We start from the raw sequence: 72089 nt of genomic DNA on the forward strand, positions 1-72089 counted from the left end.
GCTGACAAGGTTTGCATTTTGCTGTAATAGTGTTGAAGGGCTGGACATGGTCTTTGACGAAATTACTGTTATCACACAAAAAGACTTCACGCAAGTTATGGTTTCATACCTGAAGAGCACTCAGCAAGTTGACATTTCAGGTAAGACTTGATGGACCCCATTCATTTTTTAAGGCTTTACAAAGGTTTCCTTGATCAGGTCTTTTGCTCTTTCCACACTTGTTTTGTTTTGAGTGTTTTTTTAAGGAAGGTTTTGTGGCTTTTCCTCTTTGTTGTAGGTGCTCCTTGTGCAACTCAAAATGACACCACTGCCTGGACACAGGTCAACTTTGCAAGCTACTTTGTCTACGTGACTCTGGAAGATCTGCTTGCATTCAAATTTTACTTTTCTGGCGTAAGAACATTAAAAGCCTAGATGGAAGTGTCATTTCATTTCTTTTGGATTACGCGTTCAGCAGAAACGCTTACAAAACATTCTGGATATTCTTTTGCAGTTTGAATCACTGGGGCACTTGACTCCGTCCGAGGTAGCTGAACTGACTCTCAGTTCCGGGGCACTGACCAACACAGACATGATGAATAAGGTGTTCGACCGTCTGGACGAAGGCGACGCCTTCAAAAACGTTGAAGAGTTCTTGGCATCTCTGATCCAGGGCTCAGAGGTATGGGTCAATCTATGCATTTCTCCAGCATGCTCGTGTGTGGTTCATTTCAGAGAATTGCTTTTGTAACAATTTAATGAGAAACGTTCGCCTTTTAAAGAGTCGGTGTTTGAGCAATTTTCCTCCCTCCTCTGCTAGACTCTACAGATCAATCCAGTGGTCAGGGACATCATGATGACTCGGACATTTGAAATCATCATTGCTCATTTCCGACACTTCTCCGTGTCTGAATGGACTTTGTGGTTTGAGTCGATACTTGTCCCTGTTCTCCCAAGTCTGACCGTAGAGATGCTTACAAAAATAACATCATTTGCCGACTGCGCTGCCTACCATGTGATGTGAGTGTCAATCTTTATTGTTGCAGCAGTCTAACCTTTATTGGTTTTTTTTTTTATTTGTTTTGTTTTGTCCCACTATTATGGAAGGAATCAACATCCTAGCTCTTTTAGGCCATTGCTGTTATTTTGAATTTGTAAACATCAGGATGACTGTAAAATTTGCTGACAAGGTTTGCATTTTGCTGTAATAGTGTTGAAGGGCTGGACATGGTCTTTGACGAAATTACTGTTATCACACAAAAAGACTTCACGCAAGTTATGGTTTCATACCTGAAGAGCACTCAGCAAGTTGACATTTCAGGTAAGACTTGATGGACCCCATTCATTTTTTAAGGCTTTACAAAGGTTTCCTTGATCAGGTCTTTTGCTCTTTCCACACTTGTTTTGTTTTGAGTGTTTTTTTAAGGAAGGTTTTGTGGCTTTTCCTCTTTGTTGTAGGTGCTCCTTGTGCAACTCAAAATGACACCACTGCCTGGACACAGGTCAACTTTGCAAGCTACTTTGTCTACGTGACTCTGGAAGATCTGCTTGCATTCAAATTTTACTTTTCTGGCGTAAGAACATTAAAAGCCTAGATGGAAGTGTCATTTCATTTCTTTTGGATTACGCGTTCAGCAGAAACGCTTACAAAACATTCTGGATATTCTTTTGCAGTTTGAATCACTGGGGCACTTGACTCCGTCCGAGGTAGCTGAACTGACTCTCAGTTCCGGGGCACTGACCAACACAGACATGATGAATAAGGTGTTCGACCGTCTGGACGAAGGCGACGCCTTCAAAAACGTTGAAGAGTTCTTGGCATCTCTGATCCAGGGCTCAGAGGTATGGGTCAATCTATGCATTTCTCCAGCATGCTCGTGTGTGGTTCATTTCAGAGAATTGCTTTTGTAACAATTTAATGAGAAACGTTCGCCTTTTAAAGAGTCGGTGTTTGAGCAATTTTCCTCCCTCCTCTGCTAGACTCTACTGATCAATCCAGTGGTCAGGGACATCATGATGACTCGGACATTTGAAATCATCATTGCTCATTTCCGACACTTCTCCGTGTCTGAATGGACTTTGTGGTTTGAGTCGATACTTGTCCCTGTTCTCCCAAGTCTGACCGTAGAGATGCTTACAAAAATAACATCATTTGCCGACTGCGCTGCCTACCATGTGATGTGAGTGTCAATCTTTATTGTTGCAGCAGTCTAACCTTTATTGGTTTTTTTTTTAATTTGTTTTGTTTTGTCCCACTATTATGAAAGGAATCAACATCCTAGCTCTTTTAGGCCATTGCTGTTATTTTGAATTTGTAAACATCAGGATGACTGTAAAATTTGCTGACAAGGTTTGCATTTTGCTGTAATAGTGTTGAAGGGCTGGACATGGTCTTTGACGAAATTACTGTTATCACACAAAAAGACTTCACGCAAGTTATGGTTTCATACCTGAAGAGCACTCAGCAAGTTGACATTTCAGGTAAGACTTGATGGACCCCATTCATTTTTTAAGGCTTTACAAAGGTTTCCTTGATCAGGTCTTTTGCTCTTTCCACACTTGTTTTGTTTTGAGTGTTTTTTTAAGGAAGGTTTTGTGGCTTTTCCTCTTTGTTGTAGGTGCTCCTTGTGCAACTCAAAATGACACCACTGCCTGGACACAGGTCAACTTTGCAAGCTACTTTGTCTACGTGACTCTGGAAGATCTGCTTGCATTCAAATTTAACTTTTCTGGCGTAAGAACATTAAAAGCCTAGATGGAAGTGTCATTTCATTTCTTTTGGATTACGCGTTCAGCAGAAACGCTTACAAAACATTCTGGATATTCTTTTGCAGTTTGAATCACTGGGGCACTTGACTCCGTCCGAGGTAGCTGAACTGACTCTCAGTTCCGGGGCACTGACCAACACAGACATGATGAATAAGGTGTTCGACCGTCTGGACGAAGGCGACGCCTTCAAAAACGTTGAAGAGTTCTTGGCATCTCTGATCCAGGGCTCAGAGGTATGGGTCAATCTATGCATTTCTCCAGCATGCTCGTGTGTGGTTCATTTCAGAGAATTGCTTTTGTAACAATTTAATGAGAAACGTTCGCCTTTTAAAGAGTCGGTGTTTGAGCAATTTTCCTCCCTCCTCTGCTAGACTCTACAGATCAATCCAGTGGTCAGGGACATCATGATGACTCGGACATTTGAAATCATCATTGTTCATTTCCGACACTTCTCCGTGTCTGAATGGACTTTGTGGTTTGAGTCGATACTTGTCCCTGTCCTCCCAAGTCTGACCGTAGAGATGCTTACAAAAATAACATCATTTGCCGACTGCGCTGCCTACCATGTGATGTGAGTGTCAATCTTTATTGTTGCAGCAGTCTAACCTTTATTGGTTTTTTTTTTTATTTGTTTTGTTTTGTCCCACTATTATGGAAGGAATCAACATCCTAGCTCTTTTAGGCCATTGCTGTTATTTTGAATTTGTAAACATCAGGATGACTGTAAAATTTGCTGACAAGGTTTGCATTTTGCTGTAATAGTGTTGAAGGGCTGGACATGGTCTTTGACGAAATTACTGTTATCACACAAAAAGACTTCACGCAAGTTATGGTTTCATACCTGAAGAGCACTCAGCAAGTTGACATTTTAGGTAAGACTTGATGGACCCCATTCATTTTTTAAGGCTTTACAAAGTTTTCCTTGATCAGGTCTTTTGCTCTTTCCACACTTGTTTTGTTTTGAGTGTTTTTTTAAGGAAGGTTTTGTGACTTTTCCTCTTTGTTGTAGGTGCTCCTTGTGCAACTCAAAATGACACCACTGCCTGGACACAGGTCAACTTTGCAAGCTACTTTGTCTACGTGACTCTGGAAGATCTGCTTGCATTCAAATTTAACTTTTCTGGCGTAAGAACATTAAAAGCCTAGATGGAAGTGTCATTTCATTTCTTTTGGATTACGCGTTCAGCAGAAACGCTTACAAAACATTCTGGATATTCTTTTGCAGTTTGAATCACTGGGGCACTTGACTCCGTCCGAGGTAGCTGAACTGACTCTCAGTTCCGGGGCACTGACCAACACAGACATGATGAATAAGGTGTTCGACCGTCTGGACGAAGGCGACGCCTTCAAAAACGTTGAAGAGTTCTTGGCATCTCTGATCCAGGGCTCAGAGGTATGGGTCAATCTATGCATTTCTCCAGCATGCTCGTGTGTGGTTCATTTCAGAGAATTGCTTTTGTAACAATTTAATGAGAAACGTTCGCCTTTTAAAGAGCCGGTGTTTGAGCAATTTTCCTCCCTCCTCTGCTAGACTCTACAGATCAATCCAGTGGTCAGGGACATCATGATGACTCGGACATTTGAAATCATCATTGTTCATTTCCGACACTTCTCCGTGTCTGAATGGACTTTGTGGTTTGAGTCGATACTTGTCCCTGTCCTCCCAAGTCTGACCGTAGAGATGCTTACAAAAATAACATCATTTGCCGACTGCGCTGCCTACCATGTGATGTGAGTGTCAATCTTTATTGTTGCAGCAGTCTAACCTCTATTGGTTTTTTTTTTATTTGTTTTGTTTTGTCCCACTATTATGGAAGGAATCAACATCCTAGCTCTTTTAGGCCATTGCTGTTATTTTGAATTTGTAAACATCAGGATGACTGTAAAATTTGCTGACAAGGTTTGCATTTTGCTGTAATAGTGTTGAAGGGCTGGACATGGTCTTTGACGAAATTACTGTTATCACACAAAAAGACTTCACGCAAGTTATGGTTTCATACCTGAAGAGCACTCAGCAAGTTGACATTTCAGGTAAGACTTGATGGACCCCATTCATTTTTTAAGGCTTTACAAAGGTTTCCTTGATCAGGTCTTTTGCTCTTTCCACACTTGTTTTGTTTTGAGTGTTTTTTTAAGGAAGGTTTTGTGGCTTTTCCTCTTTGTTGTAGGTGCTCCTTGTGCAACTCAAAATGACACCACTGCCTGGACACAGGTCAACTTTGCAAGCTACTTTGTCTACGTGACTCTGGAAGATCTGCTTGCATTCAAATTTAACTTTTCTGGCGTAAGAACATTAAAAGCCTAGATGGAAGTGTCATTTCATTTCTTTTGGATTACGCGTTCAGCAGAAACGCTTACAAAACATTCTGGATATTCTTTTGCAGTTTGAATCACTGGGGCACTTGACTCCGTCCGAGGTAGCTGAACTGACTCTCAGTTCCGGGGCACTGACCAACACAGACATGATGAATAAGGTGTTCGACCGTCTGGACGAAGGCGACGCCTTCAAAAACGTTGAAGAGTTCTTGGCATCTCTGATCCAGGGCTCAGAGGTATGGGTCAATCTATGCATTTCTCCAGCATGCTCGTGTGTGGTTCATTTCAGAGAATTGCTTTTGTAACAATTTAATGAGAAACGTTCGCCTTTTAAAGAGTCGGTGTTTGAGCAATTTTCCTCCCTCCTCTGCTAGACTCTACTGATCAATCCAGTGGTCAGGGACATCATGATGACTCGGACATTTGAAATCATCATTGTTCATTTCCGACACTTCTCCGTGTCTGAATGGACTTTGTGGTTTGAGTCGATACTTGTCCCTGTCCTCCCAAGTCTGACCGTAGAGATGCTTACAAAAATAACATCATTTGCCGACTGCGCTGCCTACCATGTGATGTGAGTGTCAATCTTTATTGTTGCAGCAGTCTAACCTTTATTGGTTTTTTTTTTTAATTTGTTTTGTTTTGTCCCACTATTATGGAAGGAATCAACATCCTAGCTCTTTTAGGCCATTGCTGTTATTTTGAATTTGTAAACATCAGGATGACTGTAAAATTTGCTGACAAGGTTTGCATTTTGCTGTAATAGTGTTGAAGGGCTGGACATGGTCTTTGACGAAATTACTGTTATCACACAAAAAGACTTCACGCAAGTTATGGTTTCATACCTGAAGAGCACTCAGCAAGTTGACATTTCAGGTAAGACTTGATGGACCCCATTCATTTTTTAAGGCTTTACAAAGGTTTCCTTGATCAGGTCTTTTGCTCTTTCCACACTTGTTTTGTTTTGAGTGTTTTTTTAAGGAAGGTTTTGTGGCTTTTCCTCTTTGTTGTAGGTGCTCCTTGTGCAACTCAAAATGACACCACTGTCTGGACACAGGTCAACTTTGCAAGCTACTTTGTCTACGTGACTCTGGAAGATCTGCTTGCATTCAAATTTAACTTTTCTGGCGTAAGAACATTAAAAGCCTAGATGGAAGTGTCATTTCATTTCTTTTGGATTACGCGTTCAGCAGAAACGCTTACAAAACATTCTGGATATTCTTTTGCAGTTTGAATCACTGGGGCACTTGACTCCGTCCGAGGTAGCTGAACTGACTCTCAGTTCCGGGGCACTGACCAACACAGACATGATGAATAAGGTGTTCGACCGTCTGGACGAAGGCGACGCCTTCAAAAACGTTGAAGAGTTCTTGGCATCTCTGATCCAGGGCTCAGAGGTATGGGTCAATCTATGCATTTCTCCAGCATGCTCGTGTGTGGTTCATTTCAGAGAATTGCTTTTGTAACAATTTAATGAGAAACGTTCGCCTTTTAAAGAGTCGGTGTTTGAGCAATTTTCCTCCCTCCTCTGCTAGACTCTACAGATCAATCCAGTGGTCAGGGACATCATGATGACTCGGACATTTGAAATCATCATTGTTCATTTCCGACACTTCTCCGTGTCTGAATGGACTTTGTGGTTTGAGTCGATACTTGTCCCTGTCCTCCCAAGTCTGACCGTAGAGATGCTTACAAAAATAACATCATTTGCCGACTGCGCTGCCTACCATGTGATGTGAGTGTCAATCTTTATTGTTGCAGCAGTCTAACCTTTATTGGTTTTTTTTTTATTTGTTTTGTTTTGTCCCACTATTATGGAAGGAATCAACATCCTAGCTCTTTTAGGCCATTGCTGTTATTTTGAATTTGTAAACATCAGGATGACTGTAAAATTTGCTGACAAGGTTTGCATTTTGCTGTAATAGTGTTGAAGGGCTGGACATGGTCTTTGACGAAATTACTGTTATCACACAAAAAGACTTCACGCAAGTTATGGTTTCATACCTGAAGAGCACTCAGCAAGTTGACATTTCAGGTAAGACTTGATGGACCCCATTCATTTTTTAAGGCTTTACAAAGGTTTCCTTGATCAGGTCTTTTGCTCTTTCCACACTTGTTTTGTTTTGAGTGTTTTTTTAAGGAAGGTTTTGTGGCTTTTCCTCTTTGTTGTAGGTGCTCCTTGTGCAACTCAAAATGACACCACTGCCTGGACACAGGTCAACTTTGCAAGCTACTTTGTCTACGTGACTCTGGAAGATCTGCTTGCATTCAAATTTAACTTTTCTGGCGTAAGAACATTAAAAGCCTAGATGGAAGTGTCATTTCATTTCTTTTGGATTACGCGTTCAGCAGAAACGCTTACAAAACATTCTGGATATTCTTTTGCAGTTTGAATCACTGGGGCACTTGACTCCGTCAGAGGTAGCTGAACTGACTCTCAGTTCCGGGGCACTGACCAACACAGACATGATGAATAAGGTGTTCGACCGTCTGGACGAAGGCGATGCCTTCAAAAACGTTGAAGAGTTCTTGGCATCTCTGATCGAGGGCTCAGAGGTATGGGTCAATCTATGCATTTCTCCAGCATGCTCGTGTGTGGTTCATTTCAGAGAATTGCTTTTGTAACAATTTAATGAGAAACGTTCGCCTTTTAAAGAGTCGGTGTTTGAGCAATTTTCCTCCCTCCTCTGCTAGACTCTACTGATCAATCCAGTGGTCAGGGACATCATGATGACTCGGACATTTGAAATCATCATTGTTCATTTCCGACACTTCTCCGTGTCTGAATGGACTTTGTGGTTTGAGTCGATACTTGTCCCTGTCCTCCCAAGTCTGACCGTAGAGATGCTTACAAAAATAACATCATTTGCCGACTGCGCTGCCTACCATGTGATGTGAGTGTCAATCTTTATTGTTGCAGCAGTCTAACCTTTATTGGTTTTTTTTTTTATTTGTTTTGTTTTGTCCCACTATTATGGAAGGAATCAACATCCTAGCTCTTTTAGGCCATTGCTGTTATTTTGAATTTGTAAACATCAGGATGACTGTAAAATTTGCTGACAAGGTTTGCATTTTGCTGTAATAGTGTTGAAGGGCTGGACATGGTCTTTGACGAAATTACTGTTATCACACAAAAAGACTTCACGCAAGTTATGGTTTCATACCTGAAGAGCACTCAGCAAGTTGACATTTCAGGTAAGACTTGATGGACCCCATTCATTTTTTAAGGCTTTACAAAGGTTTCCTTGATCAGGTCTTTTGCTCTTTCCACACTTGTTTTGTTTTGAGTGTTTTTTTAAGGAAGGTTTTGTGGCTTTTCCTCTTTGTTGTAGGTGCTCCTTGTGCAACTCAAAATGACACCACTGCCTGGACACAGGTCAACTTTGCAAGCTACTTTGTCTACGTGACTCTGGAAGATCTGCTTGCATTCAAATTTAACTTTTCTGGCGTAAGAACATTAAAAGCCTAGATGGAAGTGTCATTTCATTTCTTTTGGATTACGCGTTCAGCAGAAACGCTTACAAAACATTCTGGATATTCTTTTGCAGTTTGAATCACTGGGGCACTTGACTCCGTCCGAGGTAGCTGAACTGACTCTCAGTTCCGGGGCACTGACCAACACAGACATGATGAATAAGGTGTTCGACCGTCTGGACGAAGGCGACGCCTTCAAAAACGTTGAAGAGTTCTTGGCATCTCTGATCCAGGGCTCAGAGGTATGGGTCAATCTATGCATTTCTCCAGCATGCTCGTGTGTGGTTCATTTCAGAGAATTGCTTTTGTAACAATTTAATGAGAAACGTTCGCCTTTTAAAGAGTCGGTGTTTGAGCAATTTTCCTCCCTTCTCTGCTAGACTCTACAGATCAATCCAGTGGTCAGGGACATCATGATGACTCGGACATTTGAAATCATCATTGTTCATTTCCGACACTTCTCCGTGTCTGAATGGACTTTGTGGTTTGAGTCGATACTTGTCCCTGTCCTCCCAAGTCTGACCGTAGAGATGCTTACAAAAATAACATCATTTGCCGACTGCGCTGCCTACCATGTGATGTGAGTGTCAATCTTTATTGTTGCAGCAGTCTAACCTTTATTTGTTTTTTTTTAAATTTGTTTTGTTTTGTCCCACTATTATGGAAGGAATCAACATCCTAGCTCTTTTAGGCCATTGCTGTTATTTTGAATTTGTAAACATCAGGATGACTGTAAAATTTGCTGACAAGGTTTGCATTTTGCTGTAATAGTGTTGAAGGGCTGGACATGGTCTTTGACGAAATTACTGTTATCACACAAAAAGACTTCACGCAAGTTATGGTTTCATACCTGAAGAGCACTCAGCAAGTTGACATTTCAGGTAAGACTTGATGGACCCCATTCATTTTTTAGGGCTTTACAAAGGTTTCCTTGATCAGGTCTTTTGCTCTTTCCACACTTGTTTTGTTTTGAGTGTTTTTTTAAGGAAGGTTTTGTGGCTTTTCCTCTTTGTTGTAGGTGCTCCTTGTGCAACTCAAAATGACACCACTGCCTGGACACAGGTCAACTTTGCAAGCTACTTTGTCTACGTGACTCTGGAAGATCTGCTTGCATTCAAATTTAACTTTTCTGGCGTAAGAACATTAAAAGCCTAGATGGAAGTGTCATTTCATTTCTTTTGGATTACGCGTTCAGCAGAAACGCTTACAAAACATTCTGGATATTCTTTTGCAGTTTGAATCACTGGGGCACTTGACTCCGTCCGAGGTAGCTGAACTGACTCTCAGTTCCGGGGCACTGACCAACACAGACATGATGAATAAGGTGTTCGACCGTCTGGACGAAGGCGACGCCTTCAAAAACGTTGAAGAGTTCTTGGCATCTCTGATCCAGGGCTCAGAGGTATGGGTCAATCTATGCATTTCTCCAGCATGCTCGTGTGTGGTTCATTTCAGAGAATTGCTTTTGTAACAATTTAATGAGACACGTTCGCCTTTTAAAGAGTCGGTGTTTGAGCAATTTTCCTCCCTCCTCTGCTAGACTCTACTGATCAATCCAGTGGTCAGGGACATCATGATGACTCGGACATTTGAAATCATCATTGTTCATTTCCGACACTTCTCCGTGTCTGAATGGACTTTGTGGTTTGAGTCGATACTTGTCCCTGTCCTCCCAAGTCTGACCGTAGAGATGCTTACAAAAATAACATCATTTGCCGACTGCGCTGCCTACCATGTGATGTGAGTGTCAATCTTTATTGTTGCAGCAGTCTAACCTCTATTGGTTTTTTTTTTATTTGTTTTGTTTTGTCCCACTATTATGGAAGGAATCAACATCCTAGCTCTTTTAGGCCATTGCTGTTATTTTGAATTTGTAAACATCAGGATGACTGTAAAATTTGCTGACAAGGTTTGCATTTTGCTGTAATAGTGTTGAAGGGCTGGACATGGTCTTTGACGAAATTACTGTTATCACACAAAAAGACTTCACGCAAGTTATGGTTTCATACCTGAAGAGCAGTCAGCAAGTTGACATTTCAGGTAAGACTTGATGGACCCCATTCATTTTTTAAGGCTTTACAAAGGTTTCCTTGATCAGGTCTTTTGCTCTTTCCACACTTGTTTTGTTTTGAGTGTTTTTTTAAGGAAGGTTTTGTGGCTTTTCCTCTTTGTTGTAGGTGCTCCTTGTGCAACTCAAAATGACACCACTGCCTGGACACAGGTCAACTTTGCAAGCTACTTTGTCTACGTGACTCTGGAAGATCTGCTTGCATTCAAATTTAACTTTTCTGGCGTAAGAACATTAAAAGCCTAGATGGAAGTGTCATTTCATTTCTTTTGGATTACGCGTTCAGCAGAAACGCTTACAAAACATTCTGGATATTCTTTTGCAGTTTGAATCACTGGGGCACTTGACTCTGTCCGAGGTAGCTGAACTGACTCTCAGTTCCGGGGCACTGACCAACACAGACATGATGAATAAGGTGTTCGACCGTCTGGACGAAGGCGACGCCTTCAAAAACGTTGAAGAGTTCTTGGCATCTCTGATCCAGGGCTCAGAGGTATGGGTCAATCTATGCATTTCTCCAGCATGCTCGTGTGTGGTTCATTTCAGAGAATTGCTTTTGTAACAATTTAATGAGAAACGTTCGCCTTTTAAAGAGTCGGTGTTTGAGCAATTTTCCTCCCTTCTCTGCTAGACTCTACAGATCAATCCAGTGGTCAGGGACATCATGATGACTCGGACATTTGAAATCATCATTGTTCATTTCCGACACTTCTCCGTGTCTGAATGGACTTTGTGGTTTGAGTCGATACTTGTCCCTGTCCTCCCAAGTCTGACCGTAGAGATGCTTACAAAAATAACATCATTTGCCGACTGCGCTGCCTACCATGTGATGTGAGTGTCAATCTTTATTGTTGCAGCAGTCTAACCTTTATTGGTTTTTTTTTTATTTGTTTTGTTTTGTCCCACTATTATGGAAGGAATCAACATCCTAGCTCTTTTAGGCCATTGCTGTTATTTTGAATTTGTAAACATCAGGATGACTGTAAAATTTGCTGACAAGGTTTGCATTTTGCTGTAATAGTGTTGAAGGGCTGGACATGGTCTTTGACGAAATTACTGTTATCACACAAAAAGACTTCACGCAAGTTATGGTTTCATACCTGAAGAGCACTCAGCAAGTTGACATTTCAGGTAAGACTTGATGGACCCCATTCATTTTTTAAGGCTTTACAAAGGTTTCCTTGATCAGGTCTTTTGCTCTTTCCACACTTGTTTTGTTTTGAGTGTTTTTTTAAGGAAGGTTTTGTGGCTTTTCCTCTTTGTTGTAGGTGCTCCTTGTGCAACTCAAAATGACACCACTGCCTGGACACAGGTCAACTTTGCAAGCTACTTTGTCTACGTGACTCTGGAAGATCTGCTTGCATTCAAATTTAACTTTTCTGGCGTAAGAACATTAAAAGCCTAGATGGAAGTGTCATTTCATTTCTTTTGGATTATGCGTTCAGCAGAAACGCTTACAAAACATTCTGGATATTCTTTTGCAGTTTGAATCACTGGGGCACTTGACTCCGTCCGAGGTAGCTGAACTGACTCTCAGTTCCGGGGCACTGACCAACACAGACATGATGAATAAGGTGTTCGACCGTCTGGACGAAGGCGACGCCTTCAAAAACGTTGAAGAGTTCTTGGCATCTCTGATCCAGGGCTCAGAGGTATGGGTCAATCTATGCATTTCTCCAGCATGCTCGTGTGTGGTTCATTACAGAGAATTGCTTTTGTAACAATTTAATGAGAAACGTTCGCCTTTTAAAGAGTCGGTGTTTGAGCAATTTTCCTCCCTCCTCTGCTAGACTCTACAGATCAATCCAGTGGTCAGGGACATCATGATGACTCGGACATTTGAAATCATCATTGTTCATTTCCGACACTTCTCCGTGTCTGAATGGACTTTGTGGTTTGAGTCGATACTTGTCCCTGTCCTCCCAAGTCTGACCGTAGAGATGCTTACAAAAATAACATCATTTGCCGACTGCGCTGCCTACCATGTGATGTGAGTGTCAATCTTTATTGTTGCAGCAGTCTAACCTTTATTGTTTTTTTTTATTTATTTGTTTTGGTTTTTCCCACTATTATGGAAGGAATCAACATCCTAGCTCTTTTAGGCCATTGCTGTTATTTTGAATGTGTAAACATCAGGATGACTGTAAAATTTGCTGACAAGGTTTGCATTTTGCTGTAATAGTGTTGAAGGGCTGGACATGGTCTTTGACGAAATTACTGTTATCACACAAAAAGACTTCACGCAAGTTATGGTTTCATACCTGAAGAGCACTCAGCAAGTCAACATTTCAGGTAAGTCTTCATGGACCTTATACATTTTTTAAGGCTTTTCAAACTTTCCTTGGTCAGGTCTTATGCTCTTTCCACACTTGTTTTGGTTTTTCTGTTTTCAAGGCTTCCTGGTGTCTCTCAAGTTTTCCTTCTATGTTACTTCTGTGGGTTTGGGTTTAGTTTGGAAGGGTTTTGAGTTTGATGCGGCATCAGCCAGCTAACCAGCTACTTCCCATGGCGTCTTTTGTTCGTTTTTTTTAACAAAAAATGTTTTTTGTTCCTGTACATTTCATTATGCATTGAGTTTTCTGTCTTTTGAGTTTTCATTTAATTTATTCTCTGTTGTTGTTGCCACAGACATCATTCACACATTGAGTTTTCTATGTCTTTTGTGTTTTCTTCCGTTGAGTTTAATTTTCGTATTGATTGTCTTCGGTGTATTTTTCTCCCTTGCTTTATGGTTATTTGTTTTAGTTTTATATGCTTTTAGTTTCTTTATTTTAGTGCGCATTGACACTTCACCCCATTTCTATTGATCCCATGGTGGGTACAGTCCTCAACACTTTACAACTTTGATGTACTAATAGAGTTTGATCTCAGTTGTATCAGTTACCAAATCAGTATTTGGTACTATTGTCATCATCTCCTACTGTCATAAAAACACAAAGCTTCAGTTGACTCAAAACACATCTCACAATTTTTAATCCTTACACTGGTTTATCACTTCATTGTGTAATGTCATTGTGTCTAACTGATATGCTACAGTGCAAAATTGTCATTAGAATGTCTTGAATTCTCATTAGAATGACTAAAACTGAAAATTTAAGGCAAACCAGACATCCATTAGCCTGCTGCGAAGTGATTAGATGTCTTGATAGTGACACACAGTGTGTTGGAATCACATCCCAAATCCTGACTATAACGCTGTGGGCACTGAGTGATTCTCACACCCTGAGAATAGCAAGATTTAAAATGGGCACCAGTGTCAGTCCAAAGTCATAGAGCTGGTAATTCAGAGAGAGAGAAACAATTCACATGAATGACTTGTTCAAACATGTCTAAACAACATGTCTAAACAATATTACTGCTTAACCACATGAAATGTGCTGTATATCAAACATATGACATACAACAATTGTCCAACGACACATCTACTGACAAAGATTAGTGCAGTCCAGGGATTAAATACACAACACTGATAAGGAACTCAACGAGGAACACATGAAACCTATCACAAGGGGTGGAGTTACAGATTAACAGGAGGGAACAACCATAATGAAAACAAAATCACATGGAACATGAAGACAAATACACGATTGGCAGATGAACACAAGCTTAACAGGAGGGAGTGTAGCCAAGCACGGCACCCAGAAAGCATAATACTGTACAATTGTACAATACTGGAAAAAACTATTATGAAGGCTGCAATTCAAGTTTGTCTGTGTTGCACTTTTCACACTTCAATACTTTAATACTTACAATCTGTGAACCTGTTACTAACAAAGGAAAATTCAAGCATTCTTATGATTAATAGGAAATCATTGGTTTGAATCCTGATCAGTCCAATACATTTATTTGTTCTTATTGTAAAACTATTTAAAAATATTTATATTGTATGTGAGTGAGTTTAAATCCACCAGCTCCGCCAATCTTTTACTCTGTGCACGAGTGACTACGCACGCTGCTGGAAACATGGACCGTGTCTCTACATCCCCCATACTCGAATAGTGGCCCGCAGGCCACATGCGGCCCGTGAAATGTGTTTTTTTTTTTTAGGAATCTTTTTTTTCAATCGCGCTATCCACTCTTAATTTGAAATCGCGCACCGCAATCTCAAGACGACGCTGGGGATTGCCTTTATGGCAACAACAAACACGTAGCAGATGCCTAAATGCGTTGGCCACCCCCCCCCCCCACCCCCCGTTGACAGTTTTCGTTCGCTAACCCCCCCCAACCGTAACTGGCCCCCTCAGTGATTGAAAAAATATAATGTGGCCCGTCATCATTTCTATTTGAGTACCCCTGCTCTATATCCTCTTGGACAGGTGTCTTACTAGAACCGGCCAATTCAGAAAGTCTCACAACTTCGGGGGCAGGAAGCACTCTGTCTCCTGCCAAATCATTACCTAATATGAACGCAACACTGACAACAGGCAACGTCTCACATACTCCAACCATGAATGTACCCGTTACGAGGTCTGAACGTAAACACACGAAATGCAACGGGACGGACACGTAACCAGCACCCAGGACGAGCCCCCACCATCCACCATGGATGAGTTTCTGTGTCCAAAAAAATCAGGAAATGTCTGGTCTAATGATGTGACCAGCGAAGTTTAAATGGCGATCGAAGATCACACCCAGATTTCTAACAGATGGCCTTACCTTTAACCCAGCATAATCAAGGTCTAACTGCACCTGCATGAACACATCCTCTGGACCCACAATAAGGACTTCTGTTTTGTCCCCATTCAACCTGATAATTTTTTTTTATTCTTTATTTTGTGACAAACATACACTACCATTCAAAAGTTTGGGGTCACTTAGAAATGTTCTTATTTTTGAAAGAAAAGCAGTTTTTTTTCAATTTAGCTGCATCAAAAATACACTCTATACATTATTAATGTGGTAAATGACTATTCTAGCTGTAAACATCTGGTTTTTAATGCAATATCTACATAGATGTATGGAGACCCATTTCCAACAACCATCACTCCAGTGTTCTAATGGTACATTGTGTTTGCTAACTCTGTAAGGAGGCTATTGGATATTTAGAAAACCCTTGAAAACCCTTGTGCAAGTAGGTTAGCACAGCTGAACAGTTTTGCTGATTAGAGAAGCTATAAAACTGACCTTCCTTTGAGCCAGAATCTGGAGCATTACAATTGTTGGTTCGATTAAACTCACAAAATGGCCAGAAAAAACAACTTTCAATTGAAACTCGACAGTCTGTTCTTGTTTTAGACTGTCTATTCAGGGTCTATTCATTTCTCAATTGAAATGAAGTCTATTCCATGCGAGACATTGCCAAGAAACTGAAAATTTCCTAGTGTGTTAGTTCCTACTCCCTTCAGAGGAGAGCACAGAATAGAATAGAATAGAATAGAATAGAATAGAAAGCCTTTATTGTCACTATACACAGCATACACAGTATACATAGTATAACGAGATTGTAAAGCTGCTCCTTACAAATGTATGTAAACATATAATGACGAGGTAAACATATAATGACGAGAACAAGGTGCAATATGTAAACATATGGTCGCCAAAAACCCAAATAAATGAGTGTGCAAAGAAGAAAAGGTGCTATTGTGCAAAAGGCTTTTTCAAACATACAAGCGCTGTTGTGCAAGCGCTATTGTGCAAAGAGTTTTCCAAGCATACAACACTCGGACAACAGGCACACGGCCCACAGACAGTCACAGTTTGTGTGGATTCCCATTTAGTATTGTGATGGCTTTTGGAAAGAAACTATCCCTGAGTCTGTTTGTTTTGGCCGGTATGGACCTGTAACGTCTGCCAGAAGGCAGCAGGTTGAAAAGGTGGTTGCCGGGGTGGGTATTGTCTGTTACAATATTCCTTGCCCTGTTGAGACAGCGAGAGTTGTATACAGAGCTTATTGGGGGCAGAGAGCAGCCAATTATTTTTTCCGCAGTGTTGGTCACCCTTTGCATTCTTTTCCTTTCAGCTTCTGTGCAGCTAGAGTGCCATACTGACACAGCATAGGTCAGTAGGCTCTCTATGGTGGAGCGGTAGAAGGTCACCAGCAGGCGTGTGCTTAGTTGCTCCTTCCGGAGCACCCTCAGGAAGTGTAGTCGCTGCTGGGCCTTCTTGACCAGTGCAGAGGTGTTGGCTGTCCAGGAGAGGTCTGCAGAGATGTGTACTCCTAGGAATTTGACAGACTCCACTCGCTCCACACATTCACCATTGATCTGCAGGGGGGCTGGGGCGGCCCTGTTCCGTCGGAAGTCCAGGATGAGTTCTTTAGTCTTGTTGATATTTAGTGCCAAGTTGTTAGTTGCACTCCACTCACCAAGTTTCATGACCTCATCTCTGTAGGCTGTCTCGTCCCCCCCTGATATCAGTCCCACCAATGTTGTGTCGTCTGCAAATTTCACAATGATGTTCTCTGGGTGGGCGGGGCTACAGTCGGATGTGTAGAGTGAATAAAGGAGTGGGCTGAGCACACACCCCTAGGGGGAGCCAGTGCTTAGGGTGCAAACGGAGGAGAGATGAGGACCCAGTTTCACCTGCTGGGGACGGTTGATCAGAAAGTCCTTTATCCAGGAGCAGGTCAATGGTGGAAGCCCCAGATTGGCTAATTTGGGGATCAGGATATCCGGTATTATGGTATTAAAGGCAGAGCTGTAGTCGATGAAGAGCGTCCTGACGTAGCTCCCCCGTTTCTCCAGGTGACTCACTGCTGAATGGAGGGCGATGGATATTGCGTCTTCTGTGGATCTGTTGGTCCGGTATGCAAACTGATGTGAGTCCAGTAGGGGGGAGACAGGTTCTGATATGAGTCCATAGTGGGGGGGAGACAGGTTCTGATATGTTTCAGAACTAGTTTCTCAAAGCACTTTGTGATGACTGGGGTGAGTGCTACCGGGCGGAAGTCATTGAGGCTGGTTGTAGGTGATTTTTTGGGCACTGGAATGATGGTGGCTGATTTCAAGCAAGCTGGGATGACAGCTTGTTCCAGTGACAGGTTAAAGATTTTGGTGAAGACCTGTGCTAACTGGTCAGCACATGCCTTAAGCACCTTCCCTGGTACATCATCCAGGCCTGCAGCCTTCTTAGGCTTCACAGCACGAAGCACCCGTCTAACATCCTCAGCTGCAAGAATGAGTGGGGGGGGGACCAGTGACTGGAGTGGATTGTGGTTGGGGGGAGGAAATTATTGTGTTCGGAAACTGTGCCTGGGATTTGAAGCGGGCATAAAAAAATGTTCAGTTTCTCTGCTAGTGCCGCGTCTGGATCACCGGGTGTTGTAGCACAGCCTCTGTGATTGGTGATGGACTGGATGTTCTGCCAAGCTTCACGAGGGTTGTTGTTGAACTGCTCCTCTATTTTCTTCCTGTGCTCTGCTTTGGCAGTTCTGATGCCTTTCCTCAGGTCGGCACGAGTGGCACTATATAATGCTCTGTCTCCGGATCTGAAGGCTGAGTCACGGGCCTGGAGGAGCGCTCGGACCTGGTTAGTCATCCATGGTTTTTGGTTTGGGTATACCCGGATTGACTTTTCCACTGTGACTGTATTAGTACAGTGTCTGATGTAAGACAGTACAGTGTCTGTGAATTCATTCAGGTCTTCATGTTGGAAAACTTCCCACTGTGTTTGTTCGAAGCAGTCCTGTAGTCTGCCAAGGGCGTCATCGGGCCAGGTGGTAATGGTGATCCTTTTGGGCTTTGTTTGTCGGATAAGGGGGGTGTATGCAGGGATGAGGAACAAAGAAAGGTGGTCTGACTGACCCAGGTGGGGGAGGGGTATGGCTCTGTAAGCATGCTTGATGTTGGAATATACATGATCCAGTATATTCTCCCCTCTTGCTGGGCATTTCACATATTGGTATATTTTTGGTAGAACTGTTTTGAGATTAGCCTTGTTAAAGTCCCCTGCGATGATGTGAATGCCATTTGGATAGGTACGCTGATGGTTATTGATAGCGTTCAGCAACAGAGCAAGAGCTGTTTTTACATTGGCGTCCGGTGGAATGTAGACTGCGGTAATGATAACTACAGTTAGTTCCCTAGGCAAGTAAAATGGCCTGCATTTTACCGACATGAACTCTAAGTCGGGAGAACAGTGCCTGTCCATTAATGCTGCTATTGCACCAACCTTCATGCACATAGATGCAGAGTCCTCCGCCTGTTTTTCTCTGAGTCACTGTTCCTGTCCCATCTGTGTAGCGTGCGCCCAGCTAGCTCTAACCAGAGTAGAAGGAGAAGTGGAAGGCCCCGCTGCACAACTGAGCAAGAAGACAAGTACATTAGAGTCTCCAGTTTGAGAAATCGACGCCTCACAGGTCCTCAACTGGCAGCTTCATTAAATAGTACCCGCAAAATGCCAGTGTCAACGTCTACAGTGAAGAGGTGACTCCGGGATACTGGCCTTGAGGGCAGAGTGGCAAAGAAAAAGCCATATCTGGCTAATAAAAGAAAAAGATTAATATGGGCAAAAGAACACAGACATTGGACAGAGGAAGATTGGAAAAAAAGTGTTATGGACAGATGAATCAAAGTTTGAGGTGTTTGGATCACACAGACGAACATTTGTGAGACGCAGAACAACTGAAAAGATGCTGGAAGAGTGCCTGACACCATCTGTCAAACATGGTGGAGGTAATGTGATGGTCTGGGGTTGCTTTGGTGCTGGTAAAGTGGGAGATTTGTACAAGGTAAAAGGGATTTTGAATAAGGAAGGCTATCACTCCATTTTGCAACACCATGCCATACCCTGTGGACAGCGTTTGATTGGAGCCAACTTCATCCTGCAACAGGACAATGACCCAAAGCACACCTCCAAATTACCTCCAAATGCACAAACTATTTAGAGAAGAAGCAGGCAGCTGGTGTTTTATCGGTAATGGAGTGGCCAGCGCAGTCACCAGATCTCAACCCCATTGAGCTGTTGTGGGAGCAGGTTGACCGTATGGTACGAAAAAAGTGCCCATTAACCCAATCAAACTTGTGAGAGCGGCTTCTGGAAGCATGGGGTGAAATTTCTCCAGATTACCTCAGCAAATTAACAGCTAATAATTTGTATGGGCTTTACATAAGTTACCCATTTAGCCATAACTTACAGAATCTTTTCATTTGTAAATGGAGTGAAGAGGCAATTTTTTCTAAGATATAAATTTCGTTCACTAGGTCAATCCAGTTATCTATTAAAGGGGGATCAGGTGTATACCAAGACCTTGTTATATATTTTTTTACCAGCAGAGATCAGAACCCCAAACAAATGATTTTCAGGCCTTTCCCACATCCAATTTCCCAGGTGTAGAATCTCAAATTGAAATGGTATTTCCATATTAAATATTTCCATCAATGCTTTATGAACTGCTAGCCAATAGTCCTGTATCACCGTGCAGACCCAGAATATATGCCAATGATTAGCCATCTGATCCCCACATCTCCAGCATGTTACATTCCCAGTAAAATGTGCCTTTTGTTGTGGAGTAATAAAGAAACGTACTAGACATTTCCATCCAAATTCACGCCATATATATGAGTTGGTATGTTTCCATTGAGATTCACAAACTTTTTAAAACAAAGTTACCTTCTTTCTCCCATTTATTTTTAATGTATTGTGTAAAGCCCTTGCACAATCTAGAAATTATGCCTTTACACAGTCTAGATTAATATGCTTCAACCATTGTTTGTATCATAGGTTCATTCATGTCTGGAGTTTTCTGTTTTATTTTATGATCAAAATAATGGTGTATCTGGAGATATCTGAAAAAATCTTGTTTTTCTAATCCGCATTTTTCTGTCAATGTCTGGAAATCGTGCAACTGGCCCTTTTCTGTTAATGGATAGTATGTCGTTATCCCTTTAGTTAACCAATATTTAAATCTATTATCTATTTTATTAGGCTTAAAATCCTTGTCATAGGCGCACCATCTAAATATTCTGAGTTTTTCCACATAATTTGTATTCCTCTTTAACTGTACTCCAAATTTTTTATTCAGATTTCATCCAGGGATTTTGGATTTTATCCTCATATATTTTCCAATCATTTTCTCCGAATATTGCGTGCATTGGTAGATCTTTAATTATTGACAATTCAATATCTGTAACGTATTGATCAGACAGACAAGGATCCAAGTGCGGATAACAACCGCTTTTATTGAAACAGCAATCACAAAGCACTTGAACAGGCGAGATACTCCATTCAGGGTGTGTTGTGCAGGAGTGCTGTAATCATAGTCAGGACAGTCCAGGGTCACGCCAGTGAGACAGAAGCCAGGAGGTACAGAGGGACTAGGCGGGGGACAAGGTCTAGGAGGAGATCATAGGTTGGTACACTGGAAGGCATAAACACAGAGAGAACGCTTGGTACGTGGCATGTCAACAATACTTCGCAACCCGGAGGAGAGAGAAGGAAGCTTAAATAGTTGCGAAAGGGGAGGGGCTATGAGCGGCAGGTGAACCGCATCACACGGCAATCGTGCTGTTCCTGACAATATCTTTCCATCTAGCTTGATAATCTTGATTACATAAGCAGATCAAGTATTTGATTTGGGCTGTGTAAAAATAATCTGTAAGATTTGGGAGAGCCATTCCACCTTTCTCCTTCAAAAGTTGTAATGTTTTGAATATAATCCTTTTTTTCCATTTTTTCTAATGGAAGAGCCTGAAATAGGAAGAGAAATATTGGGAGGATATTCATTTTTACTGTGTCTATTCTGTGACTAAGATTTAGGAAGGATATGGAGTTCCATCTCTGTATGTTGGCTTTAATTTTTGTTAAAAGGGGGTCATAATTTGTCTCTGTTAAGGTGAGAATGTTTTTTGGTATATTTATGCCGAGATATTTTATTGTGGTCTGGTTCCATTTTAGGCTAAATTGATCTAAAATATTCTTGGAGAGTGTATAGTTAAAAACCAATATTTGAGTCTTTTGTACATTTAGATTGTATCCAGCATATTTCCCAAAACGTTCCAGTAGGTCCATCAATTCAAGAAATGAGTTTGATGGTTCCTCCATGTACATCAAATCATCATCTGCATAAAGTGCAATCTCGTGTTGCTCCCCAGGTATAGACACACCTTTAATTTTTCTGTTTGATGTATCCATTGAGTGAGTGGTTCTCTGTATAGGGCAAAGAGTAGAGGCGAGATTGGGCATCCCTGTCTTGTTCCCCTTTGTAATGTAATAGTGTCATAGAGACCATTTATTTTAATTTGTGCTTTTGGTTTATCATATAAAGTCTGAATTCCCAAATCTTTTGAGAACGCTATATAAAAAGGACCCATTTACAGAGTTAAAAGCCTTTTCAGCATTCAGACTCACTAGACAGGCTTCTATTTTACATTGCTGAATATGGTTCACTATGTGCAATGTATGTCTAATGTTATCATGGATTTGTCTTTGTGGGACAAACCCTGTTTGATCGTTGTGTATGAGTTTGGGCAGCATCTTTTCTACTCTTCTGGGCAAGATTGCTGTATATAGCTTATAGTCCACGTTGAGAACTGAAATAGGTCTATATGATGCACAATCTGTTTTATCCTTTCCTTCCTTGGGAATGACTGAAATTATAGCCTCCCTCCATGAAGGTGGTATTCTACCCACCAACAGTGCTGTATTACAAGTTTGAAGGAGATTCAGTATTAGTTCAGATCTAAAAATCCTATACCATTTGTACGGAAAACCGTCCGGGTCCGGAGAGTTATTGGCCTTCAACCTTGAAATGGCCTTCTGCAGTTCATCTTCCGTTATCTCTGCTGTCAATTCCAATTTTTCTTCTTCCGACAGGATAGGTAACTGGAGAGATCCTAGGAAACTATCTATTTGTGGGTCATTCTGTGTGTGTGGTTGAGAATACAGTTCTCCATAGTAATTTATAAAGGCTTTTTGTATTCCATCCCTGTCATATATTAATATTTTAGGGAATCTGCATCCCTAATTTTATAGATCATATTTTCTGATTCCTGTTTTTGTAGTCTTCAGTCTTGCCAATAATTTGGTAGCCTTTGACCCTGACTCATATTTTTGTTTTGAAAATAACATATTTTTTTCTATTTCTTGTGTATATATTACGTTTATTTTATTTCTAATAATCTTTATTTTTGAAATTAGATTCGGGTTTTGTTTTGTATTTTATTTCAAGCTCTTTTAATTCTTTAAGTCCAACAGTCTGGATTGTCTTATTTTCTTTTGATAAGCACAGTGAGCTATTATTTTGCCTCTCATGACTGCTTTTAAAGTGTCCCACACTATCTCTGAACCCACTTCCCCATTGTCATTCTGTGTCATTTTTATTTCTTCAGCCATTTGTGTTTTGAAATGCTGGTTATTTAGAATGCTTGAATTAAGCCTCCACAATGTATTTCCCATAGTTCTATTAATTTGGATTTTCAATGAAATTGGTGCATGATCTGACAAATCAATTATACCTATATCATTATGATGTATTCTGTGTTGGTCTCTTTTAAATAAAAAGAAGTAATCAATCCTTGAGTAAACATTGTGGGGCGGGGAGTAATATGTGTAGTCACGTCCTGTTGGGTTCAGGTCCCTCCAGGTATTTATTATACCCAATTCTGTCATAAGTATAGACACTTTTTAATGTAATGCATTCCTTGAGTTATCTTTCGTCGAGTCCAATCTTGGATTCCAATGTATATTCCAATCTCCCCCACAAATTACAATACCTTCCGCTTTTGCCATAAGGTCAAACATTTTCCTATAAAATGTAAAATCACTACCAGGTGGTGCATAAACATTCAATATAGTTATTAGAATGCCCTCTACGTTTCCTGAAACCATGACATACCTTCCCTCTTTATCTATTATTTTAGATATTTGTTCAAATGGTATTTTATTAGAAAATAAAATTGCAACCCCTCTCCTATGGCCTGATTTGTAAGATGAATAATGCATTTTTGAGAAACCTATCCTTTTAAGTGTGTTTCCTGCAGAACTACAATGCGTGCTTTTTCTTTTTTCATTTTTGTTAAAATCTTACTTCTCTTCACTGGGTTTAGCAGCCCGTTTACATTAAAAGAAATTACTTTAAGATTACTTTGGTTGTTCATAGTTTATGAAGTATATCCAGTTCTTTGTCATAATTTCCCCACCTCTCTGAGCTGAATTAAATTATTACATTTCTCCCGGCCTGCTATAAACATCATGTGACACATAAACTTCAAAAATTCACACAAAAACAGTGTAATAAAAGTAACTATGGTACATTCAAACAGAACAGTAGATTCCAATCCTGGGGCTTGTTTCAGAAGAGCCCTTTGGGTGCTTAGGTAGTCAATACACCCATAAGGGAATATCCCACACTTTAGGCAGAGTAGGGCCCTTAAACAAATGTCTGTGGTAATGTTGTTATTCCTTTTTCTTTTTAGATCCTGACTTGCTTACATAGTTCAAAAACTTGAAATTCAGATGGCATAGGAATAATACCTCATGTGAAATAAATAGTCATGTATGACCAATATTAATTAAACAAATTAACTGAGAATGTATGGATAACATCTATTCCTGTAGTTTAGTTCAAAACGTCTGATCATATTTCAGTCCTCCACAGTAGGTTTCTGCCTGAACTCCTGCAACTTTTCCCTATAACATGGAACCGAATTCGTTTTCCCTGGCTGTGTAGATCCTGTAGCCGGAGCCTGAGCCCGGTGATATGGGCGACAAGTAACCACCTGCCATTCCAATAAAAGTTGCATCTCTTTGAGGGCCAAATCGGTCTGTGGTTCGAGCACTCGCACCGGGAAACCCTGCGCGGCCATGTGCTTCGTTGCGTCGGCCACGTTCTGATACAGCCTGGTACCATCCTTGTAAAACACGCGAAGTCTCGCTGGGTATGGTGTCTGGAATATGATTTTCTTTTCTTTCAATATTTTCTTTTGCTTCCTTATATTCACTTCGTTGTTTAATAGATGTGAGACAGTTGGTGAGATTAACTTGCCTCCCAGTGTCATTTCGGTTTCTATCTAAGTAGATCTGAGTATCATCAGCATAAAAATGAAAAGAGACATTAAAACTATGAATGAGGTTACCCAGGGTCAGCATATACAGTGAAAATAATAAAGGACCCAAAATAGAGTCCTGTGGCACCCCATTAGTAAGAGAGGCTGATGCACACATCCTACCCCCAGCAGACACTACAAAATAGGAGCAAAACCACTTCAAGAAGAATAATAATAATAATAATAATTCTTTATTTTTATATAGAACTTTTCAGGAACCCAAAGACGCTTACATTTAAGAGTAACAGAACAGACCGATGGAAAAATACAGGCAACAGACAATAAGAATAAAGCTGTAAATGGGAAGAGGTCATGAAGGATGGTAACATATTGGGAGCTGATGATGGAGTAAAATAAATTAGACTAGTATACATGGAGTTGACAGTGGTGTAAGGGTTTTGGAGTCAGGTATAGAAGGTAAGGGGAGAGTTATAGGCCAGTGCAAAGAGATATGTTTTTAAGTTTGTTTTGAAAGTGGAAAGAGAAGCAGAATGTTTAACTGGAGAAGGGAGGGAGTTCCAGAGTCGAGGTGCCAATCAAGAGAAAGCTCGGTGATGAAAACCTTGGAGGTGGAATGTACAGTCATGGCCAAAAGTTTTGATAATGATACAAATATAAAATTTTACAAAGTCTACTGCTTCAGTTTTTATAATGGTAATTTGCCTATACTCCAGAATGTTATCAAGAGTGATCAGCTTAACAGCAATTAATTGCAAAGTCAATATTTGCCTAGAAAATGAACTTTATCCCCCAAAACACATTTCAACTTCATTGCAGCCCTGCCTTAAAAGGACCAGCTAACATCGTTTCAGTGATTGCTCCATTAACACAGGTGTGGGTGTTGATGAGGACAGGGCTGGAGATCAATCTGTCATGATTAACTAAGAATGACACCACTGGAACTTTAAAAGGAGGCTGGTGCTTGGCATCATTGTTTCTCTTCTTTTAACCATGGTTATCTCTAAAGAAACATGTGTAGTCATCATTGCACTGCACAAAAATGGCCTAACAGGGAAGAGTATCGCAGCTAGAAAGATTGCACCTCAGTCAACAATCTATCGCATCATCAAGAACTTCAAGGAGAGAGGTTCCATTGTTGCCAAAAAAGCTCCAAGGCGCCCAAGAAAGACCAGCAAGCCCCAGGACCATCTCCTAAAAGTGTTTCAGCTGCGGGATCAGGCTACCAGTAGTGCAGAGCTTACTCAGGAATGGCAGCAGGTAGGTGTGAGTGCATCTGCACGCACTGTGAGGTGGAGACTCTTGGAGCAAGGCCTGGTCTCAAGGAGGGCAGCAAAGAAGCCACTTCTTACCAGAAAAAAACATCAGTGACAGACTGATATTCTGCAAAAGTTACAGGGAGTGGACTGCTGGGGACTGGGGTAAAGTAATTTTCTCTGATGAATCACCTTTCCGATTGGGACATCTGGAAAACAGCTTGTTCGGAGAAGACGGGGTGAGCACTACCACCAGTCTTGTCTCATGCCAACTGTAAAGCATCCTGAAACCATTCATGTGTGGGGTTGCTTCTCAGCCAAGGGAATCGACTCTCTCACAGTCTTGCCTAAAAACACAGCCATGAATAAAGAATGGTACCAGAATGTCCTCTGAGAGCAACTTCTCCCAACCATCCAAGAGCAGTTTGGTGATCAACAATGCCTTTTCCAGCATGATGGAGCACCTTGCCATAAAGCAAAGGTGATAACTAAATGGCTCAGGGAACAAAACATAGAGATTTTGGGTCCATGGCCTGGAAACTCCCCAGATCTTAATCCCATTGAGAACTTGTGGTCAATCATCAAGAGATGGGTGGACAAAAAAACCTACACATTCTGACTGTGACGCTGTGGAGCTGGATGAAGGACGAGACACGAGTCCAGTTCTCAAACACAAACGATTTGTTTAATTATACAAGTAAGCGCACGTAGAAGGGACACATAAAACAGAACGTGTATGACTCTAACAAAGACGAGCACGGGACACTGCGCGAACGCACACTAAATAGACAAACCACATAATCCCCGAGTGATGACGAGATGAGCCACAGGTGAAACTGATAATCACACTCTGACACAACCACGATGATACACAGACGCAGACAACTGGACGTAGACGACATAAACACATGCCCAGAGGGAGGGGTCAGGGGCTGTACCATGACACTGACAAAATGCAAGCATTGATTGTGCAAGAATGGACTCCTATCAGTCAGGATTTGGTCCAGAAGTTGATTGAGAGCATGCCAAGGAGAATTGCAGAGGTCCTGAAGAAGAAGGGTCAACACTACAAATATTGACTTACCTCATTAACTCATTCTAACTGTCAATAAAAGCTTTTGTTATTCATAATATGATTGCAATTATATTTCTGTATGTGATAAAAACATCTGACAAACACACATAAAACCAGAGGGCAGCAGATCATGTGAAAATATAATATTTGTGTCGTTCTCAAAACTTTTGGCCATGACTGTATGTGTGTGAGGGTGAATATATGGGAGGAATGTGTGTGGGTGTATATGTGTGTGAGGGTGTATACGTGTGTGTGGGTGGACACCACAATTTAGGCTGTTGTAGTCGGTGATTGTGTAAGGCACCTCTTCCAGAGGACCAATTCTTTTGGACCTGCGTATTCCCAGGATCCTGGTGGGCAGGCATGTTACCCAGAGGTTATTGCTGTCATGGCCTTACCCGTCTCCTCACCACTGTCTGTCCCTCAGTTTTAACTGTATTTTGGACATTGAGGGCTTTTGAGGGGACGGTGTGGATGAACACTGACCAGTGACTGGTTTAAAGCATACTTTCTGTCCAGCCAAACTCATTCGGCAGCATGGTACCTCACCGGTCCAGCCCGAGCAACAGCATGCTATACTTCTGGCTGAACTCATGCGGCAACATGTTATTCCACAAGTCCAGCCTGCAGAGCAGCGTGATTCCTTGCCAGACAGATCCACGACACAAAGCCACACAGTGCCCCTCCTGGGAATGCAACGCGAGTCTGCTATCTCAGATTTTTTTTAGAGGCTCCAAAACATCGGCTCTTTTGCCGCGTTTTCTCTTGCATCTATACAGCCTTCTCGCCGCAGGAACTCTCGCCAGTGGCCAAAAATGCTTTTACATCTATACTAAATGTCGCATATGGTTACACCCCCCTCTCCCCGCTGTCACTCCAACGTCTCTGTTCCTCGTGGTTCTGTTGTTCTGTGCATGTTAGCCCCGCCCTGCTTGTCTGTCGCCCCAGTTTCTGTCTCTCTGCCACGCCTCGTTCTTATCGCCCTCACCTGTGTCTTGTTAGTTCGATGTCCTTATAATCCCTGTATTCCCCCCAGCCTGGTTATCGGTGGTTTTGTGCTTTGTGTCATCAGTGGATCTGTGCCTTTCACGTTCGTTGTTTTCTAGCTCTGTGTTTCCCGTCATCTGTTTGTTCCTGCCCGGTCCGTGAGTCTTCCCTGTTCTCGTTTCATCATGCCTGTTTCTCGTTCCTGTTCAGACTGCCTTAACGTTATGACCCCTACCTACTCTGCTTTTGGTATTCCCTTTATTAAATCTCGCTCTCCTCAGCGTTTGTGTCCGCCTCTTCGCTCCGCAGCGCGAGCTGCGTTACACTAAAACATCCTTTTTTGACTTGGTTTCAGCTCAGTTTTATCATACATTTATTAATGTATTATTTTATTATATCATATAGTTATATTTATAACATAATTTTATTATTAATGTGATCTAATAATATCTTAACTCCTTTACTTTGACACTTTATTATTATTATTGTGGTAGTATTGTAACCTCATTTAGAATTACACACTTACCTATTAATTTTCTCCACTTTTATTTATTTTTTATTCTTCATTCAACCTTTTAGCTAAACACTTTACATGATTAATACATTTACTCTTATAATTTTAATTAGAACATTTCTTTAAAATCCCTTATTTTATTTATTGTGTTGCAACTCTTATAGTGAATCATTTTGAATTGCTACATAATAATTGCAACATAAATAAACGTACCTTGTATTAATGCAGTTACTTTTTCTAACAATATTTCCTTTTCATCCACTTTGTTTTAGGTGTTCCTTGTGGAACTGATGATCACACCAGTGCCTGGCTGGGCTTCAGCTTTGGAAAGTTCTCTGTCTTTTTGACTCTGGATGATCTGCAGTCACTCATTCCTCATTTGTCTTGCGTAAGACCCTGAAAACTTTACACAGTTTTAAGGTCATAATCAAACATTTTAATCAAGGAACTAGTCCAATTATGTTATCCTGGTTATGTATCATTCACTATGACATTATAATACATTTAATGCATTTATCCTTTTTGCTGTAATTATACTGCACTTGAAGTTATTTTTGTATTACACTTTAATGCTAATATTTTTGCAATAACAAGAGGTTGTAAGAACATTTTATATTTTTTGTTAAAAGATCTGCACATCACAGTTTTTGAGACTGTCTATCTAAGGATGAAAATAATCTTTAAAAAATTTTTGTGTTTTATCTGAAAGTGCAGTAAAAAGTCAAACGTTTATGACGTCTTGCGTCAGTTAATTTCACTAATCTAATTGGATTGTTGAAACCAAGAAACAACACCACTACTAGTCAACGTGATTACAGTAGTAGTGATTATAGGATTAGGGTTAAATATGTTAGGGTTAGATAGAAGATAGCTAGACTTTATCTGTAGAAGACACATAAATGGCCACAGATCAAGGAAATAGATAGTAAAGCCTTCAGAGCTGATAATTTGTTTCTGAGACTTCTGGTACTCTAGTACCACTGCAAGACTGACTGTACACACTGTAGTGAACAATATATCACTGTAACACTGATCGTACACACTATAGTTAGTGATTGTACACACTGTAGTGAACGATATATCACTGTAACACTGATCGTACACACTATAGTTAGTGATCGTACACACTGTAGTGAATGATATATCACTGTAACACTGATCGTACACACTATAGTTAGTGATCGTACACACTGTAGTGAATGATATATCACTGTAACACTGATCGTACACACTATAGTTAGTGATTGTACACACTGTAGTGAACGATATATCACTGTGACACTGATCGTACACACTATAGTTAGTGATTGTACACACTGTAGTGAACGATATATCACTGTAACACTGATCGTACACACTATAGTTAGTGATCGTACACACTGTAGTGAATGATATATCACTGTAACACTGATCGTACACACTATAGTTAGTGATCGTACACACTGTAGTGAATGATATATCACTGTAACACTGATCGTACACACTATAGTTAGTGATTGTACACACTGTAGTGAACGATATATCACTGTGACACTGATCGTACACACTATAGTTAGTGATTGTACACACTGTAGTGAACGATATATCACTGTAACACTGATCGTACACACTATAGTTAGTGATTGTACACACTGTAGGGAATGATATATCACTGTAACACTGATCGTACACACTATAGTTAGTGATTGTACACACTGTAGGGAATGATATATCACTGTAACACTGATCGTACACACTATAGTTAGTGATCGTACACACTGTAGTGAATGATATATCACTGTAACACTGATCGTACACACTATAGTTAGTGATTGTACACACTGTAGGGAATGATATATCACTGTAACACTGATCGTACACACTATAGTTAGTGATCGTACACACTGTAGTGAATGATATATCACTGTAACACTGATCGTACACACTATAGTTAGTGATTGTACACACTGTAGGGAATGATATATCACTGTAACACTGATGGCACTCTCTGTGGCTCGAGATGTACTACTGCAACATTGAGTAAGCTGAGGCAGAACACATACACTGAATTGAGTGATATTTATTTTAAGCAAATCTGAAACAGGTTAACTATACAATGTTCCAAAGTCGATTTACCTGAAAAACCAGAACACAGCATATTAACATCAATGTAATTAAACAGAAACAAAACTAAGATACTCCAAGAAACACATAGAGGGTTTTCACCCTTTGGTCCACTCAATATCCACAGACAAGTATTTAATTAGAGCTAGTGAGTGCTCAAAGGTCATGTTAACCTTAGTGACATCATTAACTGCTCAAAGCTCATGTTAACCATAGTGAGGTCAATAACTGCTCAAATGTTAACTCTAAGCATAGTGAGGCCATGCAAGGATATAAGTTAAATTTCAAACTGGCAAACTATGTAGCAGAGTTGAGGAAATAGATCAGGGGTGCGTTTCCCAATAACGAACAAGAATGATGTAATTTTAAGAACACCAAATTTACAAGTGTTTCCCAAAAACATTCTTAGTCTCCCAGTTTACGAATGAGTTCTGAGTAGTTCTTTGGTGACTCCGCCTCAGACTCCATTCAAAAGCGTGAGGATGTTCCTTAAATACAGAAAAAAACACAACTAGGACAATATTTCTGAGAATATCAGTGCATGTAGTGGAATTAAGAGATCAGACATGGCATGTGGCATGACTTCTGTAGTCAAGTAAAAATAAGGGGACAGAACTCAGAAAGGAGAGGGTTAAGACTGGTGGAGGTCAAATGTCCACAAGTGCCCTTACCGTTGAGGAGGAGAAGGCACTGGGGATACTGGGCCCCACAGCTAAGGGGTACTAGGGGATTTGATACAAGATTATATAGCTTCAGAGTGGATACCCACTGTCAGCTAGTACATGTCCAGCATCAAATGCACTGTCCCTAGCCATCTGACACACTCCAGAATTGGCCCAGATGAAGGAGTCATGAGTACTCCCAGGACACTTGGCCACAATGTCCATAATGAAGTCTTAGTGGTTGCATATTACTTGTATTTGCAAAGCAGAGAAGCCTTTACGGCAGATGTAGATTGGGCTCAAGAGGCTGGGAGTGTGTATGGGGATCAGAGTGCCATCCAATGCACCAACATCTACATGTTTACAATATATAATTCTGCATTCAGGTGAACTACATGGCTTTGTGGATTACGTTGTCTTCTTAAATTATGTATTTTATTCAAAGCCAGTACTCTTTGAAGAGGTGCCATCACACAATCACAATTGCTAGCCTTAATCCAAGTTACTTATATGTACAGATTAATCAATCAATTTTATTGGTTAATTTAAAACAAGCTTAATAGGCCAACGTGTAGCCATTTCTTTGCAAAGAGTAAATTAATTGTGAAAGTCTGAAACGCTATTAACTGCACAATGATGAGCGGAGAGATTTAATTAAATATTGGGAACATATCAGCTAATGCTAAATAATTCAAAGTGGTACATTTGATTTTTGTGGTACATTTGATTTGCGGCCTCTGTCCTTTTTGAGGTGGAACTGCACAAAAGAAGCACTTGTGATCAAACTGAAAGCACTGGAGAGTTAAATGACTAATAAACTGTTACCCAAACCTTAATCTGCTACTGAGGAAGTATACAAAGTACTAATGCAGTCTGGCTCAAAACAGTTCAAATGATTCAGAATGTCTTGTCAAACATGATGCCTGATAGGTTGGAGTGATCTGTCGGGTTTGTGCGTTACTCCTTGAGTACTGCTGCTGAGAATAACTATTCTCAATTAGGCAAGGACAGTTTAGCAGTCTGTAAAGTGTGGCAATCAGTAGGTGAACACATTTGCTGAGAAGAGTGAGATTTAAGTCATTACAATGGTCCAAGGTCAGTTAACCGATTCTTGATACCTCAAGACACAAATTAAAAACAAAATCACAAGCTACAAAAAAAATAATGACTGAAATAACAATAACGACTGCAGAGACAATGCTAAAGCTGACAATAATGAGGCATACAAAGACCAGCAATGTTACAGGGCAAACATAAGGATGATATACACAGGATAGCAAGAAGTAACAAGGAACTAAATTCGAAATATGTGAAACTATTAGCAAAGGTCATAAACCAGAACAAGGAAGCACATGGGAAATGAAAACAAAGATGTGATAGACAGATGGGGAGGGGCCAGACCTGACAGTCATTTTTATAGTGGTGAAATGTTCGGTTACCCCATGGTAGATGACTTACAATTATAACCAATCACAAACTGCTAATTTCACTTTAATGACATGGAAGCTGGGAGGAACCTTGGGGTTATGCTTGATGACCAGCTTTCATTCACTCATCATGTGGCTAATGTTGTACGGTCTTGCCGCTATGCGCTCTATAATATCAGACAGATCAGACCATTTTTAACGCAACATGCCACTCAACTTCTGGTACAAGCTGTGGTAATCTCACGCCTTGACTATTGCAATGCTGTACTAACAGGCCTGCCAGCTTGCACCATAAAACCACTACAGATGGTCCAGAATGCAGCAGCTCGTCTGGTTTTTAACTATCCAAAACGGGCACAAGTCACACCACTGCTCGTTGAGCTCCACTGGCTACCGGTTATTGCTCGTATCAAACACAAAGCCTGCACGATCGCCTTTAAGGTGATGACAGAGCAGGTTCCCTCATATCTGCACTTGCTTTTAAAGCCTTATGTTCCGGCCCGACCGTTGCGCTCCTCCACTGAACGTCACTTTGCTTTACTTAACATTCACGGGAAGCAATCCAGACTGTTCTCCTCTGTAGTTCCCAGATGGTGAAATAAGCTGCCTTCGACCATCAGAGCAGGGCAGTCTCTCACTGGCTTTAAGAAACTCTTAAAAACTGAGCTCTTCAAAGAGCACCTGTTCTAGTGACCCTAAATACTCCACTGCACTGTCATCCATTTAATGCCAAGTCTGAATTTTAACTATTGTAACTATTTGTATATTCTTTTTGTATTTTGTACTAACCCTAGCTTTGGATAAAAGCGTCAGCTAAATAAATAAATAAAATAAATAGTAGTCCTGGTTGGCAAGGAGGGATGATATCCTCTAGATATTTCCTGACATTGATTTTGACTTGATAAATATCATTTAAATTACCATTTGTGTGACGCCGAAGGCGTCGGAACAGAGGCAGCCGGAGGCGTGGTTGAGACAGAGGGACGTTTATTCTCCATGGCTCTAAACGGCAGCTCAAGTAAAGCTCGTAGCACATACAGGGATGCAGAAGTAATGCTCGTAGCGCAAACACAACACAGTGATGCCCAAGTAATGCTCTTAGCACACACAATGTGTATAGGATCTCCTAGGATCAGTGACGCTCGTAGTGGCAATGTGCAGCACTGGACCGGACGACCTGCGGGCTTAAAAAGAGCAACGTAACAAGAAACAGGTGCATCAGCATTCTGGTGATTGCGATGGTAGGAGTGGTTGCGTGCTCGGGGGTGTGTGCTGGGATCGGCTGCTGGCCGGGATGCGCGCCCTCTGGTGGCGACCCGGCCCCCTCACCGTGACAATTTGCAAAATACCTGCAAACTGCTGAGCATTTTAGGGAAAGTATGAGTCTCACACTCAGTTGGAACTTTTGATGAATTTTGATTCTAAATTTAAATATTTAATATATGTATAAGACCATGGAAAGTGAAACACATTGGATAGGAATTGTGTTTTATTTTCTTTATATACTCTCAAGTTGAACTTTGTGATTCATTTTGTCTATACGATTATTGCTCTTTATTCATACGAAATATTTATTGACAATCGAATCTTGGCGGCCATTTTATCAGCAGAAGGCAGGGCCACCTGGGGATCAACTGTTCATATCTGATAATGGAATAATGGATAAAAGGAGCCCAACGATTTCAGTGTCATTTATTACATGACCAATACATCATCATGACAAAGAATCTCCTTTCACAGAAGAAGGCAGAACCTTCTGTGCTCATTCGACATCTGGCTGGCTGGCGAGCTGAAATTTTTTGCAGATCATATTTTGCAAACAGTTGCTAAAGTGACACCTACTTCTTGCTAGCTAGCTAGCGTGAAGTGATATACATAGCAGTGATGAAGATAGTTTGAAATCTTGAGGGGTTTGATGAAGAAGCATAAAAGATCAATGACTAAATTAAGGTTTTTTTTTCAAAAATTTTATGGATCTTTTTTATACATTTCTATGTATAAAATCTATGTTTATACTACTTTATTTAATTTTAACAATAACAGCTGATTTTCTGGCAACACAAGACACTGCTGTGTGATGGCACTGAGTGTGATACATGCCAAATTGAGAGTGAGCACAGTGGGTCCAGTGAGAGGCAGGATGCCCAACACACTTAGTTCTGTGTTTCAGCCTAAAGGTAAAATAATACTGAGAGGTCATGTAAGATTGTTAGTCAAATAAGATATCAGATTCAAAGAGGATCTAAATTTTGCCTAAATAAATCTGAGTTTGGATAATCTTGTTAAAACCAAGAACACAAATACACTAAAATGCATTAAAGTTTAGTCACTACATTCCCTATGTTTTTGAACTAATGCTGTGTAACTAAAGTATTAATGTTTCTAATGTACTACTAATGTACTAACATTTCTACTAAAGTATGCTTATATGTTTAGAAAGTCTCATGTGTTATTTAAGTTATCCATGTTTATCATTCTTGCTTAATTCTTCTGGAATTTGGAGGAAATGTTCACCACTCATTGGTCATATGTGCTGCAAATCATCCATCTGCTGCTAAAGTACAGGAAGAGCAGTAACCACTAACACTAACCCTTTAAGAGCTTGTGAAGTAACTGCAGTAGACACTAACACTAACCCTTTAAGAGCTTGTGAAGTAACTGCAGTAGACACTAACACTAACCCTATAAGAGCTTGTGAAGTAACTGCAGTAGACACTAACACTAACCCTTTAAGAGCGTGTGAAGTTACTCCTGTAGACACCAGCACTAACCCTTTAAGAGCTTGTGAAGTAACTGCAGTAGACACCAACACTAACCCTTTAAGAGCTTGTAGTATATTAGTGCTTGTTGTTCTGCCTTATACTAGTAATTTTTGTCCCTAAAAAATGTTGCAAACTCATCACATTTTTGTTCTAATAATGATCTATTTACATTGTGTTGAGTAAATAACATGAAGTATTAGTTAATATGAACAACACATAAAATAGCACATTAACAATAATTAACTAATGTTAAGTAATGCATTAGTTAACATGAACAACACATGAAGTAACACATTAACAATAATTAACTAAGTAAAGTAAGTAAACATGTAACAGTTTACTGTTTTGGCTCTTTGTTGCTCGCACCTTTTTAGAGCTTTAGTGGTTTAGTTTGGAGCAAAAGGGACTAAAGAGCTAAAAACAGTATGGAAACCAGAGGTATCAATTCCAGGTTCAGAAAGTCAAAGTCCTCACAAGAATTTTGCTCAGGCTTCCTGGATTGTGTTGATTCCACTAATTGATTGCACTATTTAGAAAATCTAGCAAGCTTGAGCAAAATCTTGGTGAGGACTTTTACTTTCTGAACCTGGAATTGACACCTCTGTTGGAAACACTTCAGTTCCTATTACTTATGTATGTAAATCAGTACAATGTAATATATTCCTTTAAGGTCACACCAAAAAAAGGTGCAAGCAACAAAGATCCAAAACAAGTGATATATTTACTGGATGATCATGCAGTATGTGTGGAATCATGGGTATCACTTCACAGACAGTAACACGAGGAAAGCAAAAGACCTTAATATTGTTGCTCCATACATCTCTGTCAACTCAGTCCCCAGTCAGCAGAGTTTTGGGCTGTGGAGGTATTCCTCGTCTCCTTTCAACATTATTGCCTCGGCGGCTAACACAAGCCACATGCTGATGGCTAACATGGTTAGCATCCCGATGGATAACCCTATTAGCATGTTTTTTAGTTAGCTGTTTACTAGCATGATTTGCAAGCTGGTGGTTGGGACGCGTGTCACTGCACTGATGGCTAACACTCTGAACATGCTTATTAGCATGCTGTCTAACATGGCTGGAAGTCTGATGGTTGGCATGTGTTGCCATTCTGATGGCTAATACCGTTAACATGCTGCCTAGCATGGCTGGAAGCCTGGTGGTTGATCCACGTGTGGCCAGAGTTATTTGCATGCTGATGTTTAGCAGCGAGATTGGAGTTGTTTCTGTGATGCTGATTGGGGTGTGTTTGATGTCCTTGTTGTTCTGGAGAGGGAGGCAGTATGTTGTGGTGAGACTGCTTGATTTCTGCTATTCAAGTTGAGAGCTTCAAATCTGTTTTCTAAAAGAATGTTCTGTTCTGATGGTAGGACATTATACAGTGTGTGGTTGGGTGTGAAAGGTCCTTGATGATGTTATGTTATGTTGATGCTGGAGGAGGTGACTCCACCCTCATAGACTGAGGACTAGGAAGGAAGTCCAACTCTGTTCTTCATCTAGGTGTCGAATCCTAGATCAATGAGCTTGAGCAGGCTGGTAGGAATGACAGACTTAATATTCAACTTTGACTATGAGTGGCAATTGAATTCTTAGGTGTTTGGACATTAGCATTTGTATGTTTATATCTACTTTTGGTTTTATTAAATACCTTTTGTTTCCTTCAAATCTAGACAGCATCCTGTCTTTTATTTGCCACTGCACACCAAAGCTCCAACACACTTTATATTTTGGTCAAATTGTTTTCAGTAAAATTATAAATGATTAAGTTATAAAGTCTTACATCAATTCCTTTCTTTGAACTAACTGGAGCATAAAAACCTAGAAAAATAAATATATGCATGGATGGTGCATTAATCATTAAGGAGACATGTTTTGTTAAACTTTATTAATATTCTTCTGCAGTTTGAATCTCTGGATCTCTTGACTGCATCCCAAGTAGCAACTTTGGACCCCCAGAGTTCCAGAGTCCTGAACAACTCCGAGATGATCAATAAGCTGTTCAACTGTCTGGATGAAGGTGATGCTTTCCAGAACATCGAGGAATTCTTGACTCATCTGATTCAGAATCCTGGGGTATGGGTTTCATTTGATGATCCAGCATAGTCAACTATGGTTTTTTAAAAATTAAGTGAATTTTTGTAGGATAATTTGAGAGATTTTCCTTTGCAACACTTTAGGAGGAATGATGCAATGATCAGGAGTGACTTACAGTGATTTTCATTCCTTCTCTTGCAAAGAATCTACAGATCAATCCCATGGTCAGGGACATCATGATGAATCGGACATTTGAAATAATCGTTGTTCATTTCCAAGACTTCTCCATGTCTGAATGGATTGATTGGTTTGAGAGGTTGCTTCTCCCAGTCCTCCCAAGTCTGACCTCAGAGATGCTTATAACAACAACATCATATGCCGACTGTGCTGTCTATCATGTGATGTGAGTTTCTGTTGTTATTGTTGCTGCAGTCAAAGTTTGCCAGGCTTTGTGAGGAAAGAACTTACATTGTTTTTGTTGTATTTTGTGGAATTGTAAACATGTCAAGCTTTGAAAAACCCTGCACTAACATATATTTCACCTTTCTCCAATAGTGTGGAAGGTATGAGCCTGGTCTTTGAGCAAATGTCTCTAACCAGACAGCAAGAAATTGTGCATGTTTTGGTCATGTACCTGAAGAAGGCCGAGATACTCAACAGTTTAGGTGATTCTGGAAGTACCCAGGGTTTGGTCCCCTTAATTTGGTTATGGTTAGGAAAACCTAACCATAACTATAACCGTAACTATAACTCATTGTATTACTATTGCTCACTAAATTGTGTCTTTGTCATGAATTCCTTGATTTCTCAGGCATGTCATGTGGAACCAATGACACCAGTACCTGGCTTGTAGAAAACTTTGGAAAATTCTCTACCTACATAACTCTGGAAGATCTGCAGTCACTCAATTATTTCTCTACTAACTTTACAACTAAGGCAGTGCATTCAACTGAAATTTCTGCAGTTTCTTCAAATCAAACGCACCGCACATTCACAGCTGTGAATATTGTATCTTCACCGTCAGTGCAGTCCACTACATACCAAGGCACAGGATATGTTGCCCCCATATCCCATAGTACAACTAAAGAGGACACACATGCAATTTCTACAACAGCATCATACACCAGTAGTCAAACTCCTACAGATAAACATTCAATTCCTACAGTAGAAAAACTGACAGTAACCACATCAACACCACTTCCACAAAAGCCAGACAACCAAGTTTCTACAGATAAACCTGCATTTGTTGGAAAAGTTTCTACAACAGTAATGTCAGCACTGACCCCCACACATATAAAGGCCTCCACTACTGCTGCAACAGAACGGTCTGCCTCTTCGATCACAAAGCATGCTGACAGCCACCTCTCAAATACTTCACCAAACATACCAACTAATGTGTCAAGAGTTAGGATTTCAAATTTCACAAATCAAGTTGCTACCGTACAAGCAGGACAAGGTCAAACATTAGGGACAGGTCAACCTACAGCATATAAAGGCTTTGAAAGTAGTACAGCAGAAGCAGTTGTGAAGACTGTACATTCTACAGCACCAAATATCACAGAAATGACAAGTTCAGCTTCTACAACAACAGAAGATGTAAGAGTTACCAGAAGTCATCTTCCTTTGTCTTCTACTGAACCTGTAAAGGTTTCTGTCACTATGAAACCACCTGCATCTCCAAAGACAACCATACTACTAGCGTCAATCAACATTACAACTAAAGCTTCATCAGCTGCTATAACCACTTTAACTACAGAGTCTACTGCTGTTACCACAACTGTCGTACCTACCAGACAAAACTCAAAGGGTTCTGTCTCTTTGAAACCAACTGAAGCTCTCACAACCGTAGGTCCCAATCATAATTTTCCCACAAACTTTACTTCTAACGTAGTGCATGCAACTGAAATTTCTGCAGTTTCTTCAAATCAAACTCTCCGCACAGCATCAGCTGTGAATATTGAATCTTCACCGTCAGTGCAGTCCACTACATACCAAGGCACAGGATATGTTGCCCCCATATCCCATAGTACAACTAAAGAGGACACACATGCAATTTCTACAACAGCATCATACACCAGTAGTCAAACTCCTACAGATAAACATTCAATTCCTACAGTAGAAAAACTGACAGTAACCACATCAACACCACTTCCACAAAATCCAGACAAGCAAGTTTCTACAGAAAAGCCTGCATTTGTTGGAAAAGTTTCTACAACAGTAATGTCAGCACTGACCCCCACACATATAAAGGCCTCCACTACTGCTGCAACAGAACGGTCTGCCTCTTCGATCACAAAGCATGCTGACAGCCACCTCTCAAATACTTCACCAAACATACCAACTAATGTGTCAAGAGTTAGGATTTCAAATTTCACAAATCAAGTTGCTACCGTACAAGCAGGACAAGGTCAAACATTAGGGACAGGTCAACCTACAGCATATAAAGGCTTTGAAAGTAGTACAGCAGAAGCAGTTGTGAAGACTGTACATTCTACAGCACCAAATATCACAGAAATGACAAGTTCAGCTTCTACAACAACAGAAGATGTAAGAGTTACCAGAAGTCATCTTCCTTTGTCTTCTACTGAACCTGTAAAGGTTTCTGTCACTATGAAACCACCTGCATCTCCAAAGACAACCATACTACTAGCGTCAATCAACATTACAACTAAAGCTTCATCAGCTGCTATAACCACTTTAACTACAGAGTCTACTGCTGTTACCACAACTGTCGTACCTACCAGACAAAACTCAAAGGGTTCTGTCTCTTTGAAACCAACTGAAGCTCTCACAACCGTAGGTCCCAATCATAATTTTCCCACAAACTTTACTTCTAACGTAGTGCATGCAACTGAAATTTCTGCAGTTTCTTCAAATCAAACTCTCCGCACAGCATCAGCTGTGAATATTGAATCTTCACCGTCAGTGCAGTCCACTACATACCAAGGCACAGGATATGTTGCCCCCATATCCCATAGTACAACTAAAGAGGACACACATGCAATTTCTACAACAGCATCATACACCAGTAGTCAAACTCCTACAGATAAACATTCAATTCCTACAGTAGAAAAACTGACAGTAACCACATCAACACCACTTCCACAAAATCCAGACAAGCAAGTTTCTACAGAAAAGCCTGCATTTGTTGGAAAAGTTTCTACAACAGTAATGTCAGCACTGACCCCCACACATATAAAGGCCTCCACTACTGCTGCAACAGAACGGTCTGCCTCTTCGATCACAAAGCATGCTGACAGCCACCTCTCAAATACTTCACCAAACATACCAACTAATGTGTCAAGAGTTAGAATTTCAAATTTCACAAATCAAGTTGCTACCGTACAAGCAGGACAAGGTCAAACATTAGGGACAGGTCAACCTACAGCATATAAAGTCTTTGAAAGTAGTACAGCAGAAGCAGTTGTGAAGACTGTACATTCTACAGCACCAAATATCACAGAAATAACAAGTTCAGCTTCTACAACAACAGAAGATGTAAGAGTTACCAGAAGTCATCTTCCTTTGTCTTCTACTGAACCTGTAAAGGTTTCTGTCAATATGAAACCACCTGCATCTCCAAAGACAACCATACTACTAGCGTCAATCAACAATACAACTAAAGCTTCATCAGCTGCTATAACCACTTTAACTACAGAGTCTACTGCTGTTACCACAACTGTCGTACCTACCAGACAAAACTCAAAGGGTTCTGTCTCTTTGAAACCAACTGAAGCTCTCACAACCGTAGGTCCCAATCATAATTTTCCCACAAACTTTACTTCTAACGTAGTGCATGCAACTGAAATTTCTGCAGTTTCTTCAAATCAAACTCTCCGCACAGCATCAGCTGTGAATATTGAATCTTCACCGTCAGTGCAGTCCACTACATACCAAGGCACAGGATATGTTGCCCCCATATCCCATAGTACAACTAAAGAGGACACACATGCAATTTCTACAACAGCATCATACACCAGTAGTCAAACTCCTACAGATAAACATTCAATTCCTACAGTAGAAAAACTGACAGTAACCACATCAACACCACTTCCACAAAATCCAGACAAGCAAGTTTCTACAGAAAAGCCTGCATTTGTTGGAAAAGTTTCTACAACAGTAATGTCAGCACTGACCCCCACACATATAAAGGCCTCCACTACTGCTGCAACAGAACGGTCTGCCTCTTCGATCACAAAGCATGCTGACAGCCACCTCTCAAATACTTCACCAAACATACCAACTAATGTGTCAAGAGTTAGAATTTCAAATTTCACAAATCAAGTTGCTACCGTACAAGCAGGACAAGGTCAAACATTAGGGACAGGTCAACCTACAGCATATAAAGGCTTTGAAAGTAGTACAGCAGAAGCAGTTGTGAAGACTGTACATTCTACAGCACCAAATATCACAGAAATGACAAGTTCAGCTTCTACAACAACAGAAGATGTAAGAGTTACCAGAAGTCATCTTCCTTTGTCTTCTACTGAACCTGTAAAGGTTTCTGTCACTATGAAACCACCTGCATCTCCAAAGACAACCATACTACTAGCGTCAATCAACAATACAACTAAAGCTTCATCAGCTGCTATAACCACTTTAACTACAGAGTCTACTGCTGTTACCACAACTGTCGTACCTACCAGACAAAACTCAAAGGGTTCTGTCTCTTTGAAACCAACTGAAGCTCTCACAACCGTAGGTCCCAATCATAATTTTCCCACAAACTTTACTTCTAACGTAGTGCATGCAACTGAAATTTCTGCAGTTTCTTCAAATCAAACTCTCCGCACAGCATCAGCTGTGAATATTGAATCTTCACCGTCAGTGCAGTCCACTACATACCAAGGCACAGGATATGTTGCCCCCATATCCCATAGTACAACTAAAGAGGACACACATGCAATTTCTACAACAGCATCATACACCAGTAGTCAAACTCCTACAGATAAACATTCAATTCCTACAGTAGAAAAACTGACAGTAACCACATCAACACCACTTCCACAAAATCCAGACAAGCAAGTTTCTACAGAAAAGCCTGCATTTGTTGGAAAAGTTTCTACAACAGTAATGTCAGCACTGACCCCCACACATATAAAGGCCTCCACTACTGCTGCAACAGAACGGTCTGCCTCTTCGATCACAAAGCATGCTGACAGCCACCTCTCAAATACTTCACCAAACATACCAACTAATGTGTCAAGAGTTAGAATTTCAAATTTCACAAATCAAGTTGCTACCGTACAAGCAGGACAAGGTCAAACATTAGGGACAGGTCAACCTACAGCATATAAAGTCTTTGAAAGTAGTACAGCAGAAGCAGTTGTGAAGACTGTACATTCTACAGCACCAAATATCACAGAAATGACAAGTTCAGCTTCTACAACAACAGAAGATGTAAGAGTTACCAGAAGTCATCTTCCTTTGTCTTCTACTGAACCTGTAAAGGTTTCTGTCAATATGAAACCACCTGCATCTCCAAAGACAACCATACTACTAGCGTCAATCAACAATACAACTAAAGCTTCATCAGCTGCTATAACCACTTTAACTACAGAGTCTACTGCTGTTACCACAACTGTCGTACCTACCAGACAAAACTCAAAGGGTTCTGTCTCTTTGAAACCAACTGAAGCTCTCACAACCGTAGGTCCCAATCATAATTTTCCCACAAACTTTACTTCTAACGTAGTGCATGCAACTGAAATTTCTGCAGTTTCTTCAAATCAAACTCTCCGCACAGCATCAGCTGTGAATATTGAATCTTCACCGTCAGTGCAGTCCACTACATACCAAGGCACAGGATATGTTGCCCCCATATCCCATAGTACAACTAAAGAGGACACACATGCAATTTCTACAACAGCATCATACACCAGTAGTCAAACTCCTACAGATAAACATTCAATTCCTACAGTAGAAAAACTGACAGTAACCACATCAACACCACTTCCACAAAATCCAGACAAGCAAGTTTCTACAGAAAAGCCTGCATTTGTTGGAAAAGTTTCTACAACAGTAATGTCAGCACTGACCCCCACACATATAAAGGCCTCCACTACTGCTGCAACAGAACGGTCTGCCTCTTCGATCACAAAGCATGCTGACAGCCACATCTCAAATACTTCACCAAACATACCAACTAATGTGTCAAGAGTTAGAATTTCAAATTTCACAAATCAAGTTGCTACCGTACAAGCAGGACAAGGTCAAACATTAGGGACAGGTCAACCTACAGCATATAAAGGCTTTGAAAGTAGTACAGCAGAAGCAGTTGTGAAGACTGTACATTCTACAGCACCAAATATCACAGAAATGACAAGTTCAGCTTCTACAACAACAGAAGATGTAAGAGTTACCAGAAGTCATCTTCCTTTGTCTTCTACTGAACCTGTAAAGGTTTCTGTCACTATGAAACCACCTGCATCTCCAAAGACAACCATACTACTAGCGTCAATCAACAATACAACTAAAGCTTCATCAGCTGCTATAACCACTTTAACTACAGAGTCTACTGCTGTTACCACAACTGTCGTACCTACCAGACAAAACTCAAAGGGTTCTGTCTCTTTGAAACCAACTGAAGCTCTCACAACCGTAGGTCCCAATCATAATTTTCCCACAAACTTTACTTCTAACGTAGTGCATGCAACTGAAATTTCTGCAGTTTCTTCAAATCAAACTCTCCGCACAGCATCAGCTGTGAATATTGAATCTTCACCGTCAGTGCAGTCCACTACATACCAAGGCACAGGATATGTTGCCCCCATATCCCATAGTACAACTAAAGAGGACACACATGCAATTTCTACAACAGCATCATACACCAGTAGTCAAACTCCTACAGATAAACATTCAATTCCTACAGTAGAAAAACTGACAGTAACCACATCAACACCACTTCCACAAAATCCAGACAAGCAAGTTTCTACAGAAAAGCCTGCATTTGTTGGAAAAGTTTCTACAACAGTAATGTCAGCACTGACCCCCACACATATAAAGGCCTCCACTACTGCTGCAACAGAACGGTCTGCCTCTTCGATCACAAAGCATGCTGACAGCCACCTCTCAAATACTTCACCAAACATACCAACTAATGTGTCAAGAGTTAGAATTTCAAATTTCACAAATCAAGTTGCTACCGTACAAGCAGGACAAGGTCAAACATTAGGGACAGGTCAACCTACAGCATATAAAGTCTTTGAAAGTAGTACAGCAGAAGCAGTTGTGAAGACTGTACATTCTACAGCACCAAATATCACAGAAATGACAAGTTCAGCTTCTACAACAACAGAAGATGTAAGAGTTACCAGAAGTCATCTTCCTTTGTCTTCTACTGAACCTGTAAAGGTTTCTGTCAATATGAAACCACCTGCATCTCCAAAGACAACCATACTACTAGCGTCAATCAACAATACAACTAAAGCTTCATCAGCTGCTATAACCACTTTAACTACAGAGTCTACTGCTGTTACCACAACTGTCGTACCTACCAGACAAAACTCAAAGGGTTCTGGCTCTTTGAAACTAACTGAAGCTCTAACAACCGCAGGTCCCAATCATAATTTTCTCACAAACTTTACTTCTAACGTAGTGCATGCAACTGAAATTTCTGCAGTGTCTTCAAATCAAACTCACCGCACAGAATCAGCTGTGAATATTGTATCTTCACCGTCAGTGCAGTCCACTACATACCAAGGCACAGGATATGTTGCCCCCATATCCCATAGTACAACTAAAGAGGACACACATGCAATTTCTACAACAGCATCATACACCAGTAGTCAAACTCCTACAGATAAACATTCAATTCCTACAGTCGAAAAACTGACAGTAACCACATCAACACCACTTCCACAAAATCCAGACAAGCAAGTTTCTACAGAAAAGCCTGCATTTGTTGGAAAAGTTTCTACAACAGTAATGTCAGCACTGACCCCCACACATATAAAGGCCTCCACTACTGCTGCAACAGAACGGTCTGCCTCTTCGATCACAAAGCATGCTGACAGCCACCTCTCAAATACTTCACCAAACATACCAACTAATGTGTCAAGAGTTAGGATTTCAAATTTCACAAATCAAGTTGCTACCGTACAAGCAGGACAAGGTCAAACATTAGGGACAGGTCAACCTACAGCATATAAAGGCTTTGAAAGTAGTACAGCAGAAGCAGTTGTGAAGACTGTACATTCTACAGCACCAAATATCACAGAAATAACAAGTTCAGCTTCTACAACAACAGAAGATGTAAGAGTTACCAGAAGTCATCTTCCTTTGTCTTCTACTGAATCTGTAAAGGCTTCTGTCAATATGAAACCACCTGCATCTCCAAAGACAACCATACTACTAGCGTCAAACAACAATACAACTAAAGCTTCATCAGCTGCTATAACCACTTTAACTACAGAGTCTACTGCTGTTACCACAACTGTCGTACCGACCAGACAAAATACCACCACAATACAGCCTGTTGGTTTATCTGCTCAATTATCCACCCAGGCCACCACAACCACTCCTGTGCCAGCTAAGCCACAAGAAGGAGTTCTTATTTTAGAGTTCCGCATCCAGCGAGTTTTCATTCCTGCTTATAATGATCCGTCTTCAGCTCAATACAAGAATCTTGCCCTCAATATCACCACGCAGGTAATGAAACAATGACACAATTCATTTTTATTTTAATGGTTATTCAAAAAAATTGAGCTTAATTTATTTAGTGGAAATGCAGCAAAGTATCAGAAGCTTTGGGAAACATTGTAAAATAAAATGACCTATCAGAGTATCAATGTCAAAAGCTTTGGAAAGCAACGTACTAGGTGATAGGTGAGCTAATGACAGGTAATAGTGCATCAGCTAATAGTGCATCAGTGTCAGAAGCTTTGGGAAGGCTGCATGTTTTGTCATATTGCCTCTATTCTTTCATTTGCAGTTGATTACATTCTACAAAGTGAAGTTCCCCCTCACATTTCGTCGATGCTATGTCTTAAGATTTTGGTATGGTATTTCCTTTTTTTTCACTTTACAGTATGCTTGTCCTTAGCTCAGGTGGTCCCATAAATCATAATCATATGTCTAATCTTTCTTTATTATCATAGAGATGCTTCTTTTGTTTAGACCTTTATTGTAATTGTAATACTACTCTCCCCCCTCTTTATATATATATATATATATATATATATATATATATATATATATATATATATATATATATATATATATATATATATATAGAACCATCAGGGCAAATAAATTATTCAACTGTGTCTATTCAATCTGTGTTGGAAGGTGAGGGGTTAAGTTTAAGTGGAAGCCTGTGAGCCTGTGTCTCCCCTTATCAGGACTGTGATGCCTCCGCAGAATGTTGGTTGTTGGTGGTCCCGCTGTTTGTTTACAGAGGGCCAAGCAGTTATAATTCAGCACAATACCAGTTTCAAATGACAGTAAAATTGACCATGGAAATTGATCATTTCTGCAGTCTTAGTGGGTGGGCTTAACTGTATGATGATTTCCACTCGTTGTGGCGACACTAGCTAGCGTTAGTGTACCACCGCTAGCTAGTACTTTTCTGATTGATGTGTATGTTGCTAGTGACTATTTTTGTTTTATATCATTTTGTTGGTTTTGTGTTGTTTGAGGTCTTGATTCATTCCTTTGATGCCCTCGTTTGTGTTGTTTACTTATTCCGCTTCAGAGGAACACGGAGCTGTGGAACCTTATTTTGTTTGGCACCTTATTTTGCTTAAGAAGTTACCTAGTACAAATGTTATTGTTTATTGAGTTTCTAAAGCTGTACTGTTGTCTCAGATTTTTCTTTATTGCAGTTCATTAGGAAAAAGTTTTTCGGGGGGATAGGAGCGGGCCCAGGTTTATTGGTCACGGTTCACTACTGATAAATAAATAATAATAATAAAGACCATATATATATATATATATATATATATATATATTATGGCAAGCCATTCAGGAAAAAACTATATATATAGAATGACTGCTAAGTCTGAATATATGGAATGAAAGTCTGAATATATGGAATGAAACCTGAGAATATGGAATGAAGTCTGAATATATGGAATGAAAGTCTGAATATATGGAATGAAACCTGAGAATATGGAACGAAAGTCTGAATATATGGAATGAAAGTCTGAATATATGGAATGAAAACCTGAATATATGGAATGAAAGTCTGAATATATGGAACGAAAATCTGAATATATGGAACGAAAGTCTGAATATATGGAACGAAAGTCTGAATATATGGAACGAAAGTCTGAATATATGGAATGAAAACCTGAATATATGGAATGAAAGTCTGAATATATGGAATGAAACCTGACGTCACTTGCGCCATTTTGTGCTTTCAGTTTGTGGTACCAGGTATGGTGGCAGGCTCGTTTGTTTGGCAGCATTTTGGGTACCCGGCAGAAATGATAAATGGCAAGAGAGTGACTGATAAGACACTGACCATATACAAACATTGTATGAAAATAATGCCGTACACCGCGGCCAATACGAGCACGATACAGAGACATTTACAGCACCACCACAGCTCAGTACTCAGATCAACATATCTCACTTGGTAGCAGGGACAGAAAGGCGCTTTGGCAAGTTGAGACAGCAGGACATCGGGAGCAGTGTGGCGATGTTAATATTCTTAAAAATGAACATGGCAGTGTAGTTGCAGCAAATTCAGTGACATACTTGGTCAGGCTCTGTTTGCACTATTTGCACTCTGTAGCCTATTGACAGAGAAAAACTTTTTGTTTTGCACATAATAAAGTGAGTCTCCGCTTAACGACGGGTCTGGTTGACGGACCGGAGTTACGACCAACTTTTTATGTTATTTTGTGCGGTGCGCGGAGGAGCAGTGGCAGCACAGTGGAGTGTTGTGCACGAGAACATTGTTCGTTTTTGTATTTACGATCAAAGCGTATCTAAATCTGGGGTCGCGATTAACGACAGACTTTTCGGTCTAACACCATCGTTAAGCGGGGACTCGCTGTATTGTTTGCGCTTGAAAAAAGGAGAAATATTTTTATTTATTTTATTTTAACTTTTATGAAATTTTATTTTAATTTCAATTTGTAGGACAAGTTTATTAAGTTCATGCTTGCATCATGCATGTTAAGAGTTCTAATAAAACATTTCAAAATGCATGTGTAACTCAGTTAAATAAAAGTATGTTGTCCAGTCATATAATTTGTCATTTTAGTTTCCTTAAAATCTCATCACGTCTCGTTCTCGTGAACCCAATATAGTGTATCGTCACACCCCTAGCAGTAATCCTCAGTATGGAGGAGATGATAAACACCCTGACCAGTGCACGACCTATGGTGGCGTACTGCTTACAAGCAGAATAAATAGAACATTTCTCCATAGTACTGCTGGCTAGCATGCTATCAGCGGTGATTCGCTTGATTCGGAGCTGCGGTGTTTGTGTAAATTTACTCATGTTCAAAGGGCTTCCATATGGGAAGATACAACTCTCACAGTCCTCCTCAAACCGAACCAGTGTGCATGTCCGCACAGCGCGGACGGTGACTTGTGCAATACGACTGGACCTACAGAACATTCATACAGTGCCATTCATTCAGTAGTATTGTAATAGTGCATATATATCTGTGTGAATGGCTGAAACACAGTCACTGATGTAAACTATGGACCCGCTCTGCGCGGCCCACTGATCAGCTGATGTGCGCCGTGTTGTCAGTCAGTATGTATGTCCAGACACAGTGTACTGCGCAGGTAACCCGTCCGTGCTGCGCGGATCTGCACACTATTCAGTTTGAGGAGGACTGAGAGGTTTATCTTCCCGTATGGAAGCCCTTTGTGCCGCATCATGCGATGCGGTTACCGCTTCTGGTGTAATGTTCTGACGATTTCAGTGTGAATCTGAACATGAAGTATGATTACACATACAAACTGCACCTCCGAATCAGGCCAGTCACAGCTGATAGCACTACTATGGAGAAATTTTCCCTGAATTACGAGATGCCTCACTCATAACGAGCAGCCTGCCGCCATACCCAGTTCACAAACTGAAAGCACAAAATGGCGCGAGTGCGTCGATGACGTCAGATTTCATTCCATATATTCAGACTTTCACCACTTGAAAGTCTGAATATATGGAATGAAAACCTGAATATATTGAATGAAAGTCTGAATATATGGAATGAAAGTCTGAATATATTGAATGAAAGTCTGAATATATGGAATGAAAGTCTGAATATATTGAATGAAAGTCTGAATATATGGAATGAAAGCCTGAATATATGGAATGAAAGTCTGAATATATGGAATGAAAGTCTGAATATATGGAATGAAAGTCTGAATATATTGAATGAAAACCTGAATATATTGAATGAAAACCTGAATATATGGAATGAAAGTCTGAATATATTGAATGAAAGTCTGAATATATGGAATGAAAGTCTGAATATATGGAATGAAAGTCTGAATCTTTGACGCACTCGCGCCGTTTTGTGTTTTCAGTTTGTGGTAATTATAGGAAATTGTAACTACTTCGTTTCACAACATATATCTGTCTGACTGAACAGTTCTCTTGTATTAAATTAACAAATATGAGCCTCTTGTAATTCCAGGACGAAACATGAGAGAACGTGAAGACGTTAAGATTGGGCGTTTTGAAAATAAACAACCATTAAATAATGTGATTAAAAGCGAATTATTTCGAATCATTTTGAGTATATGTATAAATATTTAACTTAATTAAGTTTAACGTGCTGGGAAATATTGAACTGGACCTTGAAAGTGACGTACAAGTGCTTTAATTCCACCTTATAAAGGTGTATGAACCCTGCAAACATGACTTTGTTCATTGCGCTGAGGCGCGGCACGCGCTAAGTTACAAAATTCGAGAGGTGTACGACCTCACGAATCGACAACGTGCGAGACCCTCGCGCATGGACGGAGCCACTGCGATTACATCATTTTCGCCGCGGACCCTCGACGCTCGCGACGCGTCAAGTATAAACCAGGCTTAAATCGATCACCAGTGTTGGCGCCAGAGCGAACTAGTAACTCATTGAATCATAGATGTAGATCAGAGATAAATAAACTAGATTTTTTTCAGCGTGAGAAATCAGATGTATGGCGTGTGTGGCAACCCTGCAAACCGCAGCTCCGAATCAAGCGAATCACCGCTGATAGCATGCTAGCCAGCAGTACTATGGAGAAATGTTCTATTTATTCTGCTTGTAAGCAGTACGCCACCATAGGTCGTGCACTGGTCAGGGTGTTTATCATCTCCTCCATACTGAGGATTACTGCTAGGGGTGTGACGATACACTATATTGGGTTCACGAGAACGAGACGTGACGAGATTTTAAGGAAACTAAAATGACAAATTATATGACTGGACAACATACTTTTATTTAACTGAGTTACACATGCATTTTGAAATGTTTTATTAGAACTCTTAACATGCATGATGCAAGCATGAACTTAATAAACTTGTCCTACAAATTGAAATTAAAATAAAATTTCATAAAAGTTAAAATAAAATAAATAAAAATATTTCTCCTTTTTTCAAGCGCAAACAATACAGCGAGTCCCCGCTTAACGACGGTGTTAGACCGAAAAGTCTGTCGTTAATCGCGACCCCAGATTTAGATACGCTTTGATCGTAAATACAAAAACGAACAATGTTCTCGTGCACAACACTCCACTGTGCTGCCACTGCTCCTCCGCGCACCGCACAAAATAACATAAAAAGTTGGTCGTAACTCCGGTCCGTCAACCAGACCCGTCGTTAAGCGGGGACTCACTTTATTATGTGCAAAACAAAATTTTTTTCTCTGTCAATAGGCTACATAGTGCAAATAGTGCAAACAGAGCCTGACCAAGTATGTCACTGAATTTGCTGCAACTACACTGCCATGTTCATTTTTAAGAATATTAACATCGCCACACTGCTCCCGATATCCTGCTGTCTCAACTTGCCAAAGCGCCTTTCTGTCCCTGCTACCAAGTGAGATATGTTGATCTGAGTACTGAGCTGTGGTGGTGCTGTAAATGTCTCTGTATCGTGCTCGTATTGGCCGTGGTGTACGGAATTATTTTCATACAATGTTTGTATATGGTCAGTGTCTTATTAGTCACTCTCTTGCCATTTATCATTTCTGCCGGGTACCCAAAATGCTGCCAAACAAACGAGCCTGCCGCCATACCTGGTACCACAAACTGAAAGCACAAAATGGCGCAAGTGACGTCAGGTTTCATTCCATATATTCAGACTTTCATTCCATATATTCAGGTTTTCATTCCATATATTCAGACTTTCATTCCATATATTCAGACTTTCATTCCATATATTCAGGTTTTCATTCCATATATTCAGACTTTCATTCCATATATTCAGACTTTCGTTCCATATTCTCAGGTTTCATTCCATATATTCAGACTTTCATTCCATATATTCAGACTTCATTCCATATTCTCAGGTTTCATTCCATATATTCAGACTTTCATTCCATATATTCAGACTTCATTCCATATTCTCAGGTTTCATTCCATATATTCAGACTTTCATTCCATATATTCAGACTTCATTCCATATTCTCAGGTTTCATTCCATATATTCAGACTTAGCAGTCATTCTATATATATAGTTTTTTCCTGAACGGCTTGCCATAATATATATATATATATATATATATATATATATATATATATATATATATAACAATAAAGGCCTGAGATATGAGGCAGGATTTGTAATCTCTATAAATAGCTTTTATTAGTTGAACGTAACTTGCACATGTAAACATATAACATGAACGGACTCAACACAGAATGGACTCACAAAGACAAGCACAGGACAGGAGTACCACACAATATATATACAACACATAATGAGCCTCTCGTGTAACACATTAGACTGACAAGACAGGTGAACACATACACAAACAACCACACCCACAGGATGTACATAAATGGACATGGACCATGTACACGCAGGCCCAAATGGAGGGGTCTGGGGTTGTAACATGGTTATTGTTTGATTTCAATTGGCTTGGTGGATCACATTTTAAATTCACCTGGTTGTCTGTACTGATGTGGCTTTATCTAATTTAGAATACAGGCATTCTAAATCTCATTGAGATTGTTGATTCAAAAAGTAGGGCCACAGAAATTAGGAATTTTTATCTTGCCAAATGAGAAATGATAAGAATGCACTGTTGGTAGTGCTTAAAACCCTTAAAAATGGTTTGTCTACATTTTTATGCAACACTGTAAGTTGTGCAGTATTTTCACAGCACAGAAGGAGAAACTCTAAACTCATTCTGTTCTCTTCTAGGATGGGTTCAGTTGGTGTGGACACTCAGCTCATCTTCAATAATGATTCAGTTGTTCCAAATGTAACAACTGTGGCTGAATCTTTGGACTCAGCAATAAATAAATCTGAAATTTTCCTAAACATTGTCCCAAACAGTATTGTTGGTAAGTTAATGCTATATACAATAATCATATTAAAGTTACAAAACTTGTTACAAAATTATTATGATCCTGACAAATATAAAAAGTGTTTAGATTTCAGTGTCAAAAAATTAGTCTTGCTTGCCTTATTGTTCATTACAGTGACGTCGAACATAGAGTCCACCACCACCACCAGCTCCACTGTGCTCTACACACAGACACAGATCAGCCAGAACAATTTTCCCAGTAAGCCAGTCAACAGCACCATGACATCTCTACACTCAACACCGATCCTCCTCTCTGCGGGACTCATTTTTAGCTTCCTTATAAATGCTCCACTGTAGTACAACTGGTCTTATTTAAAACAAATAATTTTAATTTTAACAAACAAAATGTAATTTTGTTTATGAGCAAAATTAGAAGTGCAAACATGAATATAGTGTAACATACTGTAGCTCACATTGTTATCTATGAGATTATACTGGTGTTATGACATCTTGCATCAATCTTACATTTATTGCTTCAATACCAAACTATCTAGTAATCCAATTTCATCCTATTCTGCTGTCTAAACTGAAAATCTGTTATACTTTCCAAATCTGTCTGCTGTTGAATGTTTGTAATAAAATCAGACAGGCCTATTATTTAATTATTCTTTGTTCTCAGCCATTCTATAATATATGATTATAATTATAATTAGTTAAATGTACTGATTTATAAAAAATTTAAATACATATTAAAGCAAAAATGTCACTTGTTCACTGGAGTCTGTTTTTCTTTATATATTGAGTGCAACAGTTAAAAACTTTGCTGATATGTGTAACGTTTCTGAATAGCGGGAGTGACGCATTTGCAGGAGTTTGAATATTTATTGAGACAAAAGTAACACAATACTAAACTACACCACAACAGACAGAAAGGGACTACGCTAAACACAGAGGGGAAGACACCACCAAACGGGTAAGCAATACAACCAGACTATACACGAGAACATAAGTCAACAAGCTAGGGAAACATGACGAGAGGAGATACATAAATGAAGCAACGACTACTAGGGGTGACTGGTAACAAGCAACACCAAACCATGAACTAATAACCAAACAGACAACGAGCAAACTAACAATATAAAACCACTAGCGACAAGGAACATGCGCAAAGAAAACACAACATTTACATTTACATTTACATTTATGGCATTTAGCAGACGCTCTTATCCAGAGCGACTTACAAAAGTGCTATGTAGTTGCTTGGAATCTCCAAGGTAGAATAGATAGTCCTGAACACAAGGTACTCTAAGCTGGAAAAACCACTTGACGAAAGTCAAATGATACCTAACAATTATACCTGAATATACACATCCCCTGAGGAAAAAGACAGTAAACAATTCCTATAACCCAATTATGCACAATACCTGAGGAAAGAGACGATAAAGTACAATAGACAAAGCATAATTATGCAAAGTGCACTTGAAAGAGGTGGGTCTTCAGTCGGCGTCTGAAGACAGCAAGTGACTCCGATGTTCGGACACACAAGGGAAGTTCATTCCACCACCTTGGAGCCAGGACAGAGAAAAGTCTGGATGCTTGTCTCCCATGTGTCCTGGATGATGGAGGGTCAAGACGAGACATACTTGAGGCGCGGAGGGCTCTAGGTATGCATCTGGGTTTTACCATGGCCATCAAGTAAGGAGGAGCTGGACCATTCTTTGCTTTGTAGGCCAGCACCAGGGTTTTATATTTGATGCGGGCAGCTACCGGAAGCCAGTGGAGGGAGGACAGCAAGGGAGTGACATGGCTGAACTTGGGAAGGTTGAAGACCAACCGAGCTGCAGCGTTCTGGATCAGTTGCAGGGGTTTGATGGCATGCATAGGAAGACCAGCCAGTAGGGAGTTGCAGTAGTCCAGTCTTGAGATAACAAGGGACTGGACAAGGACCTGAGTGGCCTCCCTAGAGAGAAATGGCCGAATCCTCCGAATGTTGTGAAGGGCGAATCTGCATGATCGTGTTGTGTTAGCAACGTGGGCCGTGAAGGAGAGTTGATTGTCGACAACTACACCAAGGCTACGCGCTTCCATGGATGGAGTGATCACGGTGTTCTCGAATGAGATAGAAAGATCACGATGAGGACTGGCTCTTGCAGGGATGTACAGCATCTCTGTCTTGCTTGGGTTAAGCTTTAGGTGGTGAGCTGCCATCCAAGAGGCAATGTCTTTCAGACATGTAGAGATTCGAGCTGAAACCTGTGTGTCAGAGGGTGGGAAGGAAAAGAAGAGCTGGGTGTCATCAGCATAACAGTGATAAGAGAAGCCATGTGCAGAGATTGACTCACCCAGAGAGCAGGTATAAAGGGAAAAAAGCAGTGGACCCAGCACTGAGCCTTGTGGAACACCGGTGGAGAGTTTGCATGGCGTGGATGTTGATCCTCCCCATGTTACTTGGTAGGAACGACCCTCCAGGTAGGATGCAAACCACGTCCATGCATTGCCAGTGATACCAAGGCCTGAGAGGATGGACAGGAGGATCTCATGATTGACTGTGTCAAAGGCCGCCGAAAGGTCAAGCAGAATCAGAACTGATGATAGTCCATTTGCTCTAGCCGCATGGAGTTTCTCAGTTACTGCAATGAGTGCAGTTTCCGTAGAATGTGCCGGCTTGAAGCCAGATTGGTTGGGGTCCTGAAGCTGGTTCTGTGAGAGAAAAGAGGATAGCTGGTTGTGTACAGCCCGTTCAAGGATCTTAGAAAGGAATGAGAGGAGAGATACCGGTCTGTAGTTGCTGATGTTGGTGGCATCAAGGTTGGGTTTCTTTAGGATTGGCACCACCCTAGCCGCCTTGAATGATGATGGCACAATTCCTGAAGATAAGGAGTTGTTGATGATGGTCGAGATGAAAGGGAGGAGTTCGTGGGAGATTTTCTGGAGGAGTGTGGATGGGATGGGGTCCAGAGGGCATGTGGTGGGACTGCTGGATGTCAGCAGCTGAAGCACCATCTCAGCTGAGAGAGGAGAGAAGGAGGTTAGAGAAAAGGGAGGAGTAGGAGGGGACACAGTGGGCACAGGGACTAGGGAAAAGGTGCTGCGAATCGTATTGATCTTCTCTTCAAAGAAGGTGACAAAATCATCCGCAGTAAGAGAAGTGGGAGTTGGAGGGGGGGAGGGTTTGAGGAGAGAAGAGAAGATTTTGAACATCTTGCGTGGATCTGATGTAGATGCCTCCAGCTTCTCTCTGTAGAATGATGTCTTGGCAGCAGTTAGTTCCATGGAGAATAGGGACAGGAGAGACTGATACAAGCGAAGATCAGCAGTAAGCTTCGATTTCCTCCATCGCCTCTCAACCATCCTCAGTTCTCGTCGGTTGTTACGTAGGGTGTCTGAGAGCCAAGGAGCAGGTGGGGAGGATCTTGTGGGTTTGGAAGAGAGGGGACATAAGAGGTCAATAGATGAAGAGAGGGAGGACAATAAAGTGTCAGTGGCGGTGTCTGTGGAGAGACAAGAAAAAGAGTCATGGGACGGGAGGGCTGTGGTGATAGTAGAGGCAAGTACTGATGGAGAGATGGAATGAAGGTTACGACGGATGGTGGTAGTGCCTGTAGCAGTAAGGGTGTGACGGTGGGGAGGAAGAGATAAGGAGAAAGATACAAGGTGATGATCTGAACAGTGGAGAGGAGTTACTGCAATGTCCATCACTGCAGGTGGTCTAGTGAAGACCAGGTCTAAGACACAAAACACAAGAGCTAAACGGAGGGAAACAAAAACAATGACGAGGACAAGAGGCAAGAACAAGAACCGGCGTAAAGCGTATCAAGGAGAGAACAGAAGAGCATAGAACAGAGATAGGGAGGGGAACGACATACAAGGGAAAATCTAACTAACTAGTCTAACTAACTAAAAACCTCTGTGAAAGGGAAGAACGGAGGAAAATATGAAACAGAAAGAGAAACCAAAAGATCGCGGAATACTTGACGCAAGGAAACAAAAACAAAGAAACGAACTGAAGACGCCAGGAGAAGTAGCTGGCTCTCAAACCACGACTGGGATCAAACAAAAAACCCTTCTCAAAATAACAAACAAAACTAGATAGAGAAATAACAGGGCTGGAAAACTTGAGAATGGCCAGAAGTGGCGAAGAGGTGAGCGAACTCGGAAAAATGACCGAAAACAGCAAACAAGGTAAGTACAATGAGGAGACTTGAAAAGCAAGGAGAGGCTGGCTGAAAGCGCATAGAGACGGCAACAAACTCAGCAATGATACACTGCAGCCGTCCTGCTTAAATAGGAAGGCGAACAACTGCAGGTCATCATTGCTGATTGTGTGCGCGCGAACGTGTTCGTGAACCAATGCCGGTCTGAGCGCGAGTGCTGGTCCGCGAACAAGTGTTGGCTCGGGAGCGAGCACTGGCTCGTGAGTCCCCTCCTGTGGCGACAGGAGGAGCGGCTCCGGGTACAGCCCTGACACCACTTGCTTTGCCCGAATTACATGAAGCCCTACAGCATCTACCAAATAAAGCTCCGGGCCCAGATGGATTTCCGGTAGAATTCCACAAAGAATTATGGTCTGTGCTAGAACCAACCTTTTTTAGAATGGTAATTCAAATTCAAAATGATCACATACTGTCCCCAGATATGAATTCTGCTAACATTAGCCCACTTTGTCATGAGACATGGCGTTTATTTTGATAAGATATTAAAATACATTGAGGATACGTAACACGCACTGCGTCAGAGTATAGTGGATTCTGTTCAGCGACATACAGATTGTATGGTGTTTGGCTATTCGAGTAAAAGTTATAAAAACTACACTGCTTGTCCGTTCATATTGTGACATACTTCTTAAGCCAGGCAAAGACCCTACACTTCCTTCCATCTATTGCCGCATTTCACTCCTAAACGTAGATCTTAAAATTATTTGCAAAGCTCTTGCCACACTGCAAAGCAGTTATTTGCAAAGCACTTGCCGTGTTCTTAAATTGTATGTCTGTCTATGGTTAACTAAATGTTTTGTTCGAAATGAAAGTGATTTAAACCACTTTGGTGCTAAATGAATGGGTTCTTATGGAAAATCCTAAAAATTACTTCTACACTAATTAAACCACTTCTACACTATTTTGAACCACTTTGGGGCTAAATGAATGGGTTCTTATGGAAAACCCTAAAAAACCACTTCTACACTATTTAAATCACTTTGGTGCTAAATGAATGGGTTCTTATGGAAAACCCTAATATACTAAATTTAATGTAAAAGAAAATGAAAACAAAAAGAAACTAAACTTAACTAAATGTTTTGTTCAAAATGAAAGTGATTTAAACCACTTTGGTGCTAAATGAATGGGTTCTTATGGAAAATCCTAAAAATTACTTCTACACTAATTAAACCACTTCTACACTATTTTGAACCACTTTGGGGCTAAATGAATGGGTTCTTATGGAAAACCCTAAAAGCCACTTCTACACTATTTAACTAAATGTTTTGTTCGAAATGAAAGTGATTTAAACCACTTTGGTGCTAAATGAATGGGTTCTTATGGAAAATCCTAAAAATTACTCCTACACGAATTAAACCACTTCTACACTATTTTGAACCACTTTGGGGCTAAATGAATGGGTTCTTATGGAAAACCCTAAAAAACCACTTCTACACTATTTAAATCACTTTGGTGCTAGATGAATGGGTTCTTATGGAAAACCCTAAAAAACCACTTCTACACTATTTAAATCACTTTGGTGCTAAATGAATGGGTTCTTATGGAAAATCCTAAAAATTACTTCTACACTAATTAAACCACTTCTACACTATTTTGAACCACTTTGGGGCTAAATGAATGGGTTCTTATGGAAAACCCTAAAAAACCACTTCTACACTATTTAAATCACTTTGGTGCTAAATGAATGGGTTCTTATGGAAAACCCTAATATACTAAATTTAATGTAAAAGAAAATGAAAACAAAATGAAACTAAACTTAACTAAATGTTTTGTTCAAAATGAAAGTGATTTAAACCACTTTGGTGCTAAATGAATGGGTTCTTATGGAAAATCCTAAAAATTACTTCTACACTAATTAAACCACTTCAACACTATTTTGAACCACTTTGGGGCTAAATGAATGGGTTCTTATGGAAAACCCTAAAAAACCACTTCTACACTATTTAAATCACTTTGGTGCTAAATGAATGGGTTCTTATGGAAAATCCTAAAAATTACTTCTACACTAATTAAACCACTTCTACACTATTTTGAACCACTTTGGGGCTAAATGAATGGGTTCTTATGGAAAACCCTAAAAAACCACTTCTACACTATTTAAATCACTTTGGTGCTAAATGAATGGGTTCTTATGGAAAACCCTAATATACTAAATTTAATGTAAAAGAAAATGAAAACAAAATGAAACTAAACTTAACAAAATGTTTTGTTCAAAATGAAAGTGATTTAAACCACTTTGGTGCTAAATGAATGGGTTCTTATGGAAAATCCTAAAAATTACTTCTACACTAATTAAACCACTTATACACTATTTTGAACCACTTTGGGGCTAAATGAATGGGTTCTTATGGAAAACCCTAAAAAACCACTTCTACACTATTTAAATCACTTTGGTGCTAAATGAATGGGTTCTTATGGAAAATCCTAAAAATTACTTCTACACTAAACCACTTCTACACTATTTTGAACCACTTTGGGGCTAAATGAATGGGTTCTTACAGAAAACCCTAATATAATAAATTATATGTAAAAGAAAATGAAAACAAATTGAAAGTAAACTTAACTAAATGTTTTGTTCAAAATGAAAGTGATTTAAACCACTTTGGTGCTAAATGAATGGGTTCTTATAAAAAACCCTAAAAATTACTTCTACACTAATTAAACCACTTCAACACTATTTTGAACCACTTTGGGGCTAAATGAATGGGTTCTTATGGAAAACCCTAAAAAACCACTTCTACACTATTTAAATCACTTTGGTGCTAAATGAATGGGTTCTTATGGAAAACCCTAATATACTAAATTTAATGTAAAAGAAAATGAAAACAAAATGAAACTAAACTTAACAAAATGTTTTGTTCAAAATGAAAGTGATTTAAACCACTTTGGTGCTAAATGAATGGGTTCTTATGGAAAATCCTAAAAATTACTTCTACACTAATTAAACCACTTCTACACTATTTTGAACCACTTTGGGGCTAAATGAATGGGTTCTTATGGAAAACCCTAAAAAGCCACTTCTACACTATTTAACTAAATGTTTTGTTCGAAATGAAAGTGATTTAAACCACTTTGGTGCTAAATGAATGGGTTCTTATGGAAAATCCTAAAAATTACTTCTACACTAATTAAACCACTTATACACTATTTTGAACCACTTTGGGGCTAAATGAATAGGTTCTTATGGAAAACCCTAAAAAACCACTTCTACACTATTTAAATCACTTTGGTGCTAGATGAATGGGTTCTTATGGAAAACCCTAAAAAACCACTTCTACACTATTTAAATCACTTTGGTGCTAGATGAATGGGTTCTTATGGAAAACCCTAAAAAACCACTTCTACACTATTTAAATCACTTTGGTGCTAGATGAATGGGTTCTTATGGAAAACCCTAAAAAACCACTTCTACACTATTTAAATCACTTTGGTGCTAAATGAATGGGTTCTTATGGAAAATCCTAAAAATTACTTCTACACTAATTAAACCACTTCTACACTATTTTGAACCACTTTGGGGCTAAATGAATGGGTTCTTATGGAAAACCCTAAAAAACCACTTCTACACTATTTAAATCACTTTGGTGCTAAATGAATGGGTTCTTATGGAAAACCCTAATATACTAAATTTAATGTAAAAGAAAATGAAAACAAAATGAAACTAAACTTAACAAAATGTTTTGTTCAAAATGAAAGTGATTTAAACCACTTTGGTGCTAAATGAATGGGTTCTTATGGAAAATCCTAAAAATTACTTCTACACTAATTAAACCACTTATACACTATTTTGAACCACTTTGGGGCTAAATGAATGGGTTCTTATGGAAAACCCTAAAAAACCACTTCTACACTATTTAAATCACTTTGGTGCTAAATGAATGGGTTCTTATGGAAAATCCTAAAAATTACTTCTACACTAAACCACTTCTACACTATTTTGAACCACTTTGGGGCTAAATGAATGGGTTCTTACAGAAAACCCTAATATAATAAATTATATGTAAAAGAAAATGAAAACAAATTGAAAGTAAACTTAACTAAATGTTTTGTTCAAAATGAAAGTGATTTAAACCACTTTGGTGCTAAATGAATGGGTTCTTATAAAAAACCCTAAAAATTACTTCTACACTAATTAAACCACTTCAACACTATTTTGAACCACTTTGGGGCTAAATGAATGGGTTCTTATGGAAAACCCTAAAAAACCACTTCTACACTATTTAAATCACTTTGGTGCTAAATGAATGGGTTCTTATGGAAAACCCTAATATACTAAATTTAATGTAAAAGAAAATGAAAACAAAATGAAACTAAACTTAACAAAATGTTTTGTTCAAAATGAAAGTGATTTAAACCACTTTGGTGCTAAATGAATGGGTTCTTATAAAAAACCCTAAAAATTACTTCTACACTAATTAAACCACTTCTACACTATTTTGAACCACTTTGGGGCTAAATGAATGGGTTCTTATGGAAAACCCTAAAAAGCCACTTCTACACTATTTAACTAAATGTTTTGTTCGAAATGAAAGTGATTTAAACCACTTTGGTGCTAAATGAATGGGTTCTTATGGAAAATCCTAAAAATTACTTCTACACTAATTAAACCACTTATACACTATTTTGAACCACTTTGGGGCTAAATGAATGGGTTCTTATGGAAAACCCTAAAAAACCACTTCTACACTATTTAAATCACTTTGGTGCTAGATGAATGGGTTCTTATGGAAAACCCTAAAAAACCACTTCTACACTATTTAAATCACTTTGGTGCTAAATGATTGGGTTCTTATGGAAAACCCTAATATACTAAATTTTATGTAAAAGAAAATGAAAACAAAATGAAACTAAACTTAACTAAATGTTTTGTTCAAAATGAAAGTGATTTAAACCACTTTGGAGCTAAATGAATGGGTTCTTATGGAAAATCCTAAAAATTACTCCTACACAAATTAAACCACTTCTACACTATTTTGAACCACTTTGGGGCTAAATGAATGGGTTCTTATGGAAAACCCTAAAAAACCACTTCTACACTATTTAAATCACTTTGGTGCTAAATGAATGGGTTCTTATGGAAAACCCTAATATACTAAATTTAATGTAAAAGAAAATGAAAACAAAATGAAACTAAACTTAACTAAATGTTTTGTTCAAAATGAAAGTGATTTAAACCACTTTGGTGCTAAATGAATGGGTTCTTATGGAAAATCCTAAAAATTACTTCTACACTAATTAAACCACTTCAACACTATTTTGAACCACTTTGGGGCTAAATGAATGGGTTCTTATGGAAAACCCTAAAAAACCACTTCTACACTATTTAAATCACTTTGGTGCTAAATGAATGGGTTCTTATGGAAAATCCTAAAAATTACTTCTACACTAATTAAACCACTTATACACTATTTTGAACCACTTTGGGGCTAAATGAATGGGTTCTTATAGAAAACCCTAAAAAACCACTTCTACACTATTTAAATCACTTTGGTGCTAGATGAATGGGTTCTTATGGAAAACCCTAAAAAACCACTTCTACACTATTTAAATCACTTTGGTGCTAAATGAATGGGTTCTTATGGAAAATCCTAAAAATTACTTCTACACTAATTAAACCACTTCTACACTATTTTGAACCACTTTGGGGCTAAATGAATGGGTTCTTATAGAAAACCCTAAAAAACCACTTCTACACTATTTAAATCACTTTGGTGCTAAATGAATGGGTTCTTATGGAAAATCCTAAAAATTACTTCTACACTAATTAAACCACTTCTACACTATTTTGAACCACTTTGGGGCTAAATGAATGGGTTCTTATGGAAAACCCTAAAAAAGCACTTCTACACTATTTAAATCACTTTGGTGCTAAATGAATGGGTTCTTATGGAAAACCCTAATATACTAAATTTAATGTAAAAGAAAATGAAAACAAAATGAAACTAAACTTAACTAAATGTTTTGTTCAAAATGAAAGTGATTTAAACCACTTTGGTGCTAAATGAATGGGTTCTTATGGAAAACCCTAAAAAGCCACTTCTACACTATTTAACTAAATGTTTTGTTCGAAATGAAAGTGATTTAAACCACTTTGGTGCTAAATGAATGGGTTCTTATGGAAAATCCTAAAAATTACTTCTACACAAATTAAACCACTTCTACACTATTTTGAACCACTTTGGGGCTAAATGAATGGGTTCTTATGGAAAACCCTAAAAAACCACTTCTACACTATTTAAATCACTTTGGTGCTAAATGAATGGGTTCTTATGGAAAACCCTAATATACTAAATTTAATGTAAAAGAAAATGAAAACAAAATGAAACTAAACTTAACTAAATGTTTTGTTCAAAATGAAAGTGATTTAAACCACTTTGGTGCTAAATGAATGGGTTCTTATGGAAAATCCTAAAAATTACTTCTACACTAATTAAACCACTTCAACACTATTTTGAACCACTTTGGGGCTAAATGAATGGGTTCTTATGGAAAACCCTAAAAAACCACTTCTACACTATTTAAATCACTTTGGTGCTAAATGAATGGGTTCTTATGGAAAATCCTAAAAATTACTTCTACACTAATTAAACCACTTATACACTATTTTGAACCACTTTGGGGCTAAATGAATGGGTTCTTATAGAAAACCCTAAAAAACCACTTCTACACTATTTAAATCACTTTGGTGCTAGATGAATGGGTTCTTATGGAAAACCCTAAAAAACCACTTCTACACTATTTAAATCACTTTGGTGCTAAATGAATGGGTTCTTATGGAAAATCCTAAAAATTACTTCTACACTAATTAAACCACTTCTACACTATTTTGAACCACTTTGGGGCTAAATGAATGGGTTCTTATAGAAAACCCTAAAAAACCACTTCTACACTATTTAAATCACTTTGGTGCTAAATGAATGGGTTCTTATGGAAAATCCTAAAAATTACTTCTACACTAATTAAACCACTTCTACACTATTTTGAACCACTTTGGGGCTAAATGAATGGGTTCTTATGGAAAACCCTAAAAAAGCACTTCTACACTATTTAAATCACTTTGGTGCTAAATGAATGGGTTCTTATGGAAAACCCTAATATACTAAATTTAATGTAAAAGAAAATGAAAACAAAATGAAACTAAACTTAACTAAATGTTTTGTTCAAAATGAAAGTGATTTAAACCACTTTGGTGCTAAATGAATGGGTTCTTATGGAAAACCCTAAAAAGCCACTTCTACACTATTTAACTAAATGTTTTGTTCGAAATGAAAGTGATTTAAACCACTTTGGTGCTAAATGAATGGGTTCTTATGGAAAATCCTAAAAATTACTTCTACACTAATTAAACCACTTATACACTATTTTGAACCACTTTGGGGCTAAATGAATGGGTTCTTATGGAAAACCCTAAAAAACCACTTCTACACTATTTAAATCACTTTGGTGCCAAATGAATGGGTTCTTATGGAAAATCCTAAAAATTACTTCTACACTAAACCACTTCTACACTATTTTGAACCACTTTGGGGCTAAATGAATGGGTTCTTACAGAAAACCCTAATATAATAAATTATATGTAAAAGAAAATGAAAACAAATTGAAAGTAAACTTAACTAAATGTTTTGTTCAAAATGAAAGTGATTTAAACCACTTTGGTGCTAAATGAATGGGTTCTTATAAAAAACCCTAAAAATTACTTCTACACTAATTAAACCACTTCAACACTATTTTGAACCACTTTGGGGCTAAATGAATGGGTTCTTATGGAAAACCCTAAAAAACCACTTCTACACTATTTAAATCACTTTGGTGCTAAATGAATGGGTTCTTATGGAAAACCCTAATATACTAAATTTAATGTAAAAGAAAATGAAAACAAAATGAAACTAAACTTAACAAAATGTTTTGTTCAAAATGAAAGTGATTTAAACCACTTTGGTGCTAAATGAATGGGTTCTTATGGAAAATCCTAAAAATTACTTCTACACTAATTAAACCACTTCTACACTATTTTGAACCACTTTGGGGCTAAATGAATGGGTTCTTATGGAAAACCCTAAAAAGCCACTTCTACACTATTTAACTAAATGTTTTGTTCGAAATGAAAGTGATTTAAACCACTTTGGTGCTAAATGAATGGGTTCTTATGGAAAATCCTAAAAATTACTTCTACACTAATTAAACCACTTATACACTATTTTGAACCACTTTGGGGCTAAATGAATGGGTTCTTATGGAAAACCCTAAAAAACCACTTCTACACTATTTAAATCACTTTGGTGCTAGATGAATGGGTTCTTATGGAAAACCCTAAAAAACCACTTCTACACTATTTAAATCACTTTGGTGCTAGATGAATGGGTTCTTATGGAAAACCCTAAAAAACCACTTCTACACTATTTAAATCACTTTGGTGCTAGATGAATGGGTTCTTATGGAAAACCCTAAAAAACCACTTCTACACTATTTAAATCACTTTGGTGCTAGATGAATGGGTTCTTATGGAAAACCCTAAAAAACCACTTCTACACTATTTAAATCACTTTGGTGCTAAATGAATGGGTTCTTATGGAAAATCCTAAAAATTACTTCTACACTAAACCACTTCTACACTATTTTGAACCACTTTGGGGCTAAATGAATGGGTTCTTACAGAAAACCCTAATATAATAAATTATATGTAAAAGAAAATGAAAACAAATTGAAAGTAAACTTAACTAAATGTTTTGTTCAAAATGAAAGTGATTTAAACCACTTTGGTGCTAAATGAATGGGTTCTTATAAAAAACCCTAAAAATTACTTCTACACTAATTAAACCACTTCAACACTATTTTGAACCACTTTGGGGCTAAATGAATGGGTTCTTATGGAAAACCCTAAAAAACCACTTCTACACTATTTAAATCACTTTGGTGCTAAATGAATGGGTTCTTATGGAAAACCCTAATATACTAAATTTAATGTAAAAGAAAATGAAAACAAAATGAAACTAAACTTAACAAAATGTTTTGTTCAAAATGAAAGTGATTTAAACCACTTTGGTGCTAAATGAATGGGTTCTTATGGAAAATCCTAAAAATTACTTCTACACTAATTAAACCACTTCTACACTATTTTGAACCACTTTGGGGCTAAATGAATGGGTTCTTATGGAAAACCCTAAAAAGCCACTTCTACACTATTTAACTAAATGTTTTGTTCGAAATGAAAGTGATTTAAACCACTTTGGTGCTAAATGAATGGGTTCTTATGGAAAATCCTAAAAATTACTTCTACACTAATTAAACCACTTATACACTATTTTGAACCACTTTGGGGCTAAATGAATAGGTTCTTATGGAAAACCCTAAAAAACCACTTCTACACTATTTAAATCACTTTGGTGCTAGATGAATGGGTTCTTATGGAAAACCCTAAAAAACCACTTCTACACTATTTAAATCACTTTGGTGCTAGATGAATGGGTTCTTATGGAAAACCCTAAAAAACCACTTCTACACTATTTAAATCACTTTGGTGCTAGATGAATGGGTTCTTATGGAAAACCCTAAAAAACCACTTCTACACTATTTAAATCACTTTGGTGCTAAATGAATGGGTTCTTATGGAAAATCCTAAAAATTACTTCTACACTAATTAAACCACTTCTACACTATTTTGAACCACTTTGGGGCTAAATGAATGGGTTCTTATGGAAAACCCTAAAAAACCACTTCTACACTATTTAAATCACTTTGGTGCTAAATGAATGGGTTCTTATGGAAAACCCTAATATACTAAATTTAATGTAAAAGAAAATGAAAACAAAATGAAACTAAACTTAACAAAATGTTTTGTTCAAAATGAAAGTGATTTAAACCACTTTGGTGCTAAATGAATGGGTTCTTATGGAAAATCCTAAAAATTACTTCTACACTAATTAAACCACTTATACACTATTTTGAACCACTTTGGGGCTAAATGAATGGGTTCTTATGGAAAACCCTAAAAAACCACTTCTACACTATTTAAATCACTTTGGTGCTAAATGAATGGGTTCTTATGGAAAATCCTAAAAATTACTTCTACACTAAACCACTTCTACACTATTTTGAACCACTTTGGGGCTAAATGAATGGGTTCTTACAGAAAACCCTAATATAATAAATTATATGTAAAAGAAAATGAAAACAAATTGAAAGTAAACTTAACTAAATGTTTTGTTCAAAATGAAAGTGATTTAAACCACTTTGGTGCTAAATGAATGGGTTCTTATAAAAAACCCTAAAAATTACTTCTACACTAATTAAACCACTTCAACACTATTTTGAACCACTTTGGGGCTAAATGAATGGGTTCTTATGGAAAACCCTAAAAAACCACTTCTACACTATTTAAATCACTTTGGTGCTAAATGAATGGGTTCTTATGGAAAACCCTAATATACTAAATTTAATGTAAAAGAAAATGAAAACAAAATGAAACTAAACTTAACAAAATGTTTTGTTCAAAATGAAAGTGATTTAAACCACTTTGGTGCTAAATGAATGGGTTCTTATAAAAAACCCTAAAAATTACTTCTACACTAATTAAACCACTTCTACACTATTTTGAACCACTTTGGGGCTAAATGAATGGGTTCTTATGGAAAACCCTAAAAAGCCACTTCTACACTATTTAACTAAATGTTTTGTTCGAAATGAAAGTGATTTAAACCACTTTGGTGCTAAATGAATGGGTTCTTATGGAAAATCCTAAAAATTACTTCTACACTAATTAAACCACTTATACACTATTTTGAACCACTTTGGGGCTAAATGAATGGGTTCTTATGGAAAACCCTAAAAAACCACTTCTACACTATTTAAATCACTTTGGTGCTAGATGAATGGGTTCTTATGGAAAACCCTAAAAAACCACTTCTACACTATTTAAATCACTTTGGTGCTAAATGATTGGGTTCTTATGGAAAACCCTAATATACTAAATTTTATGTAAAAGAAAATGAAAACAAAATGAAACTAAACTTAACTAAATGTTTTGTTCAAAATGAAAGTGATTTAAACCACTTTGGAGCTAAATGAATGGGTTCTTATGGAAAATCCTAAAAATTACTCCTACACAAATTAAACCACTTCTACACTATTTTGAACCACTTTGGGGCTAAATGAATGGGTTCTTATGGAAAACCCTAAAAAACCACTTCTACACTATTTAAATCACTTTGGTGCTAAATGAATGGGTTCTTATGGAAAACCCTAATATACTAAATTTAATGTAAAAGAAAATGAAAACAAAATGAAACTAAACTTAACTAAATGTTTTGTTCAAAATGAAAGTGATTTAAACCACTTTGGTGCTAAATGAATGGGTTCTTATGGAAAATCCTAAAAATTACTTCTACACTAATTAAACCACTTCAACACTATTTTGAACCACTTTGGGGCTAAATGAATGGGTTCTTATGGAAAACCCTAAAAAACCACTTCTACACTATTTAAATCACTTTGGTGCTAAATGAATGGGTTCTTATGGAAAATCCTAAAAATTACTTCTACACTAATTAAACCACTTATACACTATTTTGAACCACTTTGGGGCTAAATGAATGGGTTCTTATAGAAAACCCTAAAAAACCACTTCTACACTATTTAAATCACTTTGGTGCTAGATGAATGGGTTCTTATGGAAAACCCTAAAAAACCACTTCTACACTATTTAAATCACTTTGGTGCTAAATGAATGGGTTCTTATGGAAAATCCTAAAAATTACTTCTACACTAATTAAACCACTTCTACACTATTTTGAACCACTTTGGGGCTAAATGAATGGGTTCTTATAGAAAACCCTAAAAAACCACTTCTACACTATTTAAATCACTTTGGTGCTAAATGAATGGGTTCTTATGGAAAATCCTAAAAATTACTTCTACACTAATTAAACCACTTCTACACTATTTTGAACCACTTTGGGGCTAAATGAATGGGTTCTTATGGAAAACCCTAAAAAAGCACTTCTACACTATTTAAATCACTTTGGTGCTAAATGAATGGGTTCTTATGGAAAACCCTAATATACTAAATTTAATGTAAAAGAAAATGAAAACAAAATGAAACTAAACTTAACTAAATGTTTTGTTCAAAATGAAAGTGATTTAAACCACTTTGGTGCTAAATGAATGGGTTCTTATGGAAAACCCTAAAAAGCCACTTCTACACTATTTAACTAAATGTTTTGTTCGAAATGAAAGTGATTTAAACCACTTTGGTGCTAAATGAATGGGTTCTTATGGAAAATCCTAAAAATTACTTCTACACAAATTAAACCACTTCTACACTATTTTGAACCACTTTGGGGCTAAATGAATGGGTTCTTATGGAAAACCCTAAAAAACCACTTCTACACTATTTAAATCACTTTGGTGCTAAATGAATGGGTTCTTATGGAAAACCCTAATATACTAAATTTAATGTAAAAGAAAATGAAAACAAAATGAAACTAAACTTAACTAAATGTTTTGTTCAAAATGAAAGTGATTTAAACCACTTTGGTGCTAAATGAATGGGTTCTTATGGAAAATCCTAAAAATTACTTCTACACTAATTAAACCACTTCAACACTATTTTGAACCACTTTGGGGCTAAATGAATGGGTTCTTATGGAAAACCCTAAAAAACCACTTCTACACTATTTAAATCACTTTGGTGCTAAATGAATGGGTTCTTATGGAAAATCCTAAAAATTACTTCTACACTAATTAAACCACTTATACACTATTTTGAACCACTTTGGGGCTAAATGAATGGGTTCTTATAGAAAACCCTAAAAAACCACTTCTACACTATTTAAATCACTTTGGTGCTAGATGAATGGGTTCTTATGGAAAACCCTAAAAAACCACTTCTACACTATTTAAATCACTTTGGTGCTAAATGAATGGGTTCTTATGGAAAATCCTAAAAATTACTTCTACACTAATTAAACCACTTCTACACTATTTTGAACCACTTTGGGGCTAAATGAATGGGTTCTTATAGAAAACCCTAAAAAACCACTTCTACACTATTTAAATCACTTTGGTGCTAAATGAATGGGTTCTTATGGAAAATCCTAAAAATTACTTCTACACTAATTAAACCACTTCTACACTATTTTGAACCACTTTGGGGCTAAATGAATGGGTTCTTATGGAAAACCCTAAAAAAGCACTTCTACACTATTTAAATCACTTTGGTGCTAAATGAATGGGTTCTTATGGAAAACCCTAATATACTAAATTTAATGTAAAAGAAAATGAAAACAAAATGAAACTAAACTTAACTAAATGTTTTGTTCAAAATGAAAGTGATTTAAACCACTTTGGTGCTAAATGAATGGGTTCTTATGGAAAACCCTAAAAAGCCACTTCTACACTATTTAACTAAATGTTTTGTTCGAAATGAAAGTGATTTAAACCACTTTGGTGCTAAATGAATGGGTTCTTATGGAAAATCCTAAAAATTACTTCTACACTAATTAAACCACTTATACACTATTTTGAACCACTTTGGGGCTAAATGAATGGGTTCTTATGGAAAACCCTAAAAAACCACTTCTACACTATTTAAATCACTTTGGTGCCAAATGAATGGGTTCTTATGGAAAATCCTAAAAATTACTTCTACACTAAACCACTTCTACACTATTTTGAACCACTTTGGGGCTAAATGAATGGGTTCTTACAGAAAACCCTAATATAATAAATTATATGTAAAAGAAAATGAAAACAAATTGAAAGTAAACTTAACTAAATGTTTTGTTCAAAATGAAAGTGATTTAAACCACTTTGGTGCTAAATGAATGGGTTCTTATAAAAAACCCTAAAAATTACTTCTACACTAATTAAACCACTTCAACACTATTTTGAACCACTTTGGGGCTAAATGAATGGGTTCTTATGGAAAACCCTAAAAAACCACTTCTACACTATTTAAATCACTTTGGTGCTAAATGAATGGGTTCTTATGGAAAACCCTAATATACTAAATTTAATGTAAAAGAAAATGAAAACAAAATGAAACTAAACTTAACAAAATGTTTTGTTCAAAATGAAAGTGATTTAAACCACTTTGGTGCTAAATGAATGGGTTCTTATGGAAAATCCTAAAAATTACTTCTACACTAATTAAACCACTTCTACACTATTTTGAACCACTTTGGGGCTAAATGAATGGGTTCTTATGGAAAACCCTAAAAAGCCACTTCTACACTATTTAACTAAATGTTTTGTTCGAAATGAAAGTGATTTAAACCACTTTGGTGCTAAATGAATGGGTTCTTATGGAAAATCCTAAAAATTACTTCTACACTAATTAAACCACTTATACACTATTTTGAACCACTTTGGGGCTAAATGAATGGGTTCTTATGGAAAACCCTAAAAAACCACTTCTACACTATTTAAATCACTTTGGTGCTAGATGAATGGGTTCTTATGGAAAACCCTAAAAAACCACTTCTACACTATTTAAATCACTTTGGTGCTAGATGAATGGGTTCTTATGGAAAACCCTAAAAAACCACTTCTACACTATTTAAATCACTTTGGTGCTAGATGAATGGGTTCTTATGGAAAACCCTAAAAAACCACTTCTACACTATTTAAATCACTTTGGTGCTAGATGAATGGGTTCTTATGGAAAACCCTAAAAAACCACTTCTACACTATTTAAATCACTTTGGTGCTAAATGAATGGGTTCTTATGGAAAATCCTAAAAATTACTTCTACACTAAACCACTTCTACACTATTTTGAACCACTTTGGGGCTAAATGAATGGGTTCTTACAGAAAACCCTAATATAATAAATTATATGTAAAAGAAAATGAAAACAAATTGAAAGTAAACTTAACTAAATGTTTTGTTCAAAATGAAAGTGATTTAAACCACTTTGGTGCTAAATGAATGGGTTCTTATAAAAAACCCTAAAAATTACTTCTACACTAATTAAACCACTTCAACACTATTTTGAACCACTTTGGGGCTAAATGAATGGGTTCTTATGGAAAACCCTAAAAAACCACTTCTACACTATTTAAATCACTTTGGTGCTAAATGAATGG

The 72089-nt window shown here is 38.7% G+C and overlaps 1 protein-coding gene across 1 annotated transcript; it reads left to right on the forward strand.

Moving 5' to 3' along the window:
* The first annotated feature begins 12794 nt into the window (after positions 1–12794).
* On the forward strand, positions 12795–53508 carry LOC143499011 (uncharacterized). The gene is made up of 9 exons (XM_076993948.1): positions 12795–12898; positions 28651–28766; positions 37237–37407; positions 37572–37771; positions 37924–38033; positions 38180–46017; positions 46301–46365; positions 52688–52830; positions 52969–53508. Exons 1-9 carry the CDS (start codon positions 12805–12807, stop codon positions 53148–53150), a joined length of 8919 nt encoding a protein of 2972 aa, XP_076850063.1. The 5' UTR covers positions 12795–12804; the 3' UTR covers positions 53151–53508.
* Positions 53509–72089: the final 18581 nt, after the last annotated feature.

This window comes from Brachyhypopomus gauderio, unplaced genomic scaffold, assembly GCF_052324685.1.
Source record: "Brachyhypopomus gauderio isolate BG-103 unplaced genomic scaffold, BGAUD_0.2 sc129, whole genome shotgun sequence".
Lineage (NCBI taxonomy): Eukaryota > Metazoa > Chordata > Actinopteri > Gymnotiformes > Hypopomidae > Brachyhypopomus > Brachyhypopomus gauderio.

Excerpts from the sequence above, each read along its gene's own strand:
- LOC143499011 (XM_076993948.1), top strand. The coding sequence starts at position 12,805 with ATGGTCTTTGACGAAATTACTGTTATCACACAAAAAGACTTCACGCAA. Across the intron at positions 37,772-37,923 it reads TGTGCTGTCTATCATGTGAT|TGTGGAAGGTATGAGCCTGG; the intron begins GTGAGTTTCTGT and ends TTTCTCCAATAG. Across the intron at positions 46,366-52,687 it reads TGCTATGTCTTAAGATTTTG|GATGGGTTCAGTTGGTGTGG; the intron begins GTATGGTATTTC and ends GTTCTCTTCTAG.